Genomic DNA, 72,089 nt, shown 5'->3' with positions numbered 1-72,089 from the left:
TTCTCTCTTGCACACAACCCCCACTCAAAATTCTTTAACAATTCCACACAACCACATTCAAATTCATCCATTGCATCTCAATCTTCAAGTTTTCATCGTTCAAATTGCTTCAAACCAAGGTATGAATCCTAACTTATATTTCTGAGCTTTTGCTTGAATTCTTCCATGGATTTTGCATTATTTGATGATTTTTTCGGTTTAAAAGTTTGTTTTAGCATGGGGGATGAGTTTGATATTATTATTTCATGATTTCATTGGCTATAGTTGTGAATTGGGTGATGAATTGAGTTTTTGATAGTGAATTTCCCTCTTGATTTTTGTTGTTATACTTTGCAATCATGTTCATAGCATTGGGAGGCAATTATTACTTCCATAAATTGCAATACATGTGTAGTTAATAGAGATTGTTGGTTTTCGTTGATTATGATGACACGTCTCTGCATGGGGGATTAATTCACGTAGGGGGATGGATTATGGTTTGTTCTTTGGTGTTGATACTGTTTTATATGTCTTCATGAATCACCTTAGAACACATGCTAGATACAAGCTTGCACAACATGATTTATTTTTGGATTATTATTTGGTTGATAGCAAGTTTGGGGGAAACCCTTGTTTGTCACTTGTTTGGTGCTCTTTTTATTGAGCTTGGATTTTTCTTTGTAGGAAGATGACAACAAGAGGCAAGCCCGAGAAAGCGAAGAGCTATGGGATTAGCCTTCCGTTGGAAGCACATAAGGCGATGTGGAAGAAAGTCTCGGCTAGAGAGACTACGCCTTCGAGGTACCCACATGATCTTCCCCTCGCCACTTTGGGGATTATTGAAGACTTTTGGGCGTTGTGCGACGTCAGTGAGGGGAATGGCCTCAGCCATATGTTTCGTGGGAGGTGGCCATCATACCGGAGACTCACTCTTGAGTTTCTAAGTACTCTTAGGGTCAACAAGGACCGCCACCCCCGCATCCCCGAGTCCATTGACTTCCACCTCGGAAACCACAACCACACATTCACGATGGCGGATTTGTGCGAGGTGTTCTAGTGCTACAACCCCAACCCCGGCGAGGAGGTGGAGTATCACTACTCCGACATGTGGAGAGCGATGACAATCGAAGGGGAGGACTTCGTGACGGCTTATGCAAAGTCATCCTCCATCTGCAATCCCGTCCTTCGATTGACGGTGGGAGTGTCTCCCAAACCGAGATGGACGTGATTTGGAACTTGCTCAACAAGAAGGGGATCAACTTTGGGATCCTCTTCCCCATCTACGTCGACCGCATCTCCAAGAAGGACGGGAGCCCTATTTGTTGCGGTGGGTTGATCACGGCAATTGTCGAGTATGTTGGCATCCCGACGGTGAACTTCACTCCGGATATGGGTGAGATGTTCATCACCTATGAGGTTTTGTTCGCGGTGGGACTTTTAAAGACCGACTCGAGCGGCCAAGCATTCTTCCTACAATCGGCGCAGGATCACTTTCCTACTCCACTCCCACAATTGACCAAGGTTGACACGTGGGATAACAAGGCAAATTGGAGGCTCGACACCCTCGCCCACCAGAGTGCAATTGAAGCTAAACCCATTAACGAGGAGTTTAGGAGGCGGAACATGCCACTGTGCATCCCCAACTTCGAACCGGAAGTTGATTCCACCTTCGCCACCATCGATGAATATATGGATGGTGGAGAGCATTTGTATGCTCAAGGAAGTGGGGCACCGCTGCCGCCGCCGCCACCTCGACATTAAGAGTACGAGGAGGACGAGATAGAAGTCCAACGTGCCGCAATAGGAGGAACCGCCGCCGAGGCCGACCGGATCCACAAGAGGAGTTCCAAGCCGGTACTTTCGCCCAAATAGGAGAGGTATTCTCCTATTTGCAAAACATGTCCAACACCTGGGACAATCGTTGGGCGGAGCAACAGCAGGTGAACAACTTCAACCAACAAGGTTGGGAGGCCCAAGGCGATTGGCGGGTGGCGGACACAGACTTTTGGGAGGCTCAAAGGCTCGAGGACGTCCATCAATGACAACAACTTGTCGAGCTTCGCCAAATGGCCACGGAGGCTCAAGAAGACCGTCAAACCATGAGGGAGGACATCACCTACCTCATCGGCGCCTTCAAGGACCTTAGTGCTTGTTTCCCTCCTCCACAAGAATGATGAAGTCAAGCTCAAGACTTTAAATGAACACTTGTATCATTTTTTCAAGAAAAAACCCGCTGAGGAGGAACCCGAGGAATCACCTACATAGAGCCCTGCCCCAAGGAGAAGCAGGAGGAACGTTCGACAAGGCACCCCGCCAACCAGTTAGTTTTCTTTTTAATTTTTAGTTTTTCTTTATTTTTTTATTACTTTTGTGGTATAGGTAGGATTATATGTGTAGTTTATGTGTGCAAACCCCATTCACAACACTTAGCCTATTCAATAGTCTAAGTGTGAGAAGTAAAGGGTTTGCTACTTTTGCGCATTTGTTTATGTTTATATGTTTCTGTCATATGCATGTTAACTCACACTTAGCCTATTGCATAGTCTAAGTGTGAGGAGTTTGTATGTTTATGTATTATGTTTGGTCATGTTTTGTTATTTTTGTTGAGTTTAAGTATGTATTTAAAAATATCCCATTTAGCCTATTGCATAGTCTAAGTGTGAGAATTTTTTAGATATAGTATGTGTTATGTTGTAAATGTTTGTCTGTCATACTAGCCATTCCCATTTTTCACTTCATAGCCCGTATTTGGGGCAGACACTTGTGAAGAGAGAGGGGGGAGCAAATGGCCAGTATGACATATATATATATATATATATGTTGTGTTTTTTTTTTTATTTGAGTCAGCTGCATGTTAGTGTGTTTAGGATTTATGTGTGTCTTTGTGAATGGGCTTTAAACTCAACTGCCTCAAACTGACGGTGAGGGGAATTGAGGGATAAGCCATGCTGGAAACTAGAACCCCCCCCCCCCCCCCCCCCCGCAATAGCTCCTAGTCAGTATAGATGATGCAAGTATAAAGGAAAAAATACATCCTTTAGGTCAGACACGAAAGCCCACTTAAATGGTGAGTTAGAAGCCTAAAGTGGAACTACTTTCCACTAAAAACATATAAAAAAAGAAGAGTGGCTGCCACGTGATGTCTAGGGCAAGGTGACCGCGTGTAGCAAACCCTACCCTTTAGAACCCCAATTTCTAACCTGATCTACACCCTGAAATAACCCACCAGCCAATGGGACTATGTGTGCCAATGCTAAGGCAAGAAGGCAACTGGCCAGGAGGACATACAAGAAGAACTAGCTGAAGAAGAGAGAGTCAAGGAGAAAGGAGAAAATCGGCCCAGAAAAATTCCAGGTCCAAAAAAAATATAATAAGAAGGAATAAGGGTGGCAAAGCCACAGAAAAAATCGAAGAAAATGGTCAAAAAGACTTGACCACAAAAAAAGGGGGATAAAGAAGGAATAAGGGTGGCGAAGCCACAGAGAAGCCATTGATCAGTTAGAGGCTAGTATCAGAAATTGTCCAGCCCAAGAGAAGCACCAGCCAGAAGCCCAAATGCACATAGTTCCCCCACATCAAAATAAAGAAGTTTGTTTTTTTAACCATAGAGGAACCTCCACCCAAAACACTACAAACCAATAGCCTTGTTACAAGCCTTAAAGACCTTCAGGAGCTGCGAGTGAGATCTGAGTCCGAAACATTTGTGGTTCAGCATTGAGAGAAAAATAGTCCTAACATCCCCGGTGAGGAATGAGTGACTGAGTGAATCCAGTGTTTGGCTTAGAGTTGGGTCATCTTGACAAGCAGATATACTGACTGGGAAGGAAAAGGGGGGCGGCGGAAGTTCAAGGCTGTCTAAGGCCGGATTGCACCTGATCCCAAGGGGAGGGATGGTTGAAAATATAACCTGTTCTATGTGTTTTAATTGTTTTTTTTATGTGTGTGTGTCATTATTTGTTTTTCCTTTGCCTCAAAGTCTGGAGTCTTGTGTCTAGTTTAGGTAGAGTCGGTCAGGGGAGTAACCAGGCTTGAATTCGACTTATTTCTTTTTGTTTGTCTTCACGCTTGAGGACAAGCATGTGGTAAGTGTGAGCAGTTTGATAAGTCGTATTCTAAGGCTTGGTTACTGGTCAGTATGTCATGATTTACATGTATTATCTGCAAAATAGTTGCTTAAGTGTGCAGGATAAAGGGGTCCAAGTCAGTAGGAGACGGTTCGGACGACGCAGGTGAAAAGAGCGCTAGACGGGTGCAATACTGACCAGGATGCATGCCAGAGAAAAGGCTCGAGATGGAGAAGAATGATAGCTGGGATGATCAACCATAAACAAGGGCAAAAAAGTCAATTCGCGAAGGAAGTCTACCACTACACTTAGTTAGAATTCTCTCTCGAAGATCAGTTCCTTCAGCATTATCCACATTCTTCTCATTCCTCGCTACAGCCATGGTCACCTGAAGTCCACACGTCCACCAGAGAGTCATCATCCACCGTTCCAGCCAGTTTGTCTCATAGCAGTAGCAGTTTCATCGCCCAAAGTGGCATAAACAATCTTTAATCGCTTTCCCTAGTGATTTAGGAGGATGTTAGGCCATCTTTTCTAGCCTACTTTTTATCCTAATTTTCGACCCTCTGAAAATTTCAAATTTTTCCCTTGGAGCTAATTTTGAGACTTTAAGCTTTTTCTTTGGAAGCCAAATTAAATGGGGACAATTCCTTGGGTTAGTATAGAATTTTATATCTTTTGTAAAGGAATTGGAGAGATATCGAGAAAAAGTAGTGAGCTTAAATGTAGAGAAAAGTACAAGTTGTGAAATAGTGAAAAATTAAAAAGTATGTGCTTGATCTAGGAAGAAAAGGAGAAAAGAAAGGTTGTGAAAAAGAAAAGAAAAAAAAATAACAAAAAGAAAAAATCAATGGAATTTGGGAAGTGAGAAGAAATATAGACAAAGTCTAGAGTTTTGAATTATTGGTTAAGTGCTAAGTTTGATGTGGTAGAAATTGATCACTTTTGCTATGATTGGGTTTAGTCACTTTTTAGCCAAATATTCCTCACCTACCAAAGAGCCTACATTACAACAAAAAATAAAGACCTTTCGGACTTTTGATGCTTAATTACATCTAGTAGATGAGGTATTAGACTTTGAGCAAACCTATGGTAAATTTTGCATGATAACGATTTGAGTGCCTATACACTTAGCCTATATACACTTTGAGAGTGAGAGAAAGAACACTTCCCATCTTTGGAAGTTTGCCACGTGTGAGTGCTTGAATTCAAGGTGTTCCACGAGTGCACTAATAAGCCTTGCTTGATTTGATTGCGTTAATTCATGTTTAATCTGCTCTTTCATCTTTTGAGGCAATGATGACGTCAATCCTTGTGCATTCCGTGCGTCTATATTTGTGTCTTTATTTTTTTGTTCGAGGACAAACAAAAATGTAAGTTTGGGGGAGTTGATACGCTCGGATTTTGCACTATTTTAGGACCCTTATTTGGTTTGTTTTTAGTGTCTAAGCCATGTATATTTTTATCTATTTTGGTATTTTGACATGTTTTGTGAGAATTGTGCATATGTGAGCCAAAAAGATAGGAAAAAGTCGAAGATGGAATTCTGGCGCGTTCAAAGACAGCCAGTGGTCCGCTGCATGTGTCGCATCGACCGCTGGACCATAGCACCGCTGCGCTTGAAGCGGTCTGCTCCGGAAAGTTGTGCTGAAAAGTCTGAAGACGCCCAGAGGCTTCGGACAATCCACAGCGACTGCTGGCAAGGTGTAGCGGTCCGCTGCGAGAAGTAGGTGCATGAATTAAATTAGATTTTCTCCAGGTTTTACCAAGATTATCCAATCATTTCCTTTCTTCCATAGGATTCAACTTACTCCATATATATACCCCCTTAAACCTCTTCATTCATAGACAACTACTCTTTACCTCACAATTCTAAAGCGAAAATACTTGAGAGTCATCATTGTGCAACAGGTTGAAGATGAAGTCAAAAAAAGATCAAGGCTACAGGATTCTACCTTTTGGGTTTTATCACTTTTGTTCTTATATGTACATTGTTTTCTCTTCAAACTATGTTTTTAGATTATTCTATCATGTGTAACTAAATTCATAGGATTCTAGGGATGTGTTAGTAACATTCTTTTGGTTTATACAATTTCGTTTTCTATTTAATATCCGTTTTGTTTATACTTTGTTTCTTCCTTAAGTTGTTCCGTAATACTGCATGTTTGAGTGACACATTCGATGCTGATTTGCTATAACTTGCTATATAATCGTGAGAGGAGGTTGGCGAGTTAGATCCACTTAATAGACACTACAATTAGCTTCCCATAAAACAGCACTATTAATTGAGAATGGGGACTTTACAAGGGTCTTAGGAGCTTCTAGGAGTTGCGTATCTAGGATTGACAACCCTAGTGTTAGTAATCTAAGCTTGTACCGCATGGGCAGAACTTATGTGACTCGTCCTACGAAGTATACACTATGCTAATGTATTGTAGGAGGAATTTATATAACCATAGTTCTGAACGCACATCCCTAGAATTCTCTTATATCATTTATTTGATCTCTAGTTTGTGCTGCATTCATCCGTTCTCTGTTTTCAATTTAATCGTTGTGAACGCACAAAATTGTCGTGAAATGCATGTATTATCTGCAAAACAGTTGCTCAAGTGTGCAGGATTAAGGGATCCAAGTCAGTAGGAGACAATTCAGATGACGCAAGTGAAAATAGCGCTAGAAGGGTGCAATACTGATCAGGATGCATGCCAGAGAAAAGGCTCGAGTTAGAGAAGAAGGATAGCTGGGATGATCATTAACAAGGGCAGAAAAGTCAAATCGTGAAGGAAGTCTACCCTAAAAGCAAGGGCAAACCTCCATATAAAAGAAGCCACTTGGAGAGAGAAAGAAGGAGAGTTCGGATCGGAGTTTGAAAACTCTCGGTTCTCATACACACTTAGTAGAATTCTCTCTAGAAGATCAGTCTTTTAGCATTATCCAATCTCTCGTTCCTCGCCACAGCTATGGTCACTTGACGTAGTAGTATAACAGTATCATCGCCCGGAGTGGCAAAACAATCGTTATTTTGCTTTCTAGTTTAATCTTTACTTGTCTTCATCGTTGGATTCGTTGCAACATTTATCGTTGTTGCCTTTTGAAGTACTTTGTAAAGATCCAAATGATTAAGTTATGAAGTTTCTATTTCGTATGTCGCTTTGGTTCGAGTTTGCTTCATTCTGCCTAGGAAAGTTAGATCTAGTCGTTGCTTTTAATTTCTAAGTGTTTTCTTATCTGGAGTTGTTGATCTAAGGTTGTAGTTATGTTTCAGTCTGAGTTTTCGTGCATGAGTCTTTTGTTCTGCATTGTAATCATCACCTTGCATGTTAGTCAGTAGAGGTAAACTGCCGTTCATCTTAAGTTTAAGCATTTTAATCGATGGATCTTGAGTTTGAAATTATGAATCTCAGTTTAGTCATGGAGTTTGTGTTCATATGATTTCAGTTAATGCTTGGTGAAGAAGAAAACATCAAAATCAACTTTAGCCTTGGACCACTTTTACTTTTTGAGTTACTTTTGCTTTTGTCCCCCACTTTGCAGTTGTACCTTCCAGACCTTTCAGAAAGCTAACCAGCCACCAGATATACCTTGTTGTCTAAATTTCCTCTTTTAGTAACTGCCTACTTTTCACATACCTCTGAGATACTTTGTCCCCTATTTTCACGAACACAACCACATGCCTGTTATTTTCATGCCTACTAGTTAGTAGAGTACCATCTTTATTTCTTGCCTAGGTAAAGTCTCAACCCAAGCGTGGTAGCTAACCAAAAACACCCAGGAATGTCACCGCAGTTATCCGAATGTGTCCATCCTTGTGGGATTCGACCCTTACCTCCATTATACTAATCAGTAGAAGTGGGTTGAGGAAACTTGTTTGAAACCAGGTTCTGGTTGTCGTGCCAACGACTCAGCTAGGTCGGGAATATTATCCTGATCAGTTGGATACTCTCTTGCAGTTACACACTCGACCGAAACCTGCACCCTTTCAAAATGGCACCATTGCCGGGGATGGATGGCGTTCATACCCGTTATTGTGTGTGATCTTTTTGGTGTACATACTGTTTATAATTTTTTTTCATTTTATTTTCAGCTTACAAGAAGTTGCTCGACTCCTAGCCAGTGGAGACCAAGGATACTTCCCCGAGGAACGATACTCGTTACCACTCGATATGGCCTGTCGACAGCACTGTCCGACCTAGGCACGAGTAGCGACGAGGAGAAAGAACATCTAGAGTACCAACTCCCGGAGCTTCCACTCCAACCAGTAAGAACACTAGTGACAATGGCTGACCAAGGTGAGGATGATCCCGAGGTCGCAACGCTTACTGCACATGCTGATGGAGATACCTCACAAGCCATAGTGGTCACCCCAGGCCAGACCGCCTGTGAGGTGAAACCCCACGTTATTGCAATCCTGCCAACGTACTGTGGGAAGAGTTATGAGGGACCCTACAAATTCTTAAATGAGTTCTGCAAAATCTGTAAGGCGCAGAGGCGGCCAACAGGAGCAAGCGAGGATGATTACAGACTGAAAGCCCGAACTTTTGTCCTAAAGGGAGAGGCCAACACCTAGTTCATGCGCCTGCCAGCCGACTCCATCAATACATGGGCCGATTTCAAGTCAGCTTTCCTAGCTGAGTTCTTCCCGTCTTCAAAGACAAGTGCATTGAAGAGGAAGATATCATGTATAAGTCAAGAATACGATGAGACTCTGAGTGAGTACTGGGAGAAGTACATGAGTCTTCTGGAGTCATGACCCAACCATCGCATGAAGGAGATAGAGGTGCACCACACCTTTTATGAGGGGATGAACAAAGAAACAAAGGATCTGGCGAATTCATCATCCGGAGGCGATTTCACACAGTTGAGAGTCAGTGAAGCCAAGAAGGTTTTACGCAAGCCGTTGAATGCGAAAAAGACGTACGACAACGCAAGGGATGGGTACAGCAGAGAAAGGGTAGCAAGTGCTTCGGCTACTGACCAGGAGGAAAGGATGGATTTGAAGATGGAGGAATTAAAGAAGGAATTGCTGACTGCAATCAAGCAGAACACCCCACCACCTTCTCCGACTGGAGGAAAAGAGGCCCCAGAACTACCATATGATCAGCCGGACAACTCGCCAGATGTGGAGCAAGCAAATACCACAGGATACTACAATTCTAATGGCAATTGGATTCCGGGAAAGCAGAGGGATGCACCGTGGAGGGACCACCAAAACTTCCGATGGGGAGATGGAAATCAGAATCAGAACCAAAATCAGGGTCAGAATCAAAATTTCAACCGTGGCCCAACGAACCCTGACCACCAGTCTAACTGGGCAGGAAGGAACCAGCAACCTCAGAACCAAAACCCTCAAAACCAGAACCCGAACCCTGCCTATGTGCCACCCCATCAGCGGAACTACCAGAACCAGAACCAGAGCCAAAACCAGAACCAATATAACCAAGGGCCTCAACATAACAGCCACAACCAAAACCAAAATCAGTACCAGCACAACCACGACCAGTACAACCCTCCTGCCCAGTATAACCAGTACCCACAAAACCAAAACCAACAAAATTTCTCGGGCTACCAGTCGAACCCACCACCCCAGCATTACCAGCACCAGGGCTCGAACCAATTCCATCACCCAAACAGGTCGAGAAGGTCTATGGAGGACATGATGGGAGAGATGCTTGCTTCGCAGCAGAGCATTAAGAGCGACTTGCAGTCCAGTAATGAAACAATGCAAGGAATGCAAAGTGCCCAGAAGGAGCATCGGGCAAATATGGATACGATGAACAGGCACTTGGCCCAGCTCGCTAACTCGGTGGGCGAAATGAAAGGGAACTCAGAGAAACTCCCATCTACAGTCCATGTACCTGAAAAGGCAAATGTGAGTAAGATTACACTGCGGTCCGGAACAGCCTATAATGGACCTCAACTCAAGAACCCTATTGGAGAATCTAGTAGAGCAAGGGTGCTGAGCGACACCGTCTCAGCAGAAGAGCTCAAGAGGCCTCTGCCTCAGATGGAGGATCCGTTTTTTCTGAACGAGAAGCCTATTGAGGAAGGAAAGGAGGGAGAAAGACAACCTAGAAACGAGCAACCTGAAGGAATAATACCCACATCGGGACCTCAAACCCAGGAGGCACCAAAGGAAAGTGCACAAGGGCTAACTGAAGAGGCTAAAGCGGAAAAACCGTTTCCATATCGGTTTGTTACGAAGAGGAAGAAAGAAAACCCTATGGATTTCATGTCGATCTTCGGAAAGATGGATGTCACCATACCATTCCTCCAAGCCGTGAGACTGCCCCCTCTGGGGAAGTTTATAAAGGCCCAGGAGGATGGAAAAGTCATGGTGGAAGGGATAGCATCAGCTATTGTGCAGGAGAAACTACCACCCAAGAGAGCCGACCCAGGTATGTTTACTTTACCCATAACAAATGGAGATGTAAAAATCGAGCATGCAATGTGTGATTTAGGAGCATCTATCAATGTTATGCCGTTATCCATTTATAATCGGCTGAAGGGGGTAAAGTTGTCAAATACTAGGGTATTGATCCAACTGGCTGATAGGTCATGTATAAATCCTGAGGGTGTGTTAGAAAATGTGTTGGTCAGGATACAAGACTTTACTTATCCGGCTGATTTTTATGTAATTAAAATGAGTGAACCAGAAGCTAGGGAGTCTAGCGGGATATTGTTAGGAAGACCATTTTTAAGAACAACAAAGTCAATTGTAGATATGGCTGAGGGGAGAATCTGCATTGACTTTAATGGTGAGAAATTTGTTTTTGACATCAATGAAGCCATGAAAAAGCCAATAGATTCTGAAAATTTATGCTATGTTTATGTCATTGACCCCTAAGTCCAAGAATTTCTTGAGACCGAATTATTGCAGGAAAAACTCCAAGCCTTGGATGTATGCCCAGGCTGATGTGGAAGCAACTGCATGGTGTGATCTAATCAGATAGCTGAGGGTTAACTGACGAGGAGATCGAAGGAGCAATTACGGAATTCTGTCAGAAGTCGGAACTAGCGGGATCCGCAAGGGCTTTACTACCGGCCAGTATGGAGGAGAAATCAGATGGTGAACATGAGCAAGAGGAGGATTCTAAAAAGAACCCTCTACCTACGGAGACACACTGTTAGAGTTTGTATACTAGAAATCACGTTTCGAGTGATTGAATACTGTAAAACTCTTATTTTATTTTCCAATGAATAAAACAGATTATTTTTTGTCATAATGTTGTTATGTTTTACATTTAATGGATGTTAATGCATGTTTAATTGTATAAGTTAATTTAACAAAGTCTAAGTCTTTGTTTTAGTAGACCGGTTGTGGGCGTCGTCCACTTTAAGGTAACACGGTCAGTTCTAAACAAAGAAAAAGATGAATTTCACAACCTAGATGGAATTTGACTATCCATCAAAAAAGGTTGCAATGTCAGTCCGCATATTTCTAAGCCTTACTGAAATAAGATGACATTGGTGTGGTATAGCACTGAACGGATCTAACAGCAAGACTTGTCCTTGGGCTATCTATTGAAAGGCGAGGTCTTGATAATATTTGTTTCTTAATCAATGTAGGTTAGCATTGAGCATACGGTATTGATTATGCATTACTTTGACTTATCAAATGGTGCGGGTTTTTCGTAACCCAATTATCCTGATATATTGGGTAGTGGTGATCAATATCTAGCGGTGCCAGGATTGCTATTATATTGAATCGTGCGCGAGGTGAGTCTCGTTTGATAATGTCCTCAAGAGGAGCGCGAAACAAGGATTTATTATTCGGAACCTAGCTAGTTGGAGTTTGATTACTCTATGAATAATAAATAAGTGTTTCATGCTAAGTCCACTCGTATAATTAATAAGAAGTTAATTAATTAAGTCAATAGCAGACATTAATCAATTAATGGACATTTTAATCTTAAGCGCGGGAAATGAAAGTTAAACGAAAACCCAGATTACTTGTAATTTTGGATTTGGATGGGGAGAGTTCAATATTACTTCTGTAGTGGCTGCTCGTAATATTCCAATTATAACTTATATTAAATTGTGGGTTCAATTTAATTAGTAAAAAGTAAATTGGATGAGCCCATATCCAAAACCTTCCATAGATCCCTGTCTAGGCCCAAAAGGAACTTAATATAAATAGGAGAATAAAGGAGACAGAATTAACACATTTTCAGCATTGAAATTTTCAAAAATTTCACCGCCCCCCCAGCTGAGGAGATTTTCGATTTCCACTCCTTTTCCCAAAATGATTTCTTCTGTCTTCTTTATTTAAGTCCTAGTATTCTGGTGAGATCAGCCCACACTGTTATTGGAATACAGTTCGGGAACCAGAGAGAAGATTTGTGGCCTGGTATTCAAAGCATCACGTGGAGAAGGAGAGCTAGCCATCTTCAATTCTTTGGAGAATTAATAAGGTATTTTCCTGCTCCGTAGAAAAGCATGTTTTAGGTTTCAATATTCTTAAAGCATGATTAATTCAAGTTATGAGCATGATACATGTGATAATTACGCGAATAGATTTTGTCTAAATAATCTGCTAAATAGATCTGATTATTATGTGATTTATTGGTGGGATTAATAATTGTGAAATTATGATAATCAAGTTCAACACCGCTTCCGCTGCCGGTTCCATCAATTCGTATAAGAGCCAGTCTTTGGCTCTGATTATTTGGATTTAAATTTCGCGAAATTCATGTATGCATGTCTTATTTGATTACGAAGCATGTTCTTGTGTTTTTGTTATTATTTTATGCATGATCAACTCAAGTGTTAGGATTGGTATACTGAAAAGCATATTTCGAGCATGTTGCACGGATAGAATTGCTTGTATACAATAAATTCTACAATCCACTTTTAACCCAAGGCGAGAAGAAGTAATTTTATCGCATTGATGTTTGCTTGTGCATTTATAAGATGTTTTTCAAACATTTAAATGTATAAGAAGCAAATAAGTCTAATTCTTCTACATAGTAGACTGGTCGTGAACGACGTTCACAGAAGGTGACGCAGTCGGATCTTTGTAGAAGAGAAATAGAATTTCACAACCTAGATAGGCTTTGGCTACCTATCATGAAAGGTTGCAGTGTCAGTCCGCTTGTTTCCTTACCTTAGGAAATAAACGACACTGGTGTGGTATAGCACTGAAGGATCTAACAGTTGAGATAAGTCTTTCTTGCTATTTACCGAAAGACGAGGTCTCGGTGATTGTTATTTCTTATTCATTGTTGATATAACATTGAGCATACGATATTGATTATGCACTACTTTGATTTATCAAATGGTGCGGATTTTTCGCAATCCAAGAATCCTGATATCTTGGGTAGTGGTGATCAATGTCTAGAGGTGCTAGTATTGTTGTTGCAATGAATCGTGTGCTGGGTGAGTCCAGTTTGATAATATCCTCAAGAGGTGTTCGAAAAAGGTTTTATTATTCAGAAACCCGGCCGGTTGGAATTTATTCCAGAATAATAAATAAAGATTTTGAACTAGACAACTCTTGGAAAAAGATATTAATTAATTAAAGTCAAATAGCAGACTTAAATTAATTAATGGGTATTTATATCTTTAACACGGGAAATAATAGATTAAAGAGGTAAAAGCCCGGATTACTCGTAATTTGGGATTGGACGAGCAGTCAATATTATTATACTATAGTTGATGATAATAATATTCTGTTTGGACTTGTATTAAATTGGGGCTCAATTTAATTAGTATAAGTCCAACAGGTTTGGCCCAAGTCCAACCTCCATGGATCCCTAATCTGGCCCATCATAACTCAATATAAAAGGAGATTAGAAAGGAGATTTAATTGATTTTAACAAATTAATTTTCGTGCTCCCCTCTGGGAGTGGACGAAAAATAGGTTATTGACAAAACTGATATTCTGTCTTCTTTCTAATCAAGCCCTTTTCGATTCTGACAAGCTTTGCCCACCCAAAGGTCATAATCTGAGTTCGGGATACAGATTAGAAGATTTATGGTTGAGTACGAAGATCATCTCGTGGAGAAGGCGCAAGCAATCGACGATTCTTTGGAGAATCAGATCGGTAACCCTAATCCGTAGGAAATTCATGAATTAGGGTTATTATTCCTTGTTTGTGAATTATATGTGTTCTAGCGTGCAATTGATTGTTTAACATGTGATTAATTGATCCCATAATCGGTCAAATAGATCTGTAGATCTGATTTATTTGTTTATGCATGACTTCCGCTGTGCAAGGGGCACCAAACCCCAACAATTGGTATCAGAGCCAATTTTTGGCTCTGATTATGTGGATTAATTTCATGTTATATGAGTTGCTTGAACACATACGTTTCTTTGTTCGGTTCGTGTTTTATTGGTTACATATCTGTTCGAATACGAAGAACAAAGAACAGCAGAAGCGACGAAGGGCTGCCGAACAAATTTAAATCAATTTGGTCGATGGAATCCAATTCCAATCTTTAATGATTACATGGTGCTAATTGAATTGTTCATGTTTTATTTGTGACGTGATTTACATATTGTAATCATTAATTTTTTCAAATTGTGATTACGTGAATATGTTTGTTTTTCAATTAACTATGTTCATCATATCGGTACATTAATTGTACTTGAATTGGAAATTGGAGTTTTCCTCTTCCTTACTGTTACATGAATTGCGGGATATACCCAACCAATTCGATTTGAAATCGTGGCAGTCTGTTCGGGATTTGCGGAGATAACCGCAAGAGATCAGGCATGTGCAGGACAAAGTCAGCGTTGAAGCAGACTGGAGGTCCTCGTGAGTCCACGTGCAACAGCGGCTGCGGTGAAGCTGCAACTCTGGAGCAGCTACGACAGCGTCGGAGATGTCGCAGCAGCAGCATCGGTGGTTTCCGTGAGGCAGCAGCGTCGGCGGCTGCAGACAGCAGCTGTGCGAGTGGGAGCCCTTCACGGGCAGTTCCCGGACTCGAGACACAGTGGTTGCAGGACGAGTGGGAGCTCGTCGGTGGTGTTTCCGGGCTCATGGTAACACAGATTTCCAAATTAGTTAGGGTTTCCCTAATCCTAGGAACTAATTTGGAGAAAATTTTGAAATTATTTAGGGTTTCCTAACCCTTGGAGCTAATTTTAGAATTAATTTCAAGATAAGTATAATTTAGAATAAGTTTTGAATATATCAATTTAAATTGGATTATCTAAAATTTAATTTTTAATTAAATTATGGATTAGTTGAGTGATTATCTTCATTTTATGGATTTTGATAGATTTAATTCTATCTAGATAAATCCTAGATAAATTAGGATAATAATAATTAATTTTATTTTTGTCTTATGGATTTATATAGATTTAAGTCTATGTGATAAATCCTAGATAGACTAGATAAATAATTATATATATTTGGATTTTATCCTTATTTTATGGATTTAGATATATTTAGTTATATCTAGATAAATCCTAGATAAATTTGGATAATATATATTTTATTGTCTTATGGATTTATATAGATTTAATTCTATGTGAATAAATCCTAGATAGACTAAGATAAATTTTAATTATGTTTATCCATATCTTGTAGATATTGATAGATTTATATCTATCTAGAATATATCTTAGTATATTTGGATAGTTAAAATCCATATTTATCTTTATCTTGTGGATATTTATAGAATTAATTCTATTTAGAAAATATCCTAGTAGATTTAGATAATTAAATTTGTCTCTATCTTATAGATATTGATAGATTTATATCTATCTAGAATATATCTTAGTAGATTTAGATAATTATTTAATCCAGTAATGTATTATCATTTGGATTTAAGATAGATTTAGTTCTATCTAGTTAAATCCTAGTTGAATTAATTAATATTAATTCTAGCTTATCCTAATTTTATGGATATAAATAGATTTACTTCTATTTAGAAAATATCATAGATAAATTTGGATAAAGATAATACAAGATAATCCTTATCTAATTTGATTTTGATAAAATTAGTTTTATCTAGAATAAATCCTAATAGAGTTAGATATATTCTAGTTTCTTATTCTAAATAATCTAAGATTTGTTTAATCTTAGAATGATTGGATTTTATCTTCATCTTATGGATTTGGATAAATTTGTTTCTATCCTGAAATATCCTAGTATGATTTAGATAATGATAATTCAAGGTTAGTTTTATCTTGAATTTTAGGATTTGATTTTATTCATGTAAAATCTAGAATAATCCTAAGAGGATTTAGATAGATTCTATTCTATTTAGATAAATCCTAATTAATTTGGATAACCATTATCCAAGATCTTATCAAATCTGAAATTCCTATTTTGGATAAGATAAGGGATTAATTATTTAAGTAAATCTCCCTAGATTTATTAAATAATTTAAATAATTATCAAGTGTGATTAATTACCAAGGATTAAATGGATTTATCTGTTTATTTGGTGTTAATCTACTTTAAGTGGATTATCTGCCTTATCCGCTTAATTGATAATTATGCAAAAACCATGTTTAAAATGACTAAGCGATAATTACAACAGTGTGTTGTATATGGTCTCCATAAATTGGTCTATATATGAAGCAGTTTCTAATATTATCGTGGCCCACCTTAGTGGGAGCAATAATCCTACGAAATAGCAAGTTCATTAGATTAGACTTCTTAACGGTAAATTGTTTAAACTAGAAGCATGTTTCTAATATTATCGCGACCTACCCTAGTGGGAGCCATAATCCTGTGAAATTGCAAGTTCGTATGTTTAAACATATTTATAAGATAGCTATGGAATTTTGTTAGTGGCGTACGACCTTCCCTAGAAGGAGTATCAAAACAGAAACGAAATTTCTAGATGCTAATATTTATGGTAAAAGCTTAGACAATATTTGGCGGCCATGCCACCTTAGTGGTCTCTGGACTATTCGTCGGTATTGTGACCAGGAAATTGTTGGAATCCGAATTTGTATGACCTCCCTAGAGGCGTACTTATTTTGGTTTTGGCAGTTGCGAGATACATAAATTGTTTTGTGGTTGTTTGCGATTATGTATCAAGCATAGTATGTGATAAATAGTTTTATTTCTTCTCAGCCAAATTCTTAATAATGTCTGCGAACTTTAAAGAAATCAAACTCGAAGGCCAAAATTATGTAGACTGAAAATGTAAATGGATAAGATTCTCATTGCTGAAAACTTAAAGTTTATATTCACCAATTCATGTCCTCTATTTCCTTGACAAAATTCTATAAAGAAAGTTCAAGAATGCATTTTATGCATGTACTTGACAAGTTCTTTGAGATAGAAGGTCAAACTACTTTCTTTTAAGCAGTAAGACACGTCTTGGTTTATATTGATGAAAGAGGAATATCCAATAAGGACGATGTCCAGATTCTAATTTTAGAACTTGAATTATTCGAATGCATGAGATGTGCGATTCGTCGGCGCTTGCGCCGGGACGAATCGCGCTACATGCGATCGGAGTAGGGTTATCGAATTTAATGGGAGCCGAGGGTGACGGGCATGGGGCGACGCGCCGGCGAGCAAGGGCTCGCGCGCGCCACCGGCCAAACCCGACATAACCCTAGCCGGCGCCCGAATCACATTCGAGCATCGCCGACGTCGAAGTGGGAGCCGAGGGCCGACGATCACGCGGCGACGCGCTGGCGAGCAAGGGCTCGTGCGCGCCGCCGGTCGAGAACGTGACCCCAGCCGGAATCCGCTGCGTCGCGCGAAGGTAGGCGCGGTGGCTCATCCGAGAGCTGCCGAGGCGCCGAGAACCCTAACCCTAACTCTTCGCCCGCGACAAGCGGCATGCGACCGAGAGCAGCCGCATCATGGGCGGCGGTTGCTGGTTCATGCGAGTCCGCCGGAGCAGTGGGAGCTCGACAGTGCTGCGCGGCTTTCGCTGCGTGGCTTGTTGACGCGACGAAGGGAGTCGTGGCATCTAATCGCCGCGATCGTTGCGACCAGATATAGATAAGAATAATTTAATAGTTACCTAAATATAATATATATCTAGAATCTATAATAAGATAGATATATAATCCATCCGTCCCGCTTTAGCAGGAGAGAGAATAATATAGAGAAGAGTCTTATCTATATTATTGTCTTTCTTACTTTACCATTTCTCCACTTTAACTATTTTTTATCATTTTTACAAAAAAGAGAGTAGAAAAGTCAATGGGACTGCTAAAGCGAGACGGAGGGAGTATAAGATTACATTGAATAATATAATTTAATTTTCTTCCTAATCTTGGACTTGGAAATTATATGAATTTAATTTTTCATGTCTAATTAAGATTATAAATAATGTACTTTATTTTAGATATATCTTATAGTATGACATGAATAAGAACTAGATTAATAATTCCTAAACTAAGATATTAAAAACAATAAAATATTTAATTATCCAGTCAATTAAATACCAACTGAATTTAATTAGTCTTAATCTGCCTTAAGGCTATAGGATAATTAATGAAAAATCATAACTCAAATATCTAAGCGATAATTATGAACTAAAAGTTTATATATTGTCTCCATCGATTGGACTGCCAAATTTTGTGAATCTGATTTTCTAATATTATCGCCACCTACAAAGTAGGGACAATAATCCTACGAAAACAGTAAGTTCATAAGGGCGGACTTCTCTACTCATACTTGGGTTATTGATACTGAAGCATTGCGCCGCGATAGGTGCGACCAGATATAGATAAGAATAATTTAATAGTTACCTAAATATAATATATATCTAGAATCTATAATAAGATAGATATATACTCCCTCTGTCCAGCTTTAGCAGTCCCATTGACTTTTCTGCCCTCTTTTTGTAAAAATGATAAAAAATAGTTAAAGAGGAGAAATGGTAAATTAAGAGAGAGAATAATATAGAGAAGAGTCTTATCTACATTATTGTCTTTCTTACTTTACCATTTCTCCACTTTAACTATTTTTTATCATTTTTACAAAAAAGAGAGCAGAAAATTCAATGGGACTGCTAAAGCGAGAAGGAGGGAGTATAAGATTACATTGAATAATATAATTTAATTTTCTTCCTAATCTTGAACTTGGAAATTATATGAATGAAATTTTTCATGTCTAATTATGATTATAAATAATGTACTTTATTTTAGATATATCTTATAGTATGACATGAATAAGAATTAAATTCTAGATTAATAATTCCTAAACTAAGATATTAAAGACAATAAAATATTTAATTATCCAGTCAATTAAATACCAACAGAATTTAATTAGTCTTAATCTGCCTTAAGGCTAAAGGATAATTAATGAAAAACCATAACTCAAATATCTAAGCGATAACTATGAACTAAAAGTTTATATATGGTCTCCATCGATTGGACTGCCAAATTTTGTGAAGCTGATTTCTAATATTATCGCCACCTACAAAGTAGGGACAATAATCCTACGAAAACAGTAAGTTCATAAGGGCGGACTTCTCACACAATAAATAGAATGAACTAGAAAGTGGTTCCCAATATTATTGCCACCTGCAAAGTGGGAACAATAATCCTAAGGAACTGCAAGTTTCAGGGTTCAATCAGAATTTATGAGATAGCTTGGTTTTGTTATCAGCACATGAACATTGTTATGGGAGTGTGTTGTATAAATAAAATACTGTAATGCTAAATCTGATGGTCGTGCTTAGGCAGCATTAGGCGTGTTGACCTCCAAAGGAGGAAGATATTGATGCGTCGGTGTTGTGACCAGTAAAATTGTCAAAATTTAATGCGTATTAACCTCCAAAGGAGGATACAATTTATTAATTTTGCTGTTGTAAGATTTTGAAAAGTTTTATGGTTAATCTACTCAATTTCCTTACATAAGTTTATGACAAATAGTAAATTCTTCTGTTTGCAGTGCAATAAAATCCGTCAAAATGTCTTTTAATCATCTTTCTGCCATTCTCAAAGAAAACAGACTCGAGGGCCAAAATTACATCAAATGGAAACAAAACTTGGATATCGTTCTCACAGCTGAAGAGTACAAGTTTGTGCTCACTACTCCACGCCCAGCTGTGCCGGCAGCTAATGCCGCGCAAGCATTGCGATATGCGCATAGACGGTGGCATAAGGCGAATGAGATGGCTAAGTGCTATATGTTGGCTTCTATGTCATCAGTACTCTAGCATCAGCATTCTGCCATGGAAACTGCCGCCGAGATCATGACGAATCTCGCAAATCTTTTTGGTACTCAGAATCGAACGGCTAAGTCTCAAGCCTTTCGGAGTATCATGACGAAGTCTATGAAGGAAGGCTCGTCTGTGAGGCAACACGTCCTTGAGATGATGAGCCACCTCAACCAAATTGAGGTTTTGGGAGGGACGATCGATCCCGTGTCCCAGGTAACAATAATCCTTCAAAGTCTTCCCCCTAGCTTCCAACAGTTCAAGCTCAATTTCGAGATGAATAAGCGGAATTACACCTTGGCAGAGCTGCTGACTGAACTTCAGTCGGCGGAGGACCTTATGGTTCAAGCTAAGGTAGCTATGCTGAGTTTGGCGCCTAATTCCTCTGGCTCTAAGCCTAGAAGAGGAAAGAAAAAGGCACCGAACCCAGTGGCAACTAAGAATGCTAAGGGAAAGAAGAAACATCGGGGTGACAAGAAGCCTACTGGAAAGTGCTTCAAATGTGGAGAGAAAGGTCATTGGAAGCCAGATTGTCCTAAGAAGGGCAAGGCTACATGTATGCACCATGCTCTAGTAGTCGAGTCATGTTTGGCTTCGACATCTACTCATACTTGGGTTATTGATACTGGAGCAACTGATCATATATGTTTTGATCCTGACTTAATGCAGGTGACAAGACGATCGTGAGATCGAAGTCCAGCTGGGCGACGCTACTAAAGTGGCGGCCGTTGCAGTGGGAGACGTTTATTTGCGTTTTTCTAGTGATAGATTTTTGATTTTGAAGAATGTTTTGTTGATACCTTCTTTTAGAAGAAATTTAATTTCAGTTTCTAAATTGTCTTTTGATGGATATTCGATTTCTTTTAATGACAATTGCGTTATTAAGAAAGATGGTTCTTATATCTGTCGTGGTATCATGGAAAACAATTTGTACACAATCACTTCTACACAATTTAATCAACGTAAATCAGAACTCAATGCTACATCGAAAATTTCTAAGAAAAGAAAAGAACCTTCAAGTTCAATGAATGATGCGTACTTATGGCACCTTAGACCTGGTCATGCCAACGAAAGAAGAATTCATGCGATGGTTGATCAAGATCTTCTCAAAGGTTTTGAGAAGGAACCATTTTCGAAGTGTGAATCCTGTCTCGAAGGCAAGATGACTAAGAGACCTTTTAGGTCAAAGGGGAATAGGGCCAAGGAAGTACTTGAGCTCATTCATACTGATGTGTGTGGACCAATGTCAACCGAGGCAAGGGGCGGCTATCGATACTTCGTCACCTTTATAGATGACTTCTCGAAAGTTGGATACGTCTATTTGATGCGCTACAAGTCTGAAACTTTTGACAAGTTCAAGGAGTTTAAGGCTAAAGTAGAGACGCGTCATGGTAAGACTATCAAATGCCTGCGATCTGATAGCGGAGGCGAATACCTAAGTGCCGAGTTTTTGGACTACTTATCAGTAGCGGGAATTCAATCCCAAACGACTGCGCCGGGCACACCCCAGCAGAATGGCGTAGCTGAAAGAAGGAATAGGACCTTATTAAATATGGTCCGCTCGATGATGAGTTATGCACGGTTACCTATTTCATTTTGGGGGCATGCATTGCTTTTGACAACCTATCTCTTAGACCACTTACCTTCTAAATCAGTTCCTATTACCCCATATGAGTTGTGGAATAGGCGGAAGCCCAATCTGGAACATCTCAGAGTGTGGGGGTGTCCGGCCCATGTATTGGAAAAGGATCCAACTAAGCTGGAATCTAGGATGGAGGTATGTGTGTTTATAGGATACCCTATAGGAACGAAAGCTTATGAATTCTATAGACTCAGAGATCAGAAAGTGATTGTGAGCACTCATGCCACATTCTTAGAGGAAGACTATGTAATGAATCATAAGCCCAGCAGTGAGATAGCTCTTTGATAAGTCGAATTCTAAGCTTTGGTTACTGGTTAGTATGTCGTGAAATACATGTATTATTTGCAAAACAGTTGCATAAGTGTGCAGGATTAAGGGATCCAAGTCAGTAGGAGACGATTCAAGTGACGCAAGTGAAGAGGGCACTAGAAGGGTGCGATACTGACCAGAATGCATGCCAGAGAAAAGGCTCGAGATGGAGAAGGAGGATAGCTGGGATGATTATTTTACAAGGGCAAAAATGTCAAAATGCGGGAGAAGTCTACCCTAAAAGCAAGGGCAAGCCTCCCTAAAAGAAGCCATTTGGAGAGAGAGAAGAAGTTGGCGGAGTTTTTTTAGCTTTTCGACAATCACACTGAGTAGAATTCTCTCTAGAAGATCGATCCTTCAGCATTATCTTACCTCTCGTTCCTCGCCACAGCCATGGTCACTTGACGTCCAAGAGTCTGCCGGAGAAGTCATCAGTCCGCCTTTCCAGCCAGTTATCGTAGTAGTATAGTAGTATCATCGCCCGAAGTGGCAAAAACAATCTTAATCGCTTTCTTAGTTAAAGTTTACTTGTTTTCATCGTTAGTTATTCTGCAAACACTCATCGCTGTTGCTCTTTTGAAGTACCTTGTTAAATTCCAGCTTTTACATTATGAAGTTTCTATTTCGCATGTCACTTTGGTTTGAGTTTGCTTCATTCTCCCTAGGGAAGTTAGATTTAGTTATTGCTTTCAATTTCTAAGTGTTTCCTTATCGAGAGTTGTTGATTTAAAGTTGTAGCTATGTTTAGTCAAGTTTTCGTGAATGAGTTCTTTTTCTGCGTAGTGATTACCATCTTGCATGTCAGTCAGTAGAAGTAAAATTGCAGTTTTACCGTTAAATTTGAGTTTAAGTAATTTAATCGATGGATCTCGAAATTGTGTTTATGATTCTGAAGTTTAGTTATGGTGTTTGAGTTTACATGATTCTCGTCAATCCTTGGTGAAGAAGAAAACGTCGAAATCAACTTTATTTGGTCTACTTTTGCTTTTAAGTTACTTTTTACTTTTGTTCCCTACTTTTCAGATGTACTGCCCAGACCTGTCAGAAAGCCCCCAGCCATCAGATACACCTTGTTGTCTAACTTTCCTCTTTGAGTAACTGTCTACTTTCCATATGTCTCTGATGCACCTTGTCCCCTATTTTCACGAACACTCCCACATGTCTGTTATTTTTCCGCCTAATAGTCAGTAGAGTACTACCTTATTTCCTGTCTAGGTAAAATCTCAACCCAAGCGTGGTAGCTAACCAAACACCCAGGAAAGTCACCACAGTTATCTAGACGTGTCCATCCTCGTGGGATTCGACCCTTACCTCCGCTATACTAATCAGTAGAAGTGGGTTGAGGAAATTTGTTTGAAGTCAGGTCTCAGTCGTCGTATCAACGACTCAGCTGGGTCGGGAATCTCTTCCTGATCAGTTGGATACACTCCAATTTCACATACGAAACCATCGAGGACAAAGAACTGTGCACTTGAAAATGGCGCCGTTGCCGGGGATGGATGGCGTTCATACCTGTTATTGTGTGTGATCTTTTTGGTGTACATACTGTTTATAATTTTTCTTTTCTTTTTGTTTTCAGTTTATGAGAAGTGGCTCGGCTCCTGGCCAGTGGAGACCAAGGATACTTCCCAGAGGAACAATACTCGATACCCCTCGTTCTGGCCTGTCGACAGCACTGTCCGACCTAGGCACGAGTAGCGACGAAGAAAAGGAGGAATTAGAGTACCAATTCCCGGAGCTTCCACCCCAACCATTAAGAACACTCGTAAGGATGGCTGATCAAGGTGAGGACGATCCCGAGCTAGCAACACTTACCGCACACGCTGACGGAGATCCCCCACAAGCAATAGTGGTCACCCCAGGCCAGACCGCCTGTGATTTGAAACCCCACATTATCGCAATCTTACCGACGTACTGTGGGAAGAGCTACGAGGGACCATACGAATTCTTAAATGAGTTCTGCAAAATCTGTAAGGCACAGAGGCGGCCAGCAGGAGCCAGCGAGGACGATTACAGACTGAAGGCCCTGCCTTTTATCCTAAAGGGAGAGGCCAACACTTGGTTCATGCGCCTGCCAGCCGACTCTATCAATACATGGGCCGACTTCAAGTCAGTATTCCTAGCCGAATTTTTCCCGTCTTCGAAGACAAGTGCATTGAAGAGGAAAATATCGTGCATAAGGCAAGAATATAATGAAACCCTGAGCGAGTACTGGGAGAAGTACATGAGCCTTCTGGAGTCATGCCCCAACCATCGCATGAAGGAGATAGAGGTGCACCACACCTTCTATGAGGGGATGAACAAGGAAACCAAGGATCTGGCAAATTCATCGTCTGGAGGTGATTTCACCCAGTTGAGAGTGAGTGAAGCCAAAAAGGTGCTACGCAAGCTGTTGAATGCGAAGAAGACGTACGACAACGCGAGAGATGGGTACAGCAGAGAAAGGGTAGCGAGTGTTTCGGCTACTGACCAGGAGGAACGGATGGACTTGAAGATGGAGGAATTAAAGAAGGAATTGCTGACTGCAATCAAACAGAACACTCCACCACCTTCTCCAACTGGAGTCCAAGAAGCCCCAGCACTACCGTATGATCAGCCGGACAACTCGCCGGATATGGAGCAAGCAAATACCGCAGGTTACTACAATTCCAACGGCAATTGGATTCCGGGGAAACAAAGAGATGCACCGTGGAAGGATCACCAAAATTTCCGATGGGGAGATGGGAATCAGAATCAGAACCAAAATCAGGCCCCAGATCAACCCAACCCCCAACCGAACCAATATCCCAACCGCGGACCAACAACCCTGACTACCATTCTAACTGGGTAGGAAGAAACCAGCATCCTCAGAACCAAAACTCTCAAAACCAGAACCCAAACCCTACCTATGTGCCACCCCGTCAGCGAAACTCTCAAAATCAAAACCAAAATCAAAACCAATTTAACCCAGGGCCTCAGCATAACCCCCGCAATCAAAACCAAAGCCAGTACCAGTACAACCACGACCAGTATAACCCTCCTGCCCTGTAACGCCCCACTTTTTCAAACCCTAATTTTCGGGTTATAAAATTTTTGCATTAAATGCCTTAAATGCTATGATATGTGGATTATTTGATGAGTAATTAATTGCATAGTGTCTTTGTGACCTAATTGCGTATGAGAATTGAGATTGAGTTGAATAGTCAACTTGTTGAAATGTTGACATGAGTATTGAATAGTCAAAGATGGGAAAAATATGACGTGGCCGTTGAAAGGTCGATGCGTTGAGAAAAAGAAGAAGAAGTGAAGAAATGATTGATTGGTGTGAATATTTGATGCGGAGAAATATAATTGTGGGTGAATTATTTTCCTAAGGGATGAGTGAGAATTAAATAGGAGCATTATTAAATCATGTGGAATTTTCGGCCATCATGATTATTGGAGAAGAAATAATATAATTCTTGGATTTAATTATTTGTTTGGGATAATTATCCAAATTAAATCCAAAGTCCAAATACTCTATAAATCCTACATGGAATTTTCGAACCACCACTTTGAATTTCCCCATGAGATTTTCGAAAATCTCATATATTGGAGAAGAGGGAATTATTTATTTATTTGATCCCTTATTTATTCTATTCCATGAATAAATACAAATATGCTAGAATATCTTACCATATCTTGCCAAATCTAAGAAGATATTGCACATCCTAATTAAATTAGGATTTGAAATTCAAATCCCTTGGAAGATTTGAAATACACGCCTATTTCCTTTTATTGGGAGAGGATTTAATTATTTATTCTGCTCCGTGATATATTATTCTACTCCGTGAAATATTTGAAATAAATCATAGGCTAATAAAATAGCCAAGAATTTCGAATTCCCCTTATTTCTCCCCTACTTCACGCCAAGTTCAACCAACAAATCTCTCTATATCTTCCAAATCTTGATTTATTTAATTATGGGATATTATTATTTGGCACTCTATAAATAAGAGAGAGACCCTAACCCTAGAGATCAAGAAACCGGCGCCCACTCCCCCATTATTTTTGAAAATCTCTCCCTCACTCTCTCCAAATTTTCTTCAAGTTTTCTCCAAGATTTCTTCATCAATTGAGAAGAATTCAAGTTGAAATCCAAGATTTTATTGAAGAATCAAGACTATAATTTGTTTCTACCGATTGTTCTTTTGGAAAAAGGTACTTTAATTTTTGATCTCCTCTTCTTCTACCGATTAATCGGTGTTCTTGAGTCCACATGCATTTAGATTGAGTGAAGGGGAAATAAATTGATGAAATTGGGATGCATGGATGTGTGTGTGTGTGTGTGACCGAGAGTGTGTGTGTGTGTGCACACCTCGGGAGGCGTGCACATGTGTTGTGATCGTGTGCGTGTGTTGTGTGGGTGGAACACTCATGCGTGACACGATTTAATGGTGATTTGGAGTTGTTAGTTGAATAAAAATGATATGCTAATCATACTTTGATTTTGATTGATGATTTTGAAAATAATCGATGGGAAAAAGGGAAATATGGGAGACATGCATAATTTGAGATCAATGATTGAAACTGATTTGTGATACGCCTAATTTAAAGGTGATACTTTGCGCTCTCAGCGTGATAAACGAGGAGAAGAGAATACTATCAAGCTAAGCCGACGAGGTGGGCTCTCTTTTAAAATAAGGACGTTGTCCTAAACTGATATTGATGAGAATGAGATATGTGTTATCATGCCTTGATTTGTTTTGTCGTGCCTATCCCTCGTGGTTATGCCACTAATGATTTAATCGAATTCGGATCCTTGTAGAGCCGCAAACTCTACTTGGGTTAGTGTACACCAATGTTAGACCGATTGCTGGCGTACGAGTCGGCCGGTCTAGTGACCTGGATTGCGGCCGCAGTCTTTGTCATGTAGAATGAGGATATGGTAAACGTCGATGAGAAAAATGGTTGCGCGACCGTGATATTTGAGAAAGAATATATTTTGGTGCCTCGGGTCTTTCTAAAGTTAAAACCCTGATGAACACTTGAAAATGGCATGATAATTACTACTGTTGATAAAACTGTTTTCGGCAATGAGCCCACTGAGTATGATTATAAGTACTCAGCCCTGCATGTGTTTTCCCTATGTGCAGGTTGAGCGGTGACGAGCGGGCGGCGGTGTTGAGTAGGAAATAATAAGATGATCTGTTGGTACTTAAAGTGTCGTTGTGTCTCCATACATAGCCTCACTTCTCTCTTGATCGCTTCCGCTATTTTATGAAAACTTGTGATCTATTGGTTGGGTTAAACTCTGTTATTTCGTGGGAATATTTTGGATATGAAACAGTTGGAATTATTTTGGGAAACTCTGATGAGCATTTATTGCGATAACCTTTTGTTGGATTTCTTTGCTAAGGCTTTATTCTTCTCCTATTTAATTGTTCATTAAATGCTTTGGTTAAATCCCTTTCTAAATGGAACCCTAGCCTATGATCTTTGATGCATTTAAGTCTGCCTAGTTAACGCTCGCCGCATTTATTATACCCTAGATGGGCGGGTCGTTACAGTTGGTATCAAAGCCAGGTTCTTTCCGCTCTGGACCCAAGAGTCTTGTTGATTTAAAAAAAAAAAAAAAAAAATCTGAAATTTGTATGAAATGATTAATGGAAAATCGTCGAAGGCTCAACACCGCAACTCATCTCCGCTCAACCACGATGAATGAGGTAACAAGTATCTCTTGAATTTTGATTTGAATTATGAAATATTGGAAGTTGAAGCGAAAGGGAGTTGATGTGATATTTGAAAATTTGCGATAGAGTATAAAATGATGATTATGCATGCATGCGAAATTGCAAAATGTGATTATGCACAACAAATGATAAATGTTGTTATGCAAGTGATTATATGTAGAGACTGTTATGAGTTGAACGAATAAAACTCTATGAAAATTCTATATGATTGTGATTTGCGTGATATGTGATGAACGACATCTATGAGAATGAACTTGAGCACGCTGCTATACATAGTTGTAAATCGTGCCGTGAATGAAAATTTTGTGATAATATCGAACTTGGAGGCATCAAACGCCGAATACGAGGCGATCGAGTTATGAGAACGAATAGCGAAGCGTTGAAACGCGAAAATATATATATATACAAACCTTTTGGCACGGAAAGGAAATTCCGTTATTTCTTGATATGATATTATCTCCACACCTCCGTCGTTCGACGCATACACATATATATATATATATCCATCGTACTCTCAGCATCAGTTGAAATCTTATACACTATTGATATTTTCTTCGATCCTTGTTTTGATGCTGAGATTTCTTTTGTAGATGCCTAATCATTACTACGCACCGATGCGCGACCGTTACGCGAAAAACAAGGTTTTCCATGTCGAAACCTACCAAGAATTTGAGTGGGATGGAAAGTCCTTTCTCCTAACCTATGTCACTGAATTCTACGATCGCTGGATGGATGCATACGCGTATGGAGGAGTTACCCATCACGCTGGAATCTCGAGATTGATCCACACTCTGCCGAGTCTTTGGAGCGAATGGACTGCCCAAGCTGCATTGCCATACACATGGTTCAGTCCGCCCGAGTATAAGCCTCGAGGCGATATAATCGGCTTGATAGGAGTGCTACTCCCAGCCATGGCAGCTGCGAGGGATGGACCGCCGCTTAGTCCTCCAGCGCACAAGTATCCGCCAGGACAGGCTCGCCGATGGAGGTATCGTCGCGATAAGGAGCCGCATGTTGATCGTGTTCCTACTAGGCCGAGACTTAAGGCTAACGCGGCTAACCCTTTGATTATCCATGGGAATGTGGAGGACATGCGTGCGATCACTCCGCCGCCCCCGGATGTTGGTGAATATGGCGAGAATGAGGGACCGGACGAGGAAGGACCTGCTTTGGAAATGGATGAGGATGATGACCCCGCACGATATCGACTAGGAGTGATAGTCGTGGAATATTTGTTTTGGCTTCCCCCATGTTGTTGGATTGATTTGTTGATTTTTCTACCTTATGATTTTGCCACTCTTTCGTTTATATGCCATGGGGAGATATTATTTTTGATTCAATAGATTGCCTTTCGTACATGGTACAAATTATCTATCACTATGATAACATGCCATATCATCATGCCTCTTATCGCACCACCATTTTTGAAAACCTTATGGCGCCCTGTACTCGCCACTTAAATTGTACGACTGCTTCTTTAGTGCAATTGCCTTGATGATATGAAAACATTGATCTTCTGATAACCTTGACGCAGCCAATTTTTGGTAACAATGTTGATTGACACTACTCTTGGCAATCCGTCTACGTGACGAACTTTTGATATCTTGTGCTTGGCCATATACTCTAAAACAATTGACCCATGAATCTTGTTATTCAACTATATCACGTGGCTATTGTTAGAATCATGGGAATATTTTGTGTTGATAAATCAGAATGCCACCAAGACGCCACCGAGAACCAACTCCTCAAAGGGAGGAAGAGGACAGCGTGTCACAACCCATCCCACATCCTTCGCCTCCGCCGCCCCCGGTCGATCGAGAAATCGTGAAACTATTCTTGGAGCAAAAGCCACCTGTGTTTGATGGATTGGGAGAACCGGCCAAGGCTGAATCTTGGATCCGGGCAATAGAGCGCATCTTCGCGATATTGAGATGCAACGATAGAGAACGCATGAGTTGTGTGACCCATCAGCTGACTGAGGCAGCCGACTTTTGGTGGGATACTAGTACGAAGACTATGCCACGAGACCAAGTAGAGGCGATGACGTGGGAAGGTTTCAAGACGGAAATATACAACAAGTATGTGCCGAAGAGCTATCGGAAAGCAAAGGCAGCGGAATTCCACAATCTGACACAAGGACGCATGACGGTGACCGAGTACGATCGAGCGCTCAACAGCATGACCCGGTATGCCCCCGATCAAGTCGACACCGATGAGAAGCTATCCGACAAGTTCCGTGAGGGACTAAAACCCGAGATAAGAATGTCGTTGGCCAGCCGAGGGAGACTCCCCTACACCGAAGCGTTAGCACTTGCGCTAGATATTGAGGCAGCAATGCCTAAGGAGAAAGCTAAGGAGAACACTACTTCGTCTTTACCCCCACCGCACTACTCCAGAGAGAAACGGAGGTGGGATGAGCCTAGAGCTTCGCACGATGGAAAACGGCACCAGTCGAGCCAGCATTGGTCCCAGTACGAAGGAGGGCAGCGTACGTCTAGCCAGAGAGGAGACTACCGACCTAGGGCACCACAATGCAATGTGTGCTCTAAGTACCATTTCGGAGAATGCCGGTACCAGAACGTGATCAAGTGCTACACTTGTGGAGGAAACGGTCACTTCTCTAGGGAGTGTCCAAACAACAAAGTAAGATCTGGGTCGAGACAGAACGATCAGGGATCCCGTCAACAAGCGAGGACACCGCCGAATGAATCGGGAGGAAATCGCGACTCATCGTCGCGGCAACAACAACCTCACCGCCCCAGACTTCCTCCCCAAGCTAGAGCGTTCGCGCTAGAACAGATGAAGCCGAAGAAGGAACAAGAGGATTGTGGGAAAGGAAACTTGACAGGTATGGGCGAAATTCTCAACACCCTTGTTGTTGTGTTGTTTGATACGGGCGCATCGCACTCGTTTATATCTAAATTATGTGTGCGCACTTTGAGCTTGCCTACTAGTGAATCTGAACGTAGAATGATGGTGTCCTCACCAGTAGGAGGAATGATAGAAATATCTAGAACGTGCTCGAACATAGAAATTGTTATGGGAGAAATTAAGATAGTTTCTCATGACTTACGAGTCATAAAAATGGAGGATATCGATATAATCTTGGGAATGCACTGGCTGACAACGAACTATGCGACGATTCGTTGTAAGGAGAGGCAGATATCTGTACAAGCTCCGGGAAGCGAACCCACCATATATCATGGAATCTCGACGAACCAGCGAACCGCCATCATATCCGCGCTTCAAGCGACTGCAATGATGAAAAAAGGGCGAACTGCCTATCTTGTCTACCTCCATGGAGAGGAGAAGAACGAGAAGAAGATGGAAGATGTTGCTGTCGTGCAAGAATTTCCCGACGTTTTTCCAGAAGTGTTACCTGGACCACCGCCAGATCGACAATTGGAGTTCACGATTGACCTTGAACCGGGAGCTGCACCCGTATCAAAGGCACCATATCGAATGGCGCCAAAAGAGTTGGAGGAATTAAAGATACAACTCCAGGAACTCATGGACCTAGGTTTTATTAGGCCTAGCGTCTCGCCATGGGGCGCACCAGCACTTTTCGTGAAGAAGAAGGACGGATCAATGAGAATGTGCATCGATTATAGGGAGCTAAACAAGTTGACCCTTAAGAACAAGTATCCACTGCCAAGGATAGATGACTTGTTTGATCAACTTCGAGGAGCAGGCGTGTTTTCAAAAATGGACTTGAGGTCCGGATATCACCAGCTACGAGTACGAAGGGAGGATATACGTTTCGCACAAGATATGGCCACTACGAGTTTGTGGTGATGCCGTTTGGATTGACGAATGCCCCAGCGGTGTTCATGGATTTAATGAATCGAATATTCCATCCATACTTGGATAAATTCGTTTTAGTCTTCATAGATGACGTGCTAGTCTACTCAAAGAACGAGAAGGAGCATGAGGAGCACCTACGAATCACGTTGGAGACGTTGAGGACCGAGAAGTTTTACGCCAAATTCAGCAAGTGTGAATTTTGGCTGAAGGAAGTGAATTTTTCTAGGACACATTGTGTCGACAAACGAAATTCGGAGTTTCCTAGGATTGGGCAGGATACTACCGAAGATTCATTGAAGGATTCTCCAAGATAGCGAGACCAATGACGCAACAACTCAAGAAGGGAGTCAAAGTGAATTGGACCCCAGAGTGTGAAGCAAGCTTTCAACTCTTGAAGGAAAAGTTGACAACCGCGCCAGTGTTAGCTGTGCCCGAGTCTGGAGTGAACTACGTAGTCTACACCGATGCTTCGAAGGTTGGATTAGGATGCGTATTGATGCAACATAATAAAGTGATCGCCTACGCGTCACGACAATTAAGACCACACGAGTTGAATTACCCAACGCACGATTTGGAGTTAGCAGCAGTGGTACATGCCCTAAAGATTTGGAGGCCTCATCTCTACGGAGTTAGATGTGAAATCTTTACGGACCACAAGAGCTTAAAGTATTTCTTCGAGCAGAGAGACTTGAATATGCGACAACGGAGATGGCTCAAACTAGTGAAGGACTACGATTGTGGCATTAACTACCACCCCAACAAAGCAAATGTAGTGGCAGATGCTTTGAGCCGCAGAGATCATTCGCAAATAGCTACCTTTCTAACGGAAGAGGAGAGCTTGATACGAGAATTTAGCAAAATGAGATTAGAAGTGATAAGAACACCCGAAACAGTGGAAGGGCGAATTGCCACTTCGGTGGTTAAACCAGATCTGAAAACGAGAATCATTGCAGCGCAACGGATGGATGCGGAACTAGAAGAAATCCGAATTGAAGTGAGAACCGGTGAATCCGTAAAATTTAGTGAGGAGTCCGACAACGCCCTCACCTTTGAAGGAAGGTTGTGCGTGCCAAACAACGAAGAACTTAAAAACGAGATCATGAGCGAAGCTCATGAAACTCCATACACTGCCCACCCTGGAAGCACGAAGATGTATCAAGACTTGAAAAAGTCCTTTTGGTGGAATGGCATGAAGAGAGATATTGCGGCATTTGTGGAACGTTGCTTAGCCTGCCAGCAGGTGAAGGCATTACATCAACGACCACATGGAAAATTACAACCATTGGAGATACCCGAGTGGAAATGGGAGCACATCGCCATGGATTTTGTGACGGCCTTGCCGAAGACCCTAAATGGGAACACCGCAATTTGGGTGATTATAGATCGACTTACGAAGAGTGCGCATTTCATACCGATTCCGGTAACTCATGGATCGATCCGAAGAGTGCGCATTTCATACGAAGAGTGCGCATTTCATATCGACTTACGAAGAGTACGAAGGAGATTTTGCGATTGCACGGAGTCCCAGTGACAATTACGTCTGATCGTGATCCGAAGTTCACATCGAAATTTTGGATATGTCTACAGCGCGAGCTTGGAACGCGATTGAACTTTAGCACGGCGTTTCACCCGCAATCCGATGGGCAATCCGAGAGGACGATCCAAACTCTCGAGGATATGTTGAGAGCCGTGATACTCGACCGCGGTGGAAGTTGGGAGACCGTACAACCGCTAATTGAATTTGCTTACAATAACAGCTTCCAAGCAACAATCAACATGGCGCCATATGAAGCCTTATACGGAAGAAAATGTAGATCGCCGCTCTACTGGGATGAAGTTGGAGAGCGACGGGTGCTAAGACCCGATGCGGTCGAAGAAATGGTTGAAGTTGTTCGACAAATTCGTGTGAGAATAAAGGAAGCCCAGGACAGACAAAAGTCATACGCTGACGTCCGACGAACTGACTTACAGTTTCGAGCCGGTGATAAAGTTTTTCTTAAAGTGTCCCCGTCGAAAGGGATAACACGTTTTGGTGTTAAGGGAAAATTGAAACCACGTTTTATCGGGCCTTACGAAATTCTAGAAGGAATAGGACCCGTAGCCTATCGGTTGGCGCTACCGCCAAGTCTTGGAAACGTGCACAACGTCTTTCACGTATCGCAGTTGCGAAAATATGTGTTCGATCCGAAGCACGTGATTCACTACGAAGAAGTCGCGTTGAATTCCGACTTGAGCTACGAAGAGAGACCCCAAATGATCTTGGACCGGAAGGTTCAGAATTTGAGAAATAAATCCATTTCTAGTGTGAAAGTGCTATGGAGGAACCACGAATATGAAGAAGCCACGTGGGAGCTTGAAGACAAGATGAAGGAACTGTACCCGGAACTTTTTCCATGAGGTACCAAATTTCGGGACGAAATTTCTTTTAAGGGAGGTGGAATGTAACGCCTCACTTTTTCAAACCCTAATTTTTGGGTTATAAAATTTTTGCATTAAATGCCTTAAATGCTATGATATGTAGATTATTTGATGAGTAATTAATTGCATAGTGTCTTTGTGACCTAATTGCGTATGAGAATTGAGATTGAGTTGAATAGTCAACTTGTTGAAATGTTGACGTGGCTATTGAATAGTCAAAGATGGGAAAAATATGACGTGGTCGTTGAAAGGTCGATGCGTTGAGAAAAAAAAGAGGAAGTGAAGAAATGATTGATTGGTGTGAATATTTGATGCGGAGAAATATAATTGTGGGTGAATTATTTTCCTAAGGGATGAGTGAGAATTAAATAGGAGCATTATTAAATCATGTGGAATTTTCGGCCATCATGATTATTGGAGAAGAAATAATATTATTCTTGGATTTAATTATTTGTTTGGGATAATTATCCAAATTAAATCCAAAGTCCAAATACTCTATAAATCCTACATGGAATTTTCGAACCACCACTTTGAATTTCCCCATGAGATTTTCGAAAATCTCATATATTGGAGAAGAGGGAATTATTTATTTATTTGATCCCTTATTTATTCTATTCCATGAATAAATACAAATATGCTAGAATATCTTGCCATATCTTGCCAAATCTAAGAAGATATTGCACATCCTAATTAAATTAGGATTTGAAATTCAAATCCCTTGGAAGATTTGAAATACACGCCTATTTCCTTTTGTTGGGAGAGGATTTAATTATTTATTCTGCTCCGTGATATATTATTCTACTCCGTGAAATATTTGAAATAAATCATAGGCTAATAAAATAGCCAAGAATTTCGAATTCCCCTTATTTCTCCCCTACTTCACGCCAAGTTCAACCAACAAATATCTCCATATCTTCCAAATCTTGATTTAATTAATTATGGGATATTATTATTTGGCACTCTATAAATAAGAGAGAGACCCTAACCCTAGAGATCAAGAAACCGGCGCCCACTCCCCCATTATTTTCGAAAATCTCTCCCCCACTCTCTCCAAATTTTCTTCAAGTTTTGTCCAAGATTTCTTGATCAATTGAGAAGAATTCAAGTTGAAATCCAAGAGTTTATTGAAGAATCAAGACTATATTTGTTTCTACCGATTGTTCTTTTGGAAAAAGGTACTTTAATTTTTGATCTCCTCTTCTTCTACCGATTAATCTGTGTTCTTGAGTCCACATGCATTTAGATTGAGTGAAGGGGAAATAAATTGATGAAATTGGGATGCATGGATGTGTGTGTGTGTGTGACCGAGAGTCTGTGTGTGTGTGCATGCCTCGGGAGGCGTGCACATGAGTTGTGATCGTGTGCGTGTGTTGTGTGGGTGGAACACTCATGCGTGACACGATTTAATGGTGATTTGGAGTTGTTAGTTGAATAAAATGATATGCTAATCATACTTTGATTTTGATTGATGATTTTGAAAATAATCAATGGGAAAAAGGGAAATATGGGAGACATGCATGATTTGAGATCAATGATTGAAACTGATTTGTGATACGCCTAATTTAAAGGTGATACTTTGCGCTCTCAGCGTGATAAACGAGGAGAAGAGAATATTATCAAGCTAAGCCGACGAGGTGGGCTTTCTTTTAAAATAAGGACGTTGTCCTAAACTGATATTGATGAGAATGAGATATGTGTTATCATGCCTTGATTTGTTTTGTCGTGCCTATCCCTCGTGGCTATGCCACTAATGATTTAATTGAATTCGGATCCTTGTAGAGCCGCAAACTCTACTTGGGTTAGTGTACATCAATGTTAGACCGAGTGTTGGCGTACGGGTCGGCCGGTCTAGTGACCTGGATTGCGGCCGCAGTCTTTGTCATGTAGAATGAGGATATGGTAAACGTCGATGATAAAAATGGTTGCGCGACCGTGATATTTGAGAAGGAATATATTTTGGTGCCTCGGGTCTTTCTAAAGTTAAAACCCCGATGGACACTTGAAAATGGCATGATAATTACTACTGTTGATAAAACTGTTTTCGGCAATGAGCCCACTGAGTATGATTATAAGTACTCAGCCCTGCATGTGTTTTCCCTTTGTGCAGGTTGAGCGGTGACGAGCGGGCGGCGGTGTTGAGTAGGAAATAATAAGATGATCTGTTGGTACTTAAAGTGTCGTTGTGTCTCCATACATAGCCTCACTTCTCTCTTGATCGCTTCCATTATTTTATGAAAACTTGTGATCTATTGGTTGGGTTAAACTCTGTTATTTCGTGGGAATATTTTGGATATGAAACAGTTGGAATTATTTTGGGAAACTCTGATGAGCATTTATTGCGATAACCTTTTGTTGGATTTCTTTGCTAAGGCATTATTCTTCTCCTATTTAATTGTTCATTAAATGCTTTGGTTAAATCCCTTTCTAAATGGAACCCTAGCCTATGATCTTTGATGCATTTAAGTCTGCCTAGTTAACGCTCGCCGCATTTATTATACCCTAGATGGGCGGGTCGTATAACCAGTACCAACAAAACCAAAACCAACAAAATTTCTCAGGCTACCAGTCAAATCCACCACCCCAGTATAACAATCACCAGGGACCGAACCAGTTCCATCACCCAAACAGGTCGAGGAGGTCAATGGAGGACATGATGGGAGAGATGCTTGCCTTGCAGCAAAGCATTAAAAATGACTTGCAGTCCAGTAATGAAACTATGCAAGGGATGCAAAACGCCCAGAAGGAGCATAGGGCAAATATGGATATGATGAACAGGCAGTTGGCCCAGCTCGCTAACTCTGTGGGCGAAATGAAAGGGAACTCAGGGAAACTCCCATCTACAGTCCATGTACCTGAGAAGGCAAATGTGAGCAAGATTCACTGCGGTCCGGAACAGCCTATAATGGACCTCAGCTCAAGAACCCTGTCGGGGAGTCAAGAAGAGAAGGGGTGCTGAGCGATATCGTCTCCACAGAAGAACTCAAGAGGCCTCTACCCCAGATGGAGGATCCGTTTTTTCTAAATGAGGACCCTACTGTGGAAGAAATGAGGAAGGAAACACCACCTGGAAATGAGCAACCGGAAGGAGCAATGCCCACATCGGAACCTCGAACCCAGGAGGAACCAAGGGAAGGCCTACGGGGACCAACCAGAGAGGCTAAGGGAGAAAAACCGTTTCCCTACCGGTTTGTGACAAAAAGAAAGAAGGAAAACCCTGTGGATTTTATGTCAATCTTTGGAAAGCTGGACGTCACCATACCATTCCTCCAAGCCGTGAGACTGCCCCCTCTGGGGAAATTTATAAAGGAGTTCATAGCCGGGAAGGCCCAGGAGGATGGAAAGATCATGGTGGAGGGAATAGCGTCAGCCATTGTACAGGAGAAGCTACCACCCAAGAGAGCCGACCCAGGTATGTTTACCCTACCCATAACGATTGGAGATGTGAAAATCGAGCATGCAATGTGTGATTTAGGAGCATCTATCAATGTTATGCCGTTATCCATTTATAATCGTTTAAAGGGGGTAAAATTGTCGAATACTAGGGTGTTGATCCAACTGGCTGATAGGTCATGTATCAATCCTGAGGGTGTGTTAGAAAATGTGTTGGTCAGAATACAGAACTTTACTTATCCCGCTGATTTTTATGTCATTAAAATGAGCGAACCAGAAGCTAGGGAGTCTAGTGGGATATTGTTAGGAAGACCAATTTTAAGAACGGCTAAAACAATTGTGGATATGGCCGAAGGAACAATATGCATTGACTTTAATGGTGAGAAATTTGTCTTTGACATCAACGAAGCCATGAAAAGACCAATAGATTCTGAAAATCTATGTTATGTTGATGTAATTGACCCCCTAGTCCAAGAATTTCTTGAGATCGAATTATTGCAGGAAAAGCTCCAAGCCTTGGATGTGTATGCCCAGGCTGATGTGGAAGCAGCTGCATGGTGCGATATGATCAGTGGCCGAGGGTTGACTGACGAGGAGATTGAAGAAGCAATTATGGAGTTTTGTCAAAAGTCAGAACTAGTGGGATCCGTAGGGGCCGCGTTACCGGCCAGTATGGAAGAAAAATCAGATACTAAACAAGAGTCAGATGAAGATCCCAATAAAAACCCTCTACCTACAGACATGATACCCCCACAGGTGGAGTTAAAAAAATTGCCAGCAAACCTTAAGTATGCCTACCTCGGGGAGGAAGACTCCTTCCCCGTGATCATCAATAGCGGACTGACTGAAGAACAAGAGGAAAGGCTACTGGCTGTGCTGGGTAGGAACAAGAAGGCTATTGGATGGAGCCTCACGGACCTGGTGGGTATAAGCCCGGACGTCTGCATGCACCACATTAGGCTGGAAGATGGAGCCAAGGCGCATAGAGATTCTCAAAGGAAGGTGAACCCAAACATGCGAGACGAGATACTGAAGGAAATCTTGAAGTTGCTCTCACTGGGCATTATATACTCGGTGTCAGACAGTGAATGGGTTAGCCCAATCCATATGGTCCCCAAGAAGTCAGAGATCCAGGTGATTAAGAATGAGAGGAATGAACTAGTGCCCACCAGACTAGTTACTGGTTGGCGAATGTGTATAGATTACCGAAAGCTGAACGCTGCAACCAGGAAGGACCACTTCCCCCTGCCATTCATCGATCAAATGCTGGAGCGACTGGCTGGGAGGAAGTACTTCTGCTTTTTGGATGGGTACAGTGGATACTTTCAAATTTATGTGAACCCGGAGGACGAGGATAAGACCACGTTCACGTGCCCGTTTGGAACCTATGCGTATAGGCGTATGCCATTTGGCCTATGCAACGCCCCCGGCACTTTCCAACGGTGTATGATGAGCATATTCTTGGACTTGATTGAAGATTTCACTGTCTATGGAGACTCTTTCGACTCGTGCTTGCAACATTTGGATATATGGTGCTAGGAAGGTGTCAAGCAAAGAGTCTGGTCTTGAACTTTGAGAAATGCCAGTTTATGGTTATAGAAGGAATTGTTCTAGGACACGTGGTGTCGGAAAAAGGAATCCAGGTGGATCAAGCTAAAGTGGATGTCATATCCAAACTACCCTTCCCTACAGATCAGAAAAGAATAAGAGGTTTCCTTGGCCATGCGGGATTTTATCGAAGATTTATCAAGGATTTCGCCAAGATTGCCCAACCACTCACCAGGCTTCTCCAGAACGAGGTGGAATTCGTCTTCGGTGAGCATTGCAAGGCTGCTTTCAACCTCCTTAAGGAAAAATTGATTTCTGCACCGATCATTCAGGCTCCTGACTGGGATCACCCCTTCGAGGTGATGTGCGATGCTAGTGACTATGCAGTGGGGGCCGTGCTGGGTCAGAAGATAGACGGAAAAAGGTACGTGATATTCTATGCATCAAAAACCCTAAATCAAGCCCAACGGAATTATGACACCACCGAGAAGGAGATGTTGGCGGTTGTCTACTCATTCGAGAAGTTCAGGCAGTACCTACTGGGATCCAGAGTCATCGTCTATACTGATCATGCGGCGATCAAGTATCTCATTGCGAAGAAGGAGTCAAAGCCCCGACTAATCAGATGGGTGCTGCTTTTACAAGAATTCGACTGGGAGGTAAAAGACAAGAAGGGAGTTGAAAACAAGGTAGCGGACCACTTGAGCAGAATAATACAAGAAGGGAACAGTGAAGATGTAAGGGATCGATTCCCGGAAGAGAATTTATGTGAAGTAATTTTCTCCGCAAGGAAGATCAATTGGGAAGAAGTGATGAGACTTACTGGTCAGGACGCAACAACCAAGGGTAAGGAGAAAGTGGGACAGGAACCCTGGTATGCGGACTTGGCAAACTACTTAGTAACAAGAGAACTGCCAATGGTGCCAAACGTAACAAAGGCTCAGAGGATGAAGATCAAGAGCGAAGCAAGGTATTATTTATGGGACGATACATACTTGTGGAAGGCAGGAGCAGACCAGGTCATTAGAAGATGTGTTCCTGACTGGGAGCAACGGGATGTACTGACGCACTGCCACTCCTTGGCATGTGGAGGACATTTCGGGCCAAGAAAGACTGACAGGAAGGTGCTAGATAGCGGATTCTACTGGCCAACCCTGAATAGAGATGCATACGAGTTCTGCAAAGGCTGTGACCGTTGCCAACTGACCGGTGGAATCTCCGCAAGAGATGAAATGCCGCAAGTTCCAGTAATAGTTTGTGAGGTGTTCGACATCTGGGGTATGGACTTCATGGGCCCTTTTCCCTCATCTTATGGGAACTCCTACATCTTAGTGGCAGTTGACTACGTGTCGAAATGGATAGAAGCCAAGGCCACAAGCACTTGTGAATCTAAAGAAGTCACCAAGTTCCTCAAGAGTCATATATTCAGCCGATTTGGGATACCAAGAGCAATCATCTCCGATCAAGGGACTCACTTCTGCAACCGAACGGTCGAGGCATTGATGAAGAAGTACGGAGTTCATCACCGCCTATCCAGTCCTTACCACCCCCAAGCCAACGGGCATGCGAAGATCTCAAACAGGGAAATAAAGAGCATTTTAGAGAAGACAGTCAACCCCTCCAGAAAAGATTGGAGCATAAGGTTGGAAGATGCTCTGTGGGCATATCAGACAGCATACAAAACTCCTATAGGGATGTCCCCCTATCGCATCGTCTTTGGGAAAATGTGTCACTTGCTAGTGGGAATTGAGCACCTAGCATACTGGGCAGTACAACAGGTTAATGTGGATGCTAAGGCCTGCGAAGAGGAAAGGAAGCTACAACTACAAGAGCTGGAAGAACTAAGATTGGAGTCGTTCGACTCAGCCATGTGGTATAAAGAGAAGACAAAGATGTGGCACGACAAAAATCTGAGAACCAAGAATCTCCAAGTTGGTCAGAAAGTACTACTCTTCCAGTCAAGACTGAAGCTGATGCCTGGGAAGCTCAAATCCAAATGGGCAGGACCTTATATTATCACTGCATTACGTGCTAATGGAGCGGTCGAGATTTCAGGGAGTATCCCTAACTCTGAACCTTTTGTCGTTAATGGACATAGATTAAAAATATATAGGGAAAATGAAGAAGTGTGTGTAGTGGAAGAAATTCCACTACACTTTAAGAGCATCTAAATGACCAGTAGGAAAGGGATTTGAAGTTCCACCTGGTCAACGTCATATGTAATGTACTTACTGACCAGGTAAAACTTCAAATACCCTTAGTAATGATGTAAATATTGAAAATATTTGGTAATTTAACTTAAGTCAAGAAAGAAAAACAACAAAAAGATTTTTTTCGGATCTTAAATATCAATTCGGAGTTTGTACTGACCACGAGGATGCCACTTGGGTGAAACTCTGAATTATATATTAAAGAGCCATTTATTTACTTTTTCTATTTCTAGCTAATTGAGAAGAGGGAGTTGAGTAAAGTTTGAATTTTGGGTGTGTTGCAGCTTTGCAGGCGAGTGCAGAGACTGGGAGGCGCATGAGGCAAGGACGTGACAAGCAACGTCCAATCGGCTGCCAGCAAGCACAACCACCTCCCACACGAAGCGTCTCAACCGAGCGACCGCCTGCAACCGGTCAAAACCCTCAACTGCCCACCACCCTATAAAACACCCCACCGCCTACTCCCCTTCACTGTACAAACCCTCACCTGCACTCTCTCTCCCACAACCGCAACCCCCACTCCGAAAAACTACCACACACTAAAGAAACCGCTGCAAACCACCACCGGTACAGCCATGGCAAAGAAGAAGGCAACCATCAACCGAGCATCTACCGCCGGCGGGGCCTCGTCTGAACCCCAGCCAGCAGCCGAATCTAGGCCGCCAAGCCCACAACGATCACAACCACCGCCGACGACACAAATTCCGGCAATGGTTCCTTTAGACGCACTGGCGGCGTTTCTAAGCCAACAGGACCCCAATAGAGACTGGACAGCAACCCTAGCCGGATTTGGCTTAACCGGAGGAATGCCGGCGACATCAAACCCTACCCCAACCACAACCACAGAACAACCACCCACTACTACCCCAAAAACCTCAATTCCGACGTCCGAAAATATTTCCACAACAATTGCTGCACAATCAGAACCCTCCCACCCTTTTCCCATACACCAACAAACAGAGCCGCTGGACGTCAGCCCTCTTTCCGCCTATCAAGATCCCAACTGGGGAGAAACAGAAGATAAGGAAGGTGGAGGGAGAGCAAGCGAGAGCAAGAAGGGTGAAGCAGAGGAGATTAGGGCCACTGAAGCAGAAATCGATGCAGCGGAGGAGGAAATAGATCTGAACGAAACGGCCAGGAAGCAAGGGTTAATGACGGGTGAAGAATTTCAAGCGGTTTTGGGTAAAGGGGATCGTATCGTGGTGAACCCTGAAGGGGTGGCTGAGGTACTGGACCTCGCATCCCAGGCAGTAGGGAAAGAGGAAGTAACAAAGAAAGCGGAAAAGTCGGAAGGGGTAGTCCACAAATCAGTGGAGGAGAGGACAGACGAACAACCGAAAAAGGCAGAACAACCTAAGGAGGAAGGCCAAGAGCCAGAAACACATCAAGAGGAAGCCTCAGTGGTGACTAAACCCAAGCCAGTAAAGAGGAGGCTAGTGTTGAAAAACGACCCCAAGGCGGAAAGGCAGAAACCCCAAAGAGTGTCACAGAGATGTTTAGGAAAGTGGACGTCCAACAAGGCAGGAGCAAACACCGCAGCAGATGCAGTGGAGGTTTCGAGTGATGACGAGAAGACTACTCCTACAAAACCTGGGGAGGAGCCCTCGAATGCTAACCAGGAGGACACCCAATTGGCAACAGGGACAGTATCAGCAACGCCGACTGACCAGGAGGAGAATACTGACAAGGTGGCTGAGGGTCTGGACCTCGCATCAGAGTCAGTAGGTCGGGAAGAGGCAGCAAGAAGTAATACTAGTGCCCGCATGGTGGCCGAGCCTACCGCCCAGGAGGACACTTCAACACAAGCCGACGAGGAAGCAGAGGCAATGGATGTCGAAGAGACTAAGTACATTCAAGAAAGGAAGAGGAAGGGGAAAGCCCCTGTCAAGAAGAAACAAGTAAAGAAGAAGCAGCGCACTGCCAATGCAAGCATAGTGATCAGAGAGCCAAAAGAGAAAGAGAGATCAAGTGACACAGATTACACTTCCAGCGAGGATTCTGACTCAGAGAGTGATATCTCTCTGGAAGGAGAAGACTATCACGAGCAGCAGCTCCCAGACAACCACTTTGAACTAGTCCACCCTCCGGTAGTAAGGATCGTGTACCGGCGGTGGAGGGTAACGCTCACTGATGAGCTTATGGAGGACATGAAGCACTTCAACACCCAAAAGCTTCAAGATGCATTTGACGACAAGGATGACAGTAGCAAGCAAGTCAAGTGCGGAAAGGTACTCCATATACCCTCTTTGGATGAGTTGTCTGTTCGTGAATCATTCCTGGCTAGTATGGAAGCATTAGGTTTTGAATGGCTGTTAGAGAATAGGGACCCAGAGATATCTGTGAGATTGGCGAAGGAATTCTTCACAACGTTTAGGTTCCAACTCACTACGGACCTAGACGAGGTGTCGATCTCTTTTAGGATATTCGGTGGAGAACTGTCGATGAGTCTGACAGAGTGGACTGTGCGATTGGGTATGTGTAGCCTAGAGGAGGCTATAGGTCCGGACTGGAGAAGCCGTGAGAGGGGTGTACCGAAGCGACATGTACAATTTGAGCCCCAGGAAGCCTGGGAGGAGCTAACCCACCCCAACGCTGGCCAGTTCGCCTCCACAAAATCAAGATCCACCCACTTCAACAATTCCATGTTGCGTTTGGTACAGCTTTACTTAGGCTACAACCTGCTGGGGCAGAGTAACTCAGCCGCCAGAACATCCATGACCGAATTGTACCTAGTGTGGTGTGCTAAGCGTGGAAGAAAACTACACCTAGGATTTTGGACAGCCTACCAATGCCATCTGATAGCCACCTACCCAGCCAGAAACTTATCACTCTGCCACATACTAGGAGCCTTCGTACGCAACAACATCATCATAACAGAGGCAGAGGACCTGTCTCCAATGTACATGGTCGACGCCCCTGGCCTTTTTGATATACCCTTCTTCGTCCGCACCAACTTGGTATACTACAGAGAAGGCGTACCCCAGTTCTACCAAATGGGAGAAGCCCCTGGGGGAAGGGCACAACAAGGACAGGAGGTGCAAGCTGCCCAGATCGACCAAGCACAAAGGATGAGGCAAGAGAATCTGGAACGGGCATTGACTGAGCTGGCTGAGGAGAATAGACAATCGCGGGCAGAGATGGCGAAATTGACAGCCCTAATGGAGAGCGTACTAAAGGAGTTGGCAAGAGGAAAAGCAAGCAATGAAGCTGGACCAAGCGGACATGGAGGATAGAAAGCTGGAACCACCGGACCTGAGGAAGAAGAAGGTGATGAGCAAGAGGAGGACGATAACAACTAACCCGGACCTGCTGAGGAAGAACCAACGGACCCACCTGCACAGACCCCTGCACCACGAAGGAGCAGGAGGAACATCTGATCGAACCACCCCAACTGACCAGTTAGTTTTTCTTTTTAATTTTTTTTAAATGTTTCTTTTATTATGTTATTATGTTTTTCTTTGGTGCATATGTTATTATGTTTTTCTTTGTGTTTAGTCGTGAGCATGTTACCTCACACTTAGCCTACTGCGTAGTCTAAGTGTGAGGAGTTTATATGTTTATATATCATGTTTGTAAATATTTTGTTTTGTACATCTATGTTTATATCTGAAACTATCCCACTTAGCCTATTGCATAGTGTAAGTGTGAGAAGTTTTAGATATAATATGTGTTTGTTATAAGTGTGTGTCGTCATACTAGCCATTCCCAATTTTCACTTCACAGCCCGTATCTGGGGCAGACACTTGTGAAGTGAGAGGGGGGAGCTAATGGCCAGTATGACATGTATATACGTGTTATTTGAGTCAGTGCACGTTAGTTTTTTTTTAGGGTTTGTTTAGGTCTAGGAATTATGTGTTATGTTTTATGAATGGGCTTAAAACTCAACTGCCTCGAACTGACGGTGAGGGGAATTGAGGGAGATAAGGCATGCCGGAAAACAGAAACCACCTCCTCCAGTAACCCCTAGTCAGTATAGATGATGCAAGTATGAAGGAAAAACCCATCCCTTAGGTCAGACACGAAAGCCCTCTTAAAATAAAACAGTGAGTTAGAAGCCAAAAGTGGAACTACTTTCCACTAAATACTGAAAAAGAAGAGAGGCTACCACATGATATCTAAGGCAAGGTGACCGCGTGTAGCAATCCCTGAAGGCAGTAGGAAACCCCCTCGCAAAAAAAAAAAAAAAAAAAAAAAAAAAAAAAAAAAAAAAAAACCCCTCCCTTTAGAACCCCATTTTCTAGCCTGACTTATACCCCGGAACAACCCATCAGCCACTGGAACTGTGAGCGTGCAAGGCATAAGGCAAGGAGGCAACTGCCCAGGAAGACATACAAAAGGAACCAACTGAAGAAAAGAAAAGCAAAGAAAGAAGGAGAAAATCGATCTGGAATTTCCAGATCCAAAAAAATGAAGAAGGAATAAGGGTGGCAAAGCCACAAAGAAGAAAATTGAAGAAAATAGTCACAGATACTTGACCACAAAAAGAAAAAGGAGGAAGAAGGAATAAAGGTGGCGAAGCCACAAAGAAGCTGCTGACCAGTGGAAACTAATGTCAGAAATTGTCCAGCCGAAGAGAAAGCCCTAGCCAGAAGCCCGAATGCACACAGTTCTCCCTCATAAAATAAGTAGTTAGTTTTTGAACCCTAGAGCCTTAGGGACAACTACCCCAAACGCTACAAGCCACTAGCCCCATTACAAGCCTTAAAGACCTTCGGGAGCTGCATGTGAGATCTGAGTCCGAAACATCTGTGGTTAAGCACTGAGAGAAAACAGTCCTGACATCCCGTGTGAGGAATGAGTGACTGAGTGAACCCAGTGTTCAGCCTAGGATTGGATGATCCTGACAAGCAGATGTACTGACTGGGGAGGAAAAGGGGGGCGGCGGAAGTTCAAGGCTGCCTAAGGCCGGATTGCACCTGATCTCGAGGGGAAGGGTGGTTGAAAATATAGCCTGTTCTATGTGTTTAAGTTAACTATATGTGTATGTGTTTGTGTCGGTAGTGTTTTCTTTTCTTTTGCGTCAGAGTCCTGAGTCTAGCTAGGTAGAGTCGGTCAGGGGGAGTAACCAAGCTTGAATTCGACTTATTTCTTTTTGTTTGTCTTCACGCTTGAGGACAAGCATGTGGTAAGTGTGAGAAGTTTGATAAGTCGAATTCTAAGCTTTGGTTACTGGCCAGTATGTCGTGAAATACATGTATTATCTGCAAAACAGTTGCTTAAGTGTGCAGGATTAAGGGATCCAAGTCAGTAGGAGACGATTCAAGTGACGCAAGTGAAGAGGGCACTAGAAGAGTGCGATACTGACCAGAATGCATGCCAGAGAAAAGGCTCGAGATGGAGAAGGAGGATAGCTGGGATGATTATTTTACAAGGGCAAAAAGGTCAAAATGCGGGAGAAGTCTACCCTAAAAGCAAGGGCAAGCCTCCCTATAAAAGAAGCCATTTGGAGAGAGAGAAGAAGTTGGCGGAGTTTTTTTAGCTTTTCGACAATCACACTGAGTAGAATTCTCTCTAGAAGATCGATCCTTCAGCATTATCTTACCTCTCGTTCCTCGCCACAGCCATGGTCACTTGACGTCCAAGAGTCTGCCGGAGAAGTCATCAGTCCGCCTTTCCAGCCAGTTATCGTAGTAGTATAGTAGTATCATTGCCCGGAGTGGCAAAAACAATCTTAATCGCTTTCTTAGTTAAAGTTTACTTGTTTTCATCGTTAGTTATTCTGCAAACACTCATCGCTGTTGCTCTTTTGAAGTACCTTGTTAAATTCCAGCTTTTACATTATGAAGTTTCTATTTCGCATGTCACTTTGGTTTGAGTTTGCTTCATTCTGCCTAGGGAAGTTAGATTTAGTTATTGCTTTCAATTTCTAAGTGTTTCCTTATCGAGAGTTGTTGATTTAAAGTTGTAGCTATGTTTAGTCAAGTTTTCGTGAATGAGTTCCTTTTCTGCGTAGTGATTACTATCTTGCATGTCAGTCAGTAGAAGTAAAATTGCAGTTTTACCGTTAAATTTGAGTTTAAGTAATTTAATCGATGGATCTCGAAATTGTGTTTATGATTCTGAAGTTTAGTTATGGTGTTTGAGTTTACATGATTCTCGTCAGTACTTGGTGAAGAAGAAAACGTCGAAATCAACTTTATTTGGTCTACTTTTGCTTTTAAGTTACTTTTTACTTTTGTTCCCTACTTTTCAGATGTACTGCCCAGACCTGTCAGAAAGCCCCCAGCCATCAGATACACCTTGTTGTCTAACTTTCCTCTTTTAGTAACTGTCTACTTTCCATATGTCTCTAATGCACCTTGTCCCCTATTTTCACGAACACTCCCACATGTCTGTTATTTTTCCGCCTACTAGTCAGTAGAGTACTACCTTATTTCCTGTCTAGGTAAAATCTCAACCCAAGCGTGGTAGCTAACTAAACACCCAGGAAAGTCACCACAGTTATCTAGACGTGTCCATCCTCGTGGGATTCGACCCTTACCTCCGCTATACTAATCAGTAGAAGTGGGTTGAGGAAATTTGTTTGAAGTCAGGTCTCGGTCGTCGTATCAACGACTCAGCTGGGTCGGGAATCTCTTCCTGATCAGTTGGATACACTCCAATTTCACATGCGAAACCATCGAGGACAAAGAACTGTGCACTTCACTCTTGAAGAGCTAACTCAAGTCACAACTTCCATTAACCAAGAACAATTACCTAGTGTAACAACAAATCTAGAAACTTAAACTAATACACTAGATGTCGTAGTGCCGCGCCGCAGTGGGAGGGTCTCTCATGAGCCCGATAGATACATTGGTTTGGGTGAGTGCATGGATCACTCCTCGGACAACAATGTACTTGATCCCTGGTAATTTGCAGAGGCGCAGGCAGATGTCGATCATTGCGAATGGGTGAAAGCAATGGATTCGGAACTACAATCAATGGTAGACAAAGACGTCTATGATTTGTCTGTCCTACCCGAAGGCTGTACTGCCATTGGGAGCAAGTGGATATACAAACGTAAACGTGGACCCGATGGACGAGTTAAAGTCTTTAAGGCAAGACTAGTGGCTAAGGGGTATACCCAAAAAGAAGGCATCGATTATGATGAGACCTTCTCCCCAGTGGCCATGCTCAAATCGATCCGTATACTTTTGTCTATAGCAGCCTACATGGATTGGGAAGTATGGCAGATGCACGTTAAGACTGCATTTTTAAACGGGAGTCTTGAGTTGACCATCTACATGGAACAACCCGAAGGCTATGTGGTAAAGGGCAAGGAACACATGGTTTGGAAGCTTAAGAAGGCCATTTATGACCTCAAGCAAGCATCTAGATCATGGAACCAGTGTTTCAATCAAACTGTTCAAAAGTTTGGATTCGAAAAATGCCCTAATGAAAGCTGTGTGTATAAGAAGGTTGAAAAGGGAAATGTTGTGTTCTTAGTTTTATATGTAGATGACATTCTTCTAATTGGAAAAAATAAAAATATGTTGTCATCAGTGCGAACTTGGTTGTCCAGCCAATTCGAGATGAAAGATATGGGTGATGCGGGACACATTCTCGGTATCAAGGTTCTTAGGAACCGTGCTAAGAGAATGTTGTGCTTATCCCAAGAATCTTACATCGACACAGTACTTAGACGCTTTAGCATGCAAGATGCCAAGAAAGGTTTCCTACCTTTTAGACATGGCATCCATTTATCTCAAGAGATGTGTCTTAAGACAACATCTGAGATAGCAGAGATGAGAAGAATACCATATGCCTCGGCAGTTGGTAGTCTCATGTATGCTATGCTTTGCACTAGACCTGATATTTGCTTTGCTGTTGGCATGGTAGCTAGATATCAATCAAATCCCGGCCAAAGACAGTGGACTGTCGTAAAGAACATACTCAAATACCTTAATCGGACTAAGGACTATGTTCTAGTTTACAATGCAGCCGACCTTTGTCCTTTAGGATATACAGATTCAGATTTTCAAGCTGATGTAGATTCGAGAAAATCAACTTCCGGATATGTGTTTACCTTTGGAGGTGGAGCTGTAATTTGGAAGAGTGTAAAGCAGAAATGCATTGCAGACTCTACCATGGAAGCCGAGTATGTGGCCGCTTCGGAGGCTGCAAAAGAGGTTGTATGGCTTAAGAACTTCTTTTCAGCATTGAAATTTTCGAAAATTTTCCCCCCCCCCAGCTGAGGAGATTTTTGATTTCCACTCCTTTTCCGAAAAGGATTTCTTCTGTCTTCTTTATTTAAGTCCTAGTATTCTGGTGAGATCAGCCCACACTGATATTGGAATACAGTTCGGGAACCAGAGAGAAGATTTGTTGTCTAGTATTCAAAGCATCACGTGGAGAAGGAGCTAGCCATCTTCAATTCTTTGGAGAATTAATTAGGTATTTTTCTGCTCCGTAGAAAAGCATGTTTTAGGTTTCAATATTCTTAAAGCATGATTAATTCAAGTTATGAGCATGATACATGTGATAATTACGAGAATAGATTTTGTCTAAATAATCTGCTAAATAGATCTGATTATTATGTGATTTATTGGTGTGATTAATAATTGTAAAATTATTATAATCAAGTTCAACACCGCTTCCGCTGCCGGTTCCATCTCACACTACCCCCACAGGTGGAGTTGAAGAAGTTGCCAGCGAATCTTAAGTATGCCTACCTCGGGGAGGAAGACTCGTTCCCTGTAATCATCAATAGTGGGCTGACTGAAGAGAAAGAGGCAAGGCTAATAACTGGGTTGAGCAAAAACAAGAAGGCTATTGGATGGAGCCTTACAGACCTGGTGGGGATAAGCCCAGATGTCTGCATGCACCACATTAGGCTGGAGGAGGGAGCCAAGGCTCATAGAGATTTGCAAAGGAAGGTGAACCCAAACATGCGGGAAGAGATACTGAAGGAAATCTTGAAGTTGCTCTCGCTAGGCATTATATACTCGGTACCCGATAGTGAATGGGTCAGTCCAATCCACATGGTCCCCAAGAAATCAGGGATCCAGGTGGTTAAGAATGAGAGGAATGAGCTAGTACCCACCAGACTAGTCACTGGATGGCGAGTGTGTATAGATTACCGAAAGTTGAACACTGCAACCAGGAAGGACCATTTCCCCCTGCCATTCATCGATCAAATGCTGGAGCGACTGGCTGGGAGGATGTACTTCTATTTTTTGGATGGGTACAGTGGCTACTATCAAATCTACGTGAACCCGGAGGACCAGGATAAGACCAGGTTCACCTGTCCGTTTGGAACCTATGCGTATAGGCGTATGCCATTCGGCCTATGCAACGCCCCCGGTACTTACCAACGATGTATGATGTGCATATTCTCGGATTTGATTGAAGATTGCATAGAGATCTTTATGGATGATTTCACTGTCTACGGAGACTCTTTCGACTCGTGTTTGCCACATTTGGATGTGGTGCTGGAAAGGTACCAAGCAAAGAGTCTGGTTTTAAATTTTGAGAAATGCCACTTTATGGTTACAGAAGTAATCGTCTTAGGACACGTGGTGTCTGAAAAAGGAATCCAGGTAGATCAAGCCAAGGTGGATGTCATATCCAAATTGCCCTTCCCGACTGATCAGAAGGGAATAAGAGGTTTTCTGGGCCATGCTGGATTTTATCGAAGATTTATCAAGGATTTCGCCAAGATCACCAAACCCCTTACCAGACTTCTCCAGAATGAGGTGGAGTTCATTTTCGACGAGCATTGCAAGGATGCTTTCAACCTTCCTAAGGAAAAATTGATCTCTGCACCGATCATTCAAGCTCCTAACTGGGATCACCCCTTCGAGGTGATGTGCGATGCTAGTGACTATGCCGTAGGGGCCGTACTGGGTCAGAAGATCGATGGGAAGAGGTACGTGATATTCTATGCATCTAAGACCTTGAATCAAGCCCAACGGAATTATGACACCACCGAGAAGGAGATGTTGGTTGTTGTCTATTCGTTCGAAAAGTTCAGGCAGTACTTATTAGGATCCAGAGTCATCGTCTATACTGATCATGCGGCAATTAAGTATCTCATTGCGAAGGAGTCAAAACCCCGACTGATCAGATGGGTGCTGCTTTTACAAGAATTTGATTGGGAAGTAGAAGACAAAAAGGGGGTTGAAAACAAAGTAGCGGACCACTTGAGCAGAATAGTACAAGAAGGGAACAGTGAGGATTTGAGAGATCGATTCCCAGAAGAGCATTTGTGTGAAGTGATCTTCTCCACAAGGAAGATCGACTGGGAAGAAGTAATGAGGCTTACTGGATAGGACGCAACAACCAAGGGCAAGGAGAAAGTAGGACAGGAACCCTGGTATGCGGACTTAGCCAACTACCTAGTGACGGGAGAGCTACCAATGGTGCCAAACGTGACAAAGGCTCAGAGGATGAAGATCAAGAATGAAACAAAGTATTATTTCTGGGACGACCCATACTTGTGGAAAGCAGGAACCGACCAAGTTATAAGGAGATGTGTTCCTGACTGGGAGCAACGGGATGTACTAACACATTGTCACTCCTTGGCATGTGGAGGACATTTCGGGCCAAGGAAGACTGCAAGAAAGGTGTTGGATAGCGGATTCTATTGGCCGACTCTGAACGGAGATGCATACGAGTTCTGCAAGGGCTGTGACCGTTGCCAACTGACCGGTGGGATCTCCGCAAGGGATGGAATCTCGCAATTTCCAGTGATTGTTTGTGAAGTGTTTGACATCTGGGGCATGGACTTCATGGGTCCTTTTCCCTCATCTTATGGGAATTCCTACATACTAGTGGCAATTGACTATGTATCAAAGTGGATAGAAGCCAAAGCCACGAGCACTTGTGAATCTAAAGAAGTCACCAAGTTCCTCAAGAGTCGTATATTCAGTCGATTTGGGATACCAAGGGCAATCATCTCCGATCAAGGGACTCACTTCTGCAACCAAACGGTTGAAGCATTGATGAAGAAGTACGGGGTTCATCACCGCCTATCTAGTCCTTACCACCCTCAAGCCAACGGGCAAACAGAGATCTCAAACAGAGAGATAAAGAGCATCTTAGAGAAGACAGGAAACCCCTGTAGAAAAGATTGGAGCACAAGGTTGGAAGATGCTCTGTGGGCATATCGGACAACCTACAAAACGCCTATCGGGATGTCCCCATATCGCATCGTCTTTGGGAAGATGTGACACTTGCCAGTGGGAATTGAGCACCGAGCATACTGGGCAGTTCTGCAAGTGAACATAGATGCTAAGACCTGTGAAGAGGAAAGGAAGCTGCAGTTACAAGAGCTGGAAGAACTCAGATTGGAGTCGTTTGACTCAGCCATGTGGTACAAGGAGGAAACAAAGATGTGGCACGACAAAAATCTGAGAACAAAGAATCTCCAAGTTGGTCAGAAAGTACTACTCTTCCAGTCGAGATTGAAGCTAATGGAGCGGTCGAGATTTCAGGGAGTGTCCCTAACTCTGAACCTTTTGTCGTTAATGGGCATAGGTTGAAAATATATAGGTAAAATGAAGAGATGTGTGTAGTGGAAGAAATTCCACTACACTTTAATAGCGTCTAAATGGCCAATAGTAAAGGGGTTTGGAGTTCCACCTGGTCAACGTTATATGATTTGTGCTTATTGACCAGTTAAAACTTCAAATACCCTTAGTATTGATGTAAATATTGTGAATATTTAGTAATTTAACTTAAGTTAAGTAGGAAAAATACCAAAAATATTTTCGGATCCTAAATATTAATTTGGAGTCTGTACTGACCATGAGGATACCACTAGGGTGAAACTCTGAATTATATTTAAGAGCCATTTATTTGCTTTATTTCTATTTTTAGCTAATTGAGATAGGGGAGATGAGTGAAGTTTGAATTTTGGGGTGTTGCAACTTTGCAGGTGAGTGCAGAGACTGGGAGGGCGCGTGGAGCAGAGACGTGACAGGGGACGTCCGATCAGCTGCGAGAACGCTCAACCGCCTCCCACCCGAAGCGTCGCGACCTGGTAACCGCCTGCAACCGGTCAAAACCCTCAACTTGCCACCCTACTATAAAATACCCCACCGCCTACTCCCCTTCACTTTACAAACTCTTACCTGCATTCTCTCACCCACAACCACCACCCCACTCCGAAAAAGCACCGTGAATCACTACCGGAAAAAGAAAACCACCACCGATACAGACCATGGCGAAGAGAGAAGCAACCAACAACCTGATATATACCACCGGTGAAGACCCCCCAGAAGTCCGAGCGACAGCCGAATTGCGGCCGCAGAGTCCACAACGATCACAACCAACGCCGACGACACAAATTCCGGCAATGGTTCCTTTAGACGCACTGTCGGCGTATCTAAGGCAACAGGACCCAAACAAAGATTGGACAGCGACCCTGGCCGGATTTAGCCTGACTGGAGGGATGCCGGCGACACCTAACCCTACCCCAACTGCGACCACAGTAAACCCACCCATCACCACCCCAAAAACCTCAGACCCGACATCTGAAAAGGCCTCCCCAACAGTAACTGCACAGTCAGAACCCTCTAACCTTTCTCCCAAACACCAACAAACAGAGCCACTCGGCGTTAGCCCACTTTCCGCCTATCAAGATCCCAACTGGGGAGAAACAGAGGAAAATGAGAGCGGAGGGAGAGTAAGCGAGGGCGAGAAGGATGAAGCAGAGGAGATAATGGCCACTAGACTAGAGCCGAAGAAACAGAGAGGGAGGAGATGGATCTGATCGAAATGCCAAGAGGCAAGGGTTAATGACGGATGATGAGTTCCAATCGGTTTTGAGCAAGGGAGATAGAATCGTGGTAAACCCTGAAGGGGTGGCTGAGAAACTGGACCTCGCATCCCAGGCAGTAGGAAGAGGGGAAACAGCCATGGAAGCAGATGAGTCAAAGGGGGTAGTCCACCAATCCGTGGAGGAGATGACAGAAGAACAACCCGAGAAAGCTGAAAAACTTGAAGAAGAGAGGCAGGAACCAAACACACAACCAGAGGAAGCCTCAATAGTGACTAAACCGAAGCCAGTAAAGAGGAGTCTAGTGTTGAAGAACGACCCCAAGGCAGAAAGGCAGAAACACCAAAGAGTGTCACAAAGATGCTTAGGAAAGTGGAAGTCTAACAAGGCAGGAGCAAACACAGCAGCAGATGCAGTGGAGGTCTCTAGCGAAGACGAGAAGACTACTCTTACAAAACCTGGGGAGGAGCCCTCAAAAACTAGCCAGGAGGACACACAAATGGCAACAGGGACAGTTTCATCAATGCCGACTGACCAGAATGAAGAAGCTGACAAGGTGGCTGAGGGTCTGGACCTCGCATCAGAGTCAGTAGGTCAGGAGGAAGTGACAGGAACTGATACTAGTACCCGCGTGGTGACCGAGCCTACTACCCAGGAGGACGCTTCAACACAAGCCGACGAAGAAGCAAAGGCAATGGAATGGAAATCGAAGACAAGTACACCCAAGAAAGAAAGAGAAAGGGGAAAGCCCCTGACAAGAAGAATCAAGCCGTAAAGAAACAGCGCATAGCCAATGTCAGTATAGTGATCAGAGAGACGGAAGAAAGAAGGAGGTTAAGTGACAACGACTACACTTCCAGCGAGGAGTCTGACTCAGAGAGTGATATCTCTCTAGAAGGAGAAGAGTACCATGAGCAGCAGCTCCCCGACAACCACCAAGAACTAGTCCACCCTCCGGTAGAGAGGATTGTGTACCGACGGTGGAGGGTAGAGCTCACTGATGAGCTTATGGAGGACATGAAGCACTACAACACCAAAAAGCTTCAAGACGCATTTGACGACAAGGAAGATAGCAGCAAGCAAGTCAATTGCGGAAAGGTACTCCACATACCCTCTTTGGATGAGTTATCTGTTCGTGATTCCTTCCTGGCCAGTATGGAAGCATTGGGTTTTGTGTAGCTGTTAGAGAATAGGGACCGGAGATATCTGTGAGATTAGCGAAGGAGTTCTTCACCACGTTCTTCACAACGGACCTAGACGAAGTGTCAATTTCTTTTAGGATATTCGGTGGAGAGCTATCCATGAGTCTGATCGAGTGGACCGTGCGACTGGGAATGTGTAGCCTGGAGGAGGCTATAGGACCAGAATGGAGAAGCCAAGAGAGGGGGGTACCGAGGAGGCACATAGACTTTGAGCCCCAGGAAGCCTGGGAGGAGCTAACCTACCCCGATGCTGGTCAGTTCGCCTCCACTACATCCAGATCCACCCACTTCAATAATTCCATGCTCAGATTGGTGCAACTCTACTTAGGCTACAATTTACTGGGACAGAGTAATTCAGCTGCTAGAACGTCTATGACTGAATTGTACATGGTGTGGTGCGCAACTTACTGGATAGCCTACCAATGCCACCTGATAGCTACCCACCCAGCTAGGAACTTGTCCCTCTGCAACATACTAGGAGCCTTCGTGCGCAACAATATCATCATAACAGAAGACCTATCTCTGATGTACATGGTAGATGCTCCTGGCCTGTTCGATATACCCTTCTTCATCCGCACAAACTTGGTATACTACCGAGAAGGAGTACCCTAGTTCTACCCGATGGGAGAAGCCCCTGGTGGGAGGGCACAACAGGGCCAAGAGGGGCAAGCTGGGCAAATTAAACAAGCGCAAAGGCTGAGGTAAGAAAGTCTGGAGAGGGCAGTAACTGAGTTAGCGGAGGAGAATAGACAATCACGGACAGAGATGGCAAAGCTGACAACCCTGATGGAGAGCATACTGAAGGAATTGGCGAGAGGAAAGGAAAGCGCTGGAGCTGGAACAAGCGGACATGGAGCACAAAATGATGAACCCACCGAACCTGAGGAAGAAGAAGGTGATGAACAAGAGGAGACAAATGACAACCAACCGGAATCCACTGAAGAGGAACTAAAGGAACCACCTGCACAGACCCCTGCGCCAAGGAGGAGTAGGAGGAACGTCCCCCCCCAAACTGACCAGTTAGTTTTCTTTTTAATTTTTAGTTTTCTTTTATTTCTGTTTTTTTACTTTTGTTAAATAGGTAGAATTATGTGTATTTAAGGTGAGCAAACCCCATTCATAACACTTAGCCTATCTAATAGTCTAAGTGTGAGAAGTAAAGGGTTTGCTACTTCGGTGCATGTGTTTTGTTTATGTTTTCTTTGTGTTCTGTCATAAACATGTTTACTCACACTTAGCCTACTGCGTAGTCTAAGTGTGAGGAGTTTATATGTGTATATAACATGTTTTGTAATATTCTGTTCTGTTTTTTAATTCTATGTATATATCTGAAACTCTCCCACTTAGCCTATTACATAGCTTAAGTGTGAGAAGTTTTCAGATATAGTATGTGTTGTTATAAATGTATGTCTGTCATACTAGTCATTCCCATTTTTCACTTCACAACCCATATCTAGGGCAGACACTTGTGAAGAGAGAGGGGGGAGCAAATGGCCAGTATGACATGTATATATGTGTTACTTGAGTCAATGCATGTTAGTGTTTTTAGGGTTTGTTTAGGTCTAGGAATTATGTATTTTATGAATGGGCTTAAAACTCAACTGCCTCGAACTGGGGAGGGGAATTGAGGGAGATAAGGCATGCTGGAAAACAGAAACCACCCTCTCCAGTAACCCCTAGTCAGTATAGATGATGCAAGTATGAGGGAAAAACCCATCTCTTAAGTCAGACACGAAAGCCATCTTAAAAGGTGAGTTAGAAGCCCAAAGTGGAACTGCTTTCCACTAAATACTGAAAAAAAAAAGAGAGAGGCTACCACATGATGTCTAGGGCAAAGTGAACGCGTGTAGCAAACCCTGAAGGCAGTTGGAAACCCCCCATGAAAAAAAAAAAAATCCATCAGCCACTGGAACTGTGTGTGTGCAAGGCATAAGGCAAGGAGGCAACTGCCCAGGAGGACATACAAAAGAAACCATCTGAAGAAAAAAAGCAAAGAAAGAAAGAGAAAACCGATCTGGAAAAAAATCCAGATCCAAAAATATAAGAAGGTATAAGGGTGGCAAAGCCACAGAAAAGAAAATCGAAGAAAATGGTCGCAGATACTTGACCGCAAAAAGAGAAAGGAGGAAGAAGGAATAAGGGTGGCGAAGCCACAAGGAAGCTTCTGACCAGTTGGAAGCCAATGTCAGAAATTGTCCAGCCGAAGAAGAAGTCCTAGCCAGAAGCCCAAATGCACACAGTTCTCCCACATCGAAATAAGTAGTTAGTTTTTTATCCTTAGAGCCTTAGGAACAACCACCCCAAACATTATAAACCAATAGCCCCGTTACAAGCCTTAAAGACCTTCAGAAGCTGCACGTGGGACCTGAGTCCGAAGCATCTGTGGTTCAGCATTGAGAGAAAACAGTCCTAACATCCCCTATGAGGAATGAGTGACTGAGTGAACCCAGTGTTTGGCCTAGGATTGGGTGATCCTGACAAACGAATATACTGACTAGGGAGGAAAAAGGAGGCGGCGGAAGTTCAAGGCTGCCTAAGGATGGTTGAAAATATAGCATGTTCTATGTGTTTAAGTTAATTATATGTGTTATGTGTTTGTGTCGTTGTTTGATAAGTCATATTCTAAGCCTTGGTTACTGGTCAGTATGTCGTGAAATGCATGTGTTATCTGCAAAATAGTTGCTCAAGTGTGCAGGATTAATGGATCCAAGTCAGTAGGAGACGATTCAGGTGACGCAAGTGAAAAGAGAGCTAGAAGGGTGCAATACTGATCAGGATGCATGCCAGAGAAAAGGCTCGAGATGGAGAAGAAGGATAGCTGGAATGATCATTAACAAGGGCAGAAAAGTCAAATCGTGAAGGAAGTCTACCCTAAAAGCAAGGGCAAGCCTTCCTATAAAAGAAGCCACTTGGAGACAAAAAGAAGGAGAGTTCGGTTCGGAGTTTGAAAACTCTCGGTTCTCATACACACTTAGTAGAATTCTCTCTAGAAGATTAGTCCTTCAACATTATCCAATCTCTCGTTCCTCGCCACAGCTATGGTCACTTGACGTCCAAGAGTCTGCCGGAGAAATCATTGTTCTACGGTTCCAGCCAGTTTGCCGTAGTAGTATAGCAGTATCATCGCCCGGAGTGGCAAAACAATCGTTATTTTAGGGTTTTGCATGTTAGTCAGTAGAGGTAAACTGTAGTTCCGCCGTTCATCTTAAGTTTGAGCATTTTAATCGATGGATTTTGAGTTTGAAATTATGAATCTGAGTTTAGTCATGGAGTTTGTGTTCATATGATTTCTGTTAATGCTTGGTGAAGAAGAAAACGTCAAAATCAACTTTAGCCTTGGTCCACTTTTACTTTTTGAGTTACTTTTGCTTTTGTCCCCCACTTTTCAGTTGTATCTTCCGGACCTGTCAGAAAGCCAACCAGCCACCAGATATACCTTGATGTCTAAATTTCCTCTTTTTGTAACTATCTACTTTTCATATACCTCTGAGATACTTTGTCCCCTATTTTCACGAACACAACCATATGCCTGTTATTTTCATGCCTACTAGTCAGTAGAGTACCATCTTTATTTCTTGCCTAGGTAAAGTCTCAACCCAAGCATGGTAGCTAACCAAAAACACCCAGGAATGTCACCGCAGTTTTCCGAACGTGTCCATCCTTGTGGGATTCGACCCTTACCTCCATTATACTAATCAGTAGAAGTGGGTTGAGGAAACTTGTTTGAAACCAGGTTCCGGTTGTCGTGCCAACGACTCAGCTAGGTCGGGAATATTATCCTGATCAGTTGGATATACTCTTGCAGTTACACACTCGACCAAAACCTGCACCCTTTCATTCCCCAAATAGTAAAAGAGGCTTAGTAGAAGATAGACAATTGGTGATCATATTCCCCGTGTTCGACAACCTAGTACTGACCTTTAGCTATACTAGATCTACCCTGTATACTTGCAAGTATTTTTAGTGTTAATAAATACTGCATCAACCTCCATCACTTTTTCAATTAAATCATGAAATATAGCCATCATACATCTCTGAAAAGTAGTAGGAGCATTACACAAGCCAAAAGACATCTTCCTATAGGCATAAATACCATAAGGCCAAGTAAAAACAGACTTATGTTGATCTTCGGGAGCAATTGCAATTTGATTCTAACCAGAATAACTATCAAGAAAGCAATAGTAATCATATCCCCCTAGTCTATCAAGCATCTGATCAATGAAAGGTAATGGGAAGTGATCTTTCCAAGTGGCTGCATTTAACATCCTATAATCAATGCTAACCCTCTAACCTGTGGCTACTCTAGTGGCTATCATCTAACCATCTTGACCGGGCACTACAGTCATTCCTCCTTTCTTAGCTACTACTAGTGTAGGACTTACCCATTCACTATCAGATATGGCATATATAATCCTTATATCTAGTAACTTAATCACCTCTTTTCTCAATACATCTTGCATGATAGGATTAAGCCTACGTTGATTTTGAACGCGAGGTTTATGCCCTTCCTCATGTAAAATTTTATGCATGCATGTGGTTGAGCTAATTCCCTTCAAATCACTAATAGACCATCCTATCGCAGACTTATACTTGTTTAGCACGCACAACAGCTTCTCACACTCTGTTTCACTCAAAGAAGCAGACACCACAACTGGAAATGTATTATCTGGCCCTAGAAACGCGTACCTGAGATGATCGGGGAGTGGTTTCAGTTCTACCTTAGGCGGTCCTCGAGGTTTTCCCAGTGCTTTTTTCCTTTCTTCCTCTTCTTCAGGGGTGCATAGTGGTAAGAATGTATTCCCCTTTTGAGGGATTCTTTCAGGGAGCACCTCAAGTTCTGCAACCATAGCACAAACATTTGCATCACAAGTTGATAAATCAGCGTTAGGAGTGAAAGAGTTTATGAGACAAGATTCGAGGGGATCCTGAGTTTGATGATAGGTGACTTCCACTTCCCCCACACAGTCTGTGACGACTTGAATGACGCTACATTCTTGATAGCCTTCTGCCCCCTCTTTTCCATGGAATTTCAGTGCGTCGTAGATGTTGAAGGTGATGTTCTCATCATGTAGTTTCAATGTTAACTCCCCCTTCTGTACATCTATCATGGCTCCCCCGGTAGCTAAAAATGGCCTTCCAAGAATCAACGACACCTTCTTGTCTTCCTGCATGTCTAACACAACAAAATCAGCTGAGAAAATAAATTCTCCGACTCTTACGAAGACATCTTCCAGTACTCCCATTGGTGTAGTTGTGCTCCGATCCGCCATTTGCAAGGTAATTGAGATGGGCGGATGTTATCAACATCAAGTTTCCTGTAAAAAGACAAAGGCATCAAATTAATACTGGATCCAATATCACACAATGCTCTACCTTTCACATCATTCCCTAAAACACAAGATAAAGTAAAACTCCCTGGATCCTTGTGTTTAGTGGGTAGTCCCTTTTGGATGATAGCACTGTAGTTTTCTGTTAAGCCCATTGTCTCGTACTTTCCCCACTTTCTCTTCTTGGCTACCACATCTTTCAAAAAGTTGGCATAATTGGGTATTTGTTGCAGAGCTTCCACCAGTGGAATATTGATATGGACTTTGCTCATTGTTTCCAAGAATTTGGTAAACTGGGCGTCAAGCTTCTTGCTCTTCAATCGTTGAGGATATGGAATGGTGACGCTGTTGTGTAGTGGGGTGTCTGACTGCTGCCTCTCGGCCGGCGGACCGCCTCGATGAGGTGTGGCGGCCTCCGGGATTCCATCAGTGTCAGTTCCAGATTCTATCTCGACTTGCTGGGGAATAGCTGGCGGGCAGCCATGTTGTGGTGCAGCGGGCCGCTGCACGTCTTCGACAGCCTTGTAGCTAGGCGACTTTTCTGCCCCCCTTCTTCCCCTGTCTAGGTCTCCTGCCTCCGGAGGTTGATATGTGGTCCCGCTACGCAACTGCACAGCATGACACTTTCCTTTCGGGTTTATTTCTGGCAAGCTAGGAAGCGTGCCCGGAGTGTGTTTGCTCCCTATAGCTGTGGCTAGGATCCCAAGGTTGAATTCCAGCATCCCAACTTTCCAGAATGCTTGTATTTCTTTCCACGTTTTCAGCCTCTGATTTGTTACCTTTCTATGTTTCGAGAACTTCAGCAATGCAGATTTCTAACAGATCCTCCCAATTGGAGCGGGGTTGATCCTCCATACCTGCACACATTTCAGAATAATCATCAGAATAGTAGTCTTTTGCATCGTAGGAGTAATCAGAGCAGTCTGGGTTATAGTATGATCCCCCATGGTCGGGACTATAGCACTCTTCGTAGTATCCCCCTTGCTGCTCCTCATAGTAACCATATGGATTCTCCATGCCTGTGGAAAAATCCATTTTAAACAAAAATAAAATAAAATTAAAAATAAAAATAAAAATAAAATGAAAGCAATTAAAATCCAAAGTACTAAAATTGTCCGTTTGAAGATATCACTCCAAAGTGAGTTGTCTTCCCCGGCAACGACGCCAAAAACTTGATGCACTATTTTTTAGCACTAAATAAACCTGCAAGTATACAGAGTATATATAGTATAGCTAAAGGTCAGTACCGGATATCGAACACGGGGAAAACAAACACAAAGTGTATATCCTCTACTACTAAAACTCAATTACTATCTGGAGAACCGAGAGATTTTGAAAACTTTTGAAAACTGAAAATATTTAAAAGCAAATAACAACTATATGCAAATAAAACACAGAGATAAACGATAGAGATAAGGGGAATTCCAGAGATGTGCGTTCACAATTATGGTTATACAAATTCCAAACACAGAGAACGAGTCACCTAGCTTATGCTCATGCGATACAAACGTTGATTACAATATTAGGGTTGTCAATCCTAACTGTAGCGTCTACTAAGTGGATCTAACTCGCTAGAACTCTCTCACAGTTATGAAGCAAGTTATATTAAATCATACATAATTGTGTCACTCAATCATGTAGCATCACGAATACTTAGGGAAGAATCAAAGTAAAAACAAAACGGATATTAAATAGAAAACTTGAATTGTATAACCAAAGTCGTTACTAATACATCCCTAGAATCCTATGAGTTTAGTTACATATAATGAAATAAGCTAAACACATATATTGAAGGGAAGACAATTTGAACATATAACTAAAGCAAATAAAACCCGTAGGTTGAATCCTTTTTGTTCTTGATGTTCTTGAAATCTTTCTTCAACTCCTTGCACAATGACGTACTCTAGCTTTTAATCTCTGGAAATTTATGTTGCAAAAAGAACCTCTAATTTGATGAAGCTTGAGGTCCTAGTTATAAGGGAAAGTCAATCCTCATTGTAGAAGGAAAAGATCTTCAAAATATGGTATATCTTGGAGCAGAACTAGGGCAATTCGGATTCGCCGCCTTCCTCCGGCGGGCCGCCGCACCTTGGACGACGGACGCCGCGTTGCAGCCAGAGTCTCGGTACCTTCAGCGGCGGGACACCGCATGACCTCTGGTGGTCGTCGTGCGAGACTCGTTTCCAAGCGTAAATTTCCGAGGCGGGCTGCTACATAACACTGACCGCCGGGCGCCGGCGGTCGCCGTACACATTGTGGCAGTCGCCGGTCGCCGTCTGAACTCCAGATTTCTAGACTTTGCGTTTTGACTCCCTTTTTTGGCTCAAATATGCACACTTCTCACAAAACATGTCAAAATACCAAAATGTATAAAATATGCAATTATTGGACATGTAGAGTGACTTTGACATAAAAAAATGGACCAAATAATGGTCTTAAAATAGTGTGAAATCCGAGCGTATCACAGCTGCCAACAAGCACCTTCAGGATGTAGAGTTCGTGGAAGGCGACATGGTGTTTCTTAAGTACCGTCCTCACCGGCAGTCCACACTTTTCTCAACGCCAAACAGGAAGCTGGCTCTTTGTTTTTTCGGGCCTTTTCGGGTGGGAGAACGAATTGGCAACACTGCCTATCGTTTGGAACTACTGGCTGACTCTCGGATCCACCCGGTGTTTCACGTCTCGCTGCTGAAACGAGCGATAGGTTCGAAGGTGCCAGACCAAAACTTACCAATGTCTCTGTTGGACGCAGATCCCTCTGTACTTACAGAGTAGGTGTTGGACCGACGTTCGATGACTCGGGATGAAGAGACGCACGATCAAGTCTTGATTCAGTGGCTCGGGCAGATATGCAGGGTCAATTTCCTCATTTCTGCCTTGTGGACAAGGCTTCTTCGACGGCCGGGGCAGTTGATACGCGCTGGAGGGTGTACAAGCGCGGAAATAGGGAGGTAGTTTGGCCCAATCAAATGGCTGAGTAAAAGAAGTCAAAGCTAGAAGATCTCGATAGTAGTTAGTTGTTATTTCCTTATTTATTGTTGCACCTTTTTAGCTTTATTTGTTATTGAAAGCCTTATATATTGGGGAACCGAGAAGTGAGAAATCATCTTGGAAACTCAGTATTTTGGGCGTTTAGCGCAGGCCTCCTGGTGAGGAGTTTATTTCCAGAGTCTTTCTTTATCATTCCAGTTAATCAATAAAGCCGAGTTCTCTTTCCCCTTTATTTATTGGTTTACTTTGTCTTTGTCAGAATATATTGAGTTCTCCTCTACTGATTATCTTGAGCACTCCTTGTGCTCTTGCAATTCGGGGCCTTTCCTCTATCAGTTGTGATATTTTTTAATGTGGATTCTTGATACGATCCTATATCATAGGATATCCAAATTATTACCTAGTTAATTCACCATATCTTTCCAATTTATATTTAGATATTAGTTTCTTATTCAATAAGTTAGGATAGTAGTATTCTAGTATTATAAATAGGAGAGACGGGTAATGATAAAATGTAAACTCTATATATTGTACGAACTCCAAACTCTTCAACACAATGTCAATATATCGTCAATACAATAATACAGTTTAAAATTTTAAGATTTTGATCTCAACACGGCGTCAATTAATGACACTGTGTTGATATTTTCTGTTGATGTTATATTGTCTTCCGTTGACATTTTCTAACTGTCCAAATCATAGTTTTGAGTTTGTACAATACATAAAGTTTATATTTCATTACATCTCTAGGAGAGATTATATCATTTTATTATTCAATCAATGAAATCATATGTTTAGCAAATTGGCTTGAGTATCACAAACTCTAATTATTTATCGCTGCCGACGAGATTGAATTTCCCGTTCAGCTCTTCTTACGGAGATCACCACCGACCAAAGCACTTGGGCGCCAGATTAATCGACGGATTTCTTGTTTCTGTGCTCCACCCGGAGAACCAATTGTTTAAGAGGAAAACCCCTCTTAACAACGAGTTCTTTCATAATTCTCTCACCCTACCACCATCTCGAATCAAAGCTACGCCGCTGCGCGACTGAAACTAGTCCGCGCACAGCAACTGCTTTGGTTGCCAAGTCCCACCTGTCCGCCGAGCTCTAGCCGCCAGACACCCTACTCCTGTTTCATCCATAACCCAAATCTCACCAATCAATTAAAAAAGAAGAGACCTTCTTCACCAAAAAAAAAAAGAAAAAATAGCACCGACCTCCTCCTTCTTCGCAAAAAAGACGCACTTCAATCCTTATTAGTTATGTGTATTCACAACCAATATCAGCCCCCCACACCTGATGCACCCTATTATTGCAAAACTTGATAGCCTATGAGACATGATTTGAATCCCGTATGGAAGCAGCAGATTGACGCATTGACAACCTCCGTCCATCCACTCAGCCCGAGCCAAAACCACCCTACGTCTCACGCCACTTGGATCCACCTGATCATCGCTTACGGACAAGATACCCGTCCATTGGGTGCCGCGATCGTGCGCAGGATGCGTGGCCTCAACACCGCATCGGATATGTCTAGAGGGACCACCTATTTGATCGTGAAGATCAACAAATCCAGTTAGGGTTCGATCGCCACTCAATTCACGCAATGCAGCCGCACCGCCCGACGTGCTAGGACCCACCGACGCAGCAGCTGGACCGCGGCTACCCGGCCTTCGATCACCGGTCCCGACGCGCGAAGACATGCTAGGTCCGACCTCACCATCACCATCAAGAGGAGGTGCAAGCACTGCGAGGCCAGTCCGCCTGCTACCAGCCCCGCCACACCATTGACCAGCCACTGCACTTGATCCTCCCGCCGCGGGACCTGTATAGTCAGCCCGCACGTGTGACCTATCAGACCCCGTACTAGAGATTTGTATGTGATGATCTATGTTGGGGGAGAAGGTCATCTCTCTCTCATAATAGGTATATTGAGTGCTCAATGCTAAGTCCAGTGAAGAAGAAGAAAGCTACTCCTGGTCTTCGTTCGCTTGGGAGTCATTGTGAACCAGATTACCAAGTTAGTGTTGGAATAAGGGAGCAAGAAGGAGATGAAACGTCTGATTCGTCGAGTTTAGATGAGTAGATTGCAAATTCATGTGTTGAAGCCAGAGTTTTCGACTGCGTTTGTGATCATGGTACGGGCGAAGAGGAGCTTGGTGATTTCAAGGACTCCATATCAGAGACAGCAGCAAAGAAAACCGGGGATCGTGATGCTGACAGTTTGGAGGATCTGTATCAAATGTTTCCATTAGATTTCCTAATGATAAACATGGATCTAGGGAACGTAGAGATACCAGCCCCGACGACCAACCAGTTTTATATTGTGAGGATACCTACCTGACGTGCAGCCCCGAAATGAGTAAGGAAAAGGAGGAAGATGAATTGTTAGACGATGAATAGGGGGACGATTCTACTGACGAAGGGAAGAAGGCCGTCGACTCATCCAATGTTTTTCGAGTGCCATCCGAAAATGATGTTGGGAATGTTGGGGTGAAAATGGAGGTGCGATGTTGAGAAAATTTTCCAAATATTCGTTGGGTGTTGATGAAATGAAATTTACATTTGATTCGGTGTTTGATGAAAAGAGTGGTGATCTTCTTGATCCAACACAATGAGAGTTCAAGATAAAGGATGGGGTACGAAATGGATCTGCATTTGCTCGAATACAGCGACCGTGCACATTTACATTTGATCCCGGAGGAGATAAATCGCCAAAGCTTCTTCTTTCAACTGTTTGTTGCTTCATGGTTTCCACCTTGAGGAAAATGTGGATTTCAATCGGGGGGAGGGGGGGTTGATACGATCCTATATCATATGATATCCAAATTATTTAGTTGCCTAGTTGATTCACCATATCTTTCCAATTTATATTTAGATATTTGTTTCTTATTCAATAAGTTAGGGTGGTAGTATTTAGTATTATAAATATGAGAGATTATATCATTTTATCATTCCATCAATGAAATCATATGTTCATCCTCGCGTTCAGCTCTTCTTCCGGAGATCACCGCCGACCCAAGCACTTGGGTGCCGGATTAATCAACAGATTTCTTTTTTCTGTGCTCTACCCGAAGAACCGATTGCTTAAGAGGAAAACCCCTAGTTGATACGAGCATATTTCATCAGTTGTTAAGAGTTAAGTGTAAGTAGTGTTAGTGGAGAGTGAGCTCCATATCAGTAGTAGCGTAGTGTAATGGTAAAAGTTGTAAATACAGTAACTTATAAGGGTGATATGTTGTTTAATTATTACAGAAAGTTCATACTTTTAAGGGACAGATTAATAATGAAATAGTTCATACTTTTCAGGGACGGATGATGTATTATTTTATTATGACTATAAAGGTATATTAAAGACACATTTTGATGTATTAAAGAGTGAAAGAGCTAGATTGAAGATGAATAAAAGAATGAGAAAGTATAACTTGAAAATAAAGAAGACCTAATGAATATATTGAACTTTAATTGAAATTAAGAACACATGATGGCATATGGAATCGATATTATGCGATTATTTTAGATTTGCTAATTTCTAGCCCACTGCCATCATCAAATAAAAACATGCATACGAATTCACTCAAATCGACATTGCATTGTAGTAGTATTATGTGAACTAACACATATATTAGTAATACCACTATCATAGTTTTACTTGTCATTTTAATTTGTTTATTTTGTCATCTTGACTTTCTTTCCTTTTTTTTCACTTTAAGTTCTAACTCACTGGCATTCAATTTTCCTTTGATCTTCTCATTCATTTATTTTACATATGTTTATTACTGTCATTAATTCAAATGCAGTCCAAAGAAATCTATATTGGCAATGAAAAACGTCGAGAAATTGAAAACAAAACAAGACATAGAATACAGAGTGAGAGAGTGGAGTTCATATATTTCCCACATCTAGGCGCTTGTAAAGCTCGACTGGAAGTCTCGGGTTAGGAATAGCCTCGAGAGGCTTCCCCATATAAGTAACCGTTCCAGGTTGCTCCATCGTGTCAATGTCATCGACCCCATGAGGAAGAATCCACGTGAAGTGGTGCAACATGTGTCCCAGCAACGAAGTCACCAGGGTTATACCAAGTTGTGCCCCGGGGCAAATCCGTCTCCCGGACCCAAAGGGTAGTAGCCGGTAGTCGGTGCCCTTCACATCAACATCCTCCTCTTGAAACCGCTCCGGCCTGAACTGAAGAGGGTCTTTCCACACGGCCGGATCCCGAGCAATGGCCCACACGTTCACGTTCACGGTGGAGCCTTTTGGGACATCGTAGCCCCCGATCTTGACATCCGTGCTCGCCTTGTGGGGGAGCATCAGGGGCGTGGGAGGGTGCATCCTGTAGCACTCCTTAGTCACACACTGCAAGTAAGGGAGGTTCGAGATGTCGCCCTCCGTCATGACACGGCCTTGTCCTATCACGCGATCCAGCTCTTCTTGTGCCTTGTGTTGCACCCGAGGGTTCCTCACCAGCTCCGCCATGGCCCACTCCACCGTTATGGCAACTGTGTCTAAACCCGCGGAGATCATATCCTGCGATGTTCGAACCAATCAAAACTCGTCCAGGGACAGAGGAAGAGGAAAAACTGAAGATTTCACATAGTACTAAAAATCAATCAGATTTATTTTGTAGTTCAATGGTGAAATTGTACCTGATCAAACTTATGGTACTTTAGGAATGATAAATGATACTTCTCTATTTCATTAAAAATGAAATGTTGTCCTTTTTTGCTGTCCCATTAAAAATGAGACGTTTCCTAAAATAGAAACAACGACATCTCTACTTTTCCCTCTCTTTTACTTTCCTCTCTCTTTATTAACTTACAAAACAATACTACATAAAATTTTGTGTCGAAGACCAAATGTTTCATAATTATTGAGACGGAGGGAGTATAAAAATAAAGAGTGGCAAAGAAATTAATACTACCTCTGTCCCACTCTATGTAGAACATTTCTCATTCGACACAAGATTTTATATAGTGTTGTTTTGTGACTAAGTGGAGATAATAAAGTAAGAGAGAGGAAAAAAGTAGAGCAAGTGATGTTTCTATATTTTGAAATTTGTCATATAGAGTGAGATATTACAAAAAGAAAAATATGTCACTTAAAGTGAAACATGAATAGTAGTATTAAATAAAAATGTTATAGAAGAATCCAGATTCAAAATGAACAAATTCAAACTTGAAAATTTCTTATTCTCAAATAATGAGGAGCAAGGTGAAAATAAAAATATATGTATAGAAGTGCAAAAGGGCATTTTTTCAAGAAGAAAATGATGAGTACTTAATCCAAGGCGGACAATATTAGAATAGTGATAGATAATCATCCAACTCACCCAAAGGAGGCCAATGACAGTGTCTTCACTCAGTTGGTACTCCTCTTGGAGTGTGAGCAAAGCGTCTACGAAATGGTTCTTGCTGCTGCCGGTGTTCCGGCGAGCGAGGGTGTGCTCTGCCATGATCTTCTTCGTGAAGCTATCGGTACGAGCGTTGTGTGCGTCCAGGGCAGCGTTCTCGTTCTTGAAGAAGATGCTGAACCACGCCGGGAGAAACTCCGCAATTACGGATTTCTTGGTGCCGGATTTGAGTGAGCTGTCGAGTATGTTCTTCAATTCTTGGCCCTGTTCATCAATCACGCCATTACTGTCTATGAATCGCTTCCCGAATGTTAGCCTTGTTATGTGCAAGAATGCCATCGTGCTCAAGTACTCACGCACCACCACTTCTTTTCCCTTGTTTTCTGCCAATATATATCAACAAACAAGAAGTTTTTACCATAGTGATGAACAAATTTACATGGACTTTTTACATGTTTTGGACGAAGAGGTGTAACTAAATGCAAACTTTATATATTCTACAAACTCTAAAATATGATTCGGACCGTTAGATTTCAAGATTTGATTTTAATAGATGACAAATAGCTTTAATAGAAGCTTTAATAGAAAATTTCAACACAACGCCAACATTGTCAATCGATTAACATTGTGCTGACATTTATGTTGATTTTGCCATCTATTGACTTCAAACCTTGAAATCTAACGGTCTAGATCATAGTTTGAAATTTGTAGGAATAAATCATACTCCCTCCGTCCACCATTTAAAGAATCATTTTGACTCGTCACATGTTTTAAGAATTTGTTTGACTTCGGAAGAAAAAGTAAAGGGAGAAAATGAGTGGAATGTGGGACACATCTAAAGTATTAGTTTTATATTGGATTATGAGTGTAAAAGTTAGTGGAATATAGAGTCTGCATACTAAATATAGAATAAAGTGAATGGTTCCATAAATTGTGGACAATCCAAATGGCAAAATGACTCTTTAAATGGTGGACAGATGGAGTAGTTTGGTTTGAAGTCTATAGGAAAGTTTAGATTATAGTGTGGAATTTGTAGAAAAAAAATCATAGTTTGAAATTTGTTAAAAGATATAGAAAAAAATCTGCATGTCGATGTGGGATAAGAATATATAGATGATAACCTTTTAAGGGAAAAGGTATGACAGAATCATTAACAAGTCGATGTAGGACAAGAATAATGGATTCAAGAATCACTAACCAGGCTTGGAGCAGTCCTTGAAAATGGACTCGACCATGGCGGTGACCTCGTCTTCTCGAATAGGGCGGAGTCCCTCGAGGCGCTTTGCCGAGAAGAGCTCGAGAGTGCAGAGCTTCCTCACCTTGACATAGTGAGGGCCATAGTCGGCCCAAATCAAATCCATGCCATTCTTGCTGAACTTGTTGATCTGCCTTGTGCGGTTGCGGTTCGCGAGCTGCAGATCGTTGTCCTTGAGCACCTCCTTCGCCAGCGCCGCCGTGTTGACCACCACCTTGAGGTGGGACCCGAGGTACACGGAGAAGATGGGGCCGTATTTCTCCGACCACTCTGTGAAGCACCGCACCAGCACCGGCTTTATGTCTGGCAGGTTGCCCACGATGGGCCGTGGCCGCGGCCCTGGCGGCAGCTTGTAGCGGAGGCAGCTAAAGAGCTTGTTCGCGAGGATGAGGATGAGGACGAGGACGAGGACGAGAAGCGCCATTTTCGCTTGGGGTAGTGTGCTGTCTGTTAATGTATAGTACTAATTAATATAGTAGTGTAGTGTACTTATTATTGTCTGTGGGATTTAAAAATATATTATGAGATGATAAATTAATTAATATATAATGTAGAGATCTCAAACTTGAGTTTAGTCTGGTAGTACTATTTTTTCAAATTAAATGATGAAAATATAAAAGAATGGATATTAAAGGAAAGAATGTCGAAATTGAGGTTCGGCAAAATTGGGAATTAACAAAATCGGAATTTAAACAATTTTTTTACCTCGAAATACAATGCATTTTAGATTTGAAACAATGTGAGTTTGATTTTTTATCGTAAAATTGACTATAAGAAAACCTATAATTACTTGTCTACTGTTTCCGATATGATGAGAATTTCAAGTTCATAGTAATACTTTTTTATCTTAAGAAAAACGTTGTATTTTATGACTAAGGAAACATATTATGATTTGTCCAGTCTTGCCCACATGGTGAGAATTTCAAGATCATATATACTAATACTTTTTAGCAACAATAACGTGCCACGTTAATGGCACATCCAATATTTATATATATACTTGTAAAAAGTAGTACATCCCAACTATCGACCTTAAACCGATTCAAAGCATGGGGTATTAATTTGGATCACTCTATATGAAAGGTAACGATTGATAAAAATTAAAACCCTAATTAAAAAAATTTACAGGAACCAAAACATATCCTTTCAATTTATTAATCTAACATTTAATCTTGTAAATAATTTATTTATCATTTTATGTCTTGTAAATAATTTATTTATAATTTTATGTTTTCTCCTTTAGTAAAACTGTATCAAAAACACTTTCAATCGTATATCCCCTTTGTCCTATAGAAATAGGTCATTTGGGATGACACGGATTTTAATACGTAATTGATAAAATAAGAGAAAGTGAGAACTAAAGTATGTATATAGTCATGAAACTAATAGGACAATATAAAGTAAAAATCCCAAACTTAAACCTAATAAACTTTTGGAATAATTTCATACTGAAATTGAATTAAGCATCCATCGAAAGAGTTAGGTCTAGACTTGGCACGAATTGGAGAATAGAATGGTAGGTTAAGATTTTGTGTGTTATTTTATAAGAAAATCCCACTTACCAATTTTCTGTATTTTATATTTAATTTAGTAAATAATAACTAATTGTTTTATGAATAAATGAAACTAAATTTAAACGCGCCACTAAAGATTCGAAACTGGGAAACTTTCCTCAATATTTTTGGCCTATATTTCTTTTATTGAAGTTTTTTATTCAAATATAATTTATTTTTCAATGTATACAAAAATAAAGTGTTCCTCGCCTTTAATGTTTTATTTTCTTGTTCCAAATAACTATTCTTTTATTTTAATATACCATCAAAAATATTAAAAATTGAAATTATTTAAAGAATATATAACAAAGTTTAAATTATGGTCATTCTTTATTACTCGTGTAGATTTTTTTTGTGAAATCAAATACTATAAGTATCATTTTGATAGTATATTAATTGATCGTGGCTATAGCTTAGATTCTTTTTAGAATATTAATTAATTAATATGGCATAAAAAAAGGTGGAGGGCATGACCATCTTCATTATCTTCTATACTAAAAGAGCAACCTGCCAATGAGTTCCAAAAATTGACATGAATATGA

General features: G+C 42.0%; 4 protein-coding genes across 4 annotated transcripts; 2 read left to right on the top strand and 2 right to left on the bottom strand.

The window, feature by feature from the left end:
• Window positions 1-29,509: 29,509 nt before the first annotated feature.
• LOC148927550 (uncharacterized) lies at window positions 29,510-30,770 on the top strand. The gene is made up of 2 exons (XM_089056641.1): window positions 29,510-30,644; window positions 30,751-30,770. Exons 1-2 carry the CDS (start codon window positions 29,510-29,512, stop codon window positions 30,768-30,770), a joined length of 1,155 nt encoding a protein of 384 aa, XP_088912767.1.
• Window positions 30,771-43,304: 12,534 nt separating this feature from the next.
• On the top strand, window positions 43,305-53,065 carry LOC148927549 (uncharacterized). The gene is made up of 2 exons (XM_089056640.1): window positions 43,305-44,258; window positions 53,024-53,065. The coding sequence occupies exons 1-2, from the start codon at window positions 43,305-43,307 to the stop codon at window positions 53,063-53,065; spliced, it is 996 nt and encodes a 331-aa protein (XP_088912766.1).
• A 7,218-nt stretch (window positions 53,066-60,283) lies between these two features.
• Window positions 60,284-61,117, bottom strand: LOC148927548 (uncharacterized). The gene has a single exon (XM_089056639.1). The coding sequence runs from the start codon at window positions 61,115-61,117 to the stop codon at window positions 60,284-60,286; it is 834 nt and encodes a 277-aa protein (XP_088912765.1).
• A 6,067-nt stretch (window positions 61,118-67,184) lies between these two features.
• LOC125192111 (cytochrome P450 98A2-like) lies at window positions 67,185-70,434 on the bottom strand. Its single transcript, XM_048089567.2, has 3 exons — window positions 69,938-70,434; window positions 68,719-69,122; window positions 67,185-67,916 (listed from the first exon to the last, which is right to left on the bottom strand). The coding sequence occupies exons 1-3, from the start codon at window positions 70,416-70,418 to the stop codon at window positions 67,275-67,277; spliced, it is 1,527 nt and encodes a 508-aa protein (XP_047945524.2). The 5' UTR covers window positions 70,419-70,434; the 3' UTR covers window positions 67,185-67,274.
• Window positions 70,435-72,089: the final 1,655 nt, after the last annotated feature.

This window comes from Salvia hispanica, chromosome 4, assembly GCF_029641045.1.
Source record: "Salvia hispanica isolate PSC_SH4W2 chromosome 4, Shi_PSC_v1, whole genome shotgun sequence".
Taxonomy (NCBI): Eukaryota; Viridiplantae; Streptophyta; class Magnoliopsida; order Lamiales; family Lamiaceae; genus Salvia; species Salvia hispanica.
The sequence above is the reverse complement of the archived record's forward strand: the minus strand, read 5'-3'. Positions and strand labels throughout refer to the sequence as shown.

What these genes read in the sequence shown, in the direction of transcription:
- LOC148927549 (XM_089056640.1), top strand. Translation starts at nt 43,305, where the DNA reads ATGGAGGACATGAAGCACTTCAACACCCAAAAGCTTCAAGATGCATTT. An exon ending in GGCAAGAGAATCTGGAACGG is followed by an intron (nt 44,259 to 53,023) that starts GCATTGACTGAG and finishes GCAACTTTGCAG; the next exon opens with GTGAGTGCAGAGACTGGGAG.
- LOC148927550 (XM_089056641.1), top strand. Translation starts at nt 29,510, where the DNA reads ATGCCACCAAGACGCCACCGAGAACCAACTCCTCAAAGGGAGGAAGAG. An exon ending in TGGGAAAGGAAACTTGACAG is followed by an intron (nt 30,645 to 30,750) that starts GTATGGGCGAAA and finishes CTTGCCTACTAG; the next exon opens with TGAATCTGAACGTAGAATGA.
- LOC148927548 (XM_089056639.1), bottom strand. Translation starts at nt 61,117, where the DNA reads ATGCTGGAATTCAACCTTGGGATCCTAGCCACAGCTATAGGGAGCAAA.
- LOC125192111 (XM_048089567.2), bottom strand. Translation starts at nt 70,418, where the DNA reads ATGGCGCTTCTCGTCCTCGTCCTCGTCCTCATCCTCATCCTCGCGAAC. An exon ending in CAAGGACTGCTCCAAGCCTG is followed by an intron (nt 69,123 to 69,937) that starts GTTAGTGATTCT and finishes ATATATTGGCAG; the next exon opens with AAAACAAGGGAAAAGAAGTG. An exon ending in CTGTCATTGGCCTCCTTTGG is followed by an intron (nt 67,917 to 68,718) that starts GTGAGTTGGATG and finishes CGAACATCGCAG; the next exon opens with GATATGATCTCCGCGGGTTT.